The sequence below is a fragment of the Salmo trutta genome, chromosome 3, assembly GCF_901001165.1.
Source record: "Salmo trutta chromosome 3, fSalTru1.1, whole genome shotgun sequence".
In the NCBI taxonomy this organism is placed as follows: Eukaryota; Metazoa; Chordata; class Actinopteri; order Salmoniformes; family Salmonidae; genus Salmo; species Salmo trutta.
In genome coordinates, this window is record NC_042959.1 from 59,372,602 (window position 1) to 59,433,549 (window position 60,948).

At 44.2% G+C, this 60,948-nt stretch overlaps 5 protein-coding genes across 7 annotated transcripts; 4 read left to right on the forward strand and 1 right to left on the reverse strand.

The window, feature by feature from the left end:
* Positions 1-217: 217 nt before the first annotated feature.
* On the forward strand, positions 218-7,020 carry LOC115181583 (cytosolic non-specific dipeptidase). The gene is made up of 12 exons (XM_029743470.1): positions 218-326; positions 506-636; positions 845-988; positions 1,200-1,362; positions 3,366-3,454; positions 3,632-3,829; positions 3,921-4,005; positions 4,398-4,558; positions 4,870-5,034; positions 5,330-5,471; positions 6,302-6,449; positions 6,627-7,020. The coding sequence occupies exons 2-12, from the start codon at positions 508-510 to the stop codon at positions 6,697-6,699; spliced, it is 1,497 nt and encodes a 498-aa protein (XP_029599330.1). The 5' UTR covers positions 218-326; positions 506-507; the 3' UTR covers positions 6,700-7,020.
* A 93-nt stretch (positions 7,021-7,113) lies between these two features.
* Positions 7,114-12,601, forward strand: LOC115181558 (beta-Ala-His dipeptidase). Of its 3 annotated transcripts, none has more exons than XM_029743460.1 (12): positions 7,114-7,231; positions 8,063-8,121; positions 8,521-8,664; positions 8,790-8,952; positions 9,309-9,397; positions 9,678-9,875; positions 9,971-10,055; positions 10,302-10,462; positions 10,892-11,056; positions 11,621-11,762; positions 11,856-12,003; positions 12,140-12,601. In XM_029743460.1, the coding sequence occupies exons 1-12, from the start codon at positions 7,192-7,194 to the stop codon at positions 12,204-12,206; spliced, it is 1,461 nt and encodes a 486-aa protein (XP_029599320.1). In that variant the 5' UTR covers positions 7,114-7,191; the 3' UTR covers positions 12,207-12,601. The 3 variants fall into 3 exon arrangements, with proteins under 3 accessions (XP_029599320.1, XP_029599315.1, XP_029599327.1); XM_029743455.1 differs by having other exon boundaries at positions 7,154-7,231; positions 7,981-8,121; XM_029743467.1 differs by lacking the exon at positions 7,114-7,231 and adding an exon at positions 7,856-7,918.
* A 7,300-nt stretch (positions 12,602-19,901) lies between these two features.
* LOC115181599 (G-protein coupled receptor family C group 6 member A-like) lies at positions 19,902-25,402 on the forward strand. Its single transcript, XM_029743471.1, has 8 exons — positions 19,902-20,221; positions 20,525-20,690; positions 20,832-20,966; positions 21,142-21,924; positions 22,547-22,759; positions 23,368-23,491; positions 23,723-24,027; positions 24,261-25,402. The coding sequence occupies exons 1-8, from the start codon at positions 20,025-20,027 to the stop codon at positions 25,122-25,124; spliced, it is 2,787 nt and encodes a 928-aa protein (XP_029599331.1). The 5' UTR covers positions 19,902-20,024; the 3' UTR covers positions 25,125-25,402.
* A 12,767-nt stretch (positions 25,403-38,169) lies between these two features.
* On the reverse strand, positions 38,170-47,975 carry LOC115181615 (importin subunit alpha-6). The gene is made up of 14 exons (XM_029743473.1): positions 47,821-47,975; positions 46,491-46,618; positions 45,972-46,073; positions 45,495-45,594; positions 45,029-45,123; positions 44,540-44,671; positions 43,918-44,006; positions 43,640-43,739; positions 43,259-43,422; positions 43,099-43,177; positions 42,826-42,951; positions 41,731-41,858; positions 41,341-41,519; positions 38,170-40,773 (listed from the first exon to the last, which is right to left on the reverse strand). Exons 1-14 carry the CDS (start codon positions 47,822-47,824, stop codon positions 40,586-40,588), a joined length of 1,614 nt encoding a protein of 537 aa, XP_029599333.1. The 5' UTR covers positions 47,825-47,975; the 3' UTR covers positions 38,170-40,585.
* Positions 47,976-50,427: 2,452 nt separating this feature from the next.
* On the forward strand, positions 50,428-60,425 carry LOC115181631 (zinc finger-containing ubiquitin peptidase 1-like). The gene is given in 11 exon segments (XM_029743474.1): positions 50,428-50,902; positions 51,076-51,132; positions 51,399-51,421; positions 51,423-51,507; positions 53,250-53,359; positions 53,589-53,757; positions 54,112-54,300; positions 54,507-54,672; positions 56,426-56,589; positions 59,806-60,029; positions 60,260-60,425. Coding segments are annotated over 11 exon segments (1,362 nt in total). The 5' UTR covers positions 50,428-50,775; the 3' UTR covers positions 60,308-60,425.
* Positions 60,426-60,948: the final 523 nt, after the last annotated feature.

Consider the following 60,948-nt stretch of genomic DNA (forward strand, 5'->3'; position numbering starts at 1 on the left):
TTAGGCAAGGCCCCACAAATTACCGGACTATTAAGTCCTTCACTGTATTTTGTTCATTACTTAATGTTGTTCATGTCGAGGGGACACAGCATGCATTCTTTCTTGGAGTTGGATCAATTGCCACAATTGTGCCTGTCAGCGAGAAAATGTAATTTGTCAGCTTTCTTGGCTTCTCCCCAGGAAAGGCTTGACCTCGCGACCCTTCCCATCAGGAGGTGAGCCAGTTACCGGAGGTATAAAAACCCTGTGTGTCCCCAGAGACTCCAGTCCAGTGGGTTCTGAAGACAAGGGCAACATTAAAAAAGTACCAAACTTACAAGGCCACGGTAAGACTTATTTTCTTTGCCGTTATAGTTTAAAAGTTGAAGAACAGAAGAGTAGCGAGACATAATGAGATAGAACAATTTGCTTTTTAAGATGTAATAATTGGTTTATTCATGTCTCTTATTAAATTCCTTTCATTATTGCTTAATTTTCAGTGAATAAATCCTTCTATTCTTTCTAGAGATGACGATCTGGCAACTGTCTTCCATGCTCCTTGTTGTTATATCAAGTGTCTCTCCTCATCCTCATCACTTATTTGAGTATGATGAGCTGAGCCAGTATGTTGACAGCCATCAGGAGGAATATGTACAGGCAAGTTTCTAAACAGAATAATGATGTTGTCTGTTTTATTATCTGATAATACAATATTCATTATAAATAAATACTGTGTGTGTGTGTGTGTGTGTGTGTGTGTGTGTGTGTGTGTGTGTGTGTGTGTGTGTGTGTGTGTGTGTGTGTGTGTGTGTGTGTGTGTGTGTGTGTGTGTGTGTGTGTGTGTGTGTGTTTGTGTGTGTGTTAGACTCTGAGGGACTGGGTTGCTGTAGAGAGTGACTCCAGTGATGTCTTGAGGAGGCCAGACTGCCATCGCATGATGGATATGACGGCTGAGAAACTACAAGCCATGGGAGGGAAGGTGGAACTAGTGGACATCGGAGTACAAGAGGTCAGTTTTCTGAAATGTGGTCAACTTAATGATTATGTTATAGGATCTTTTTGTTTGCTTTTAGCTTAGTCTTTAGAGTCCTTTAGTAGCAGATAAGACTGGTTTGCAGAAATCAATACTGAGAGTTGGGTGTTAACAGAAATGCTCCCTGCCTTGCAAACTTTATTCAGGTCATTTTCTGCATCTACCGTGTCTTTATCACCATGCTTAGCTGCCTGATGGCAAGACAGTGGCCTTACCCAAGGTGGTGACAGCCCAGTTTGGCAGTGATCCCAGTAAGAAGACAGTCTGTGTGTACGGACATGTGGATGTCCAGCCTGCTAAGCTAGAGGACGGCTGGGCCACTGAACCCTACAACCTGACAGACATCAACGGTAGGCTGTGGCTTCCAACAGTAGTCTATGGTATCCAACGGTAGGCTGTGGCTTCCAACAGTAGTCTATGGTATCCAACGGTAGGCTGTGGCTTCCAACAGTAGTCTATGGTATCCAACGGTAGACTGTGGCTTCCAACAGTAGTCTATGGTATCCAACGGTAGACTGTGGCTTCCAACAGTAGTCTATGGTATCCAACGGTAGGCTGTGGCTTCCAACAGTAGTCTATGGTATCCAACGGTAGGCTGTGGCTTCCAACAGTAGTCTATGGTATCCAACGGTAGGCTGTGGCTTCCAACAGTAGTCTATGGTATCCAACGGTAGGTTGTGGCTTCCAACAGTAGTCTATGGTATCCAACGGTAGGCTGTGGCTTCCAACAGTAGTCTATGGTATCCAACGGTAGACTGTGGCTTCCAACAGTAGTCTATGGTATCCAACGGTAGGCTGTGGGTTCCAACAGTAGTCTATGGTATCCAACGGTAGGCTGTGGCTTCCAACAGTAGTCTATGGTATCCAACGGTAGGCTGTGGCTTCCAACAGTAGTCTATGGTATCCAACGGTAGACTGTGGCTTCCAACAGTAGTCTATGGTATCCAACGGTAGGCTGTGGGTTCCAACAGTAGTCTATGGTATCCAACGGTAGGCTGTGGCTTCCAACAGTAGTCTATGGTATCCAACGGTAGGCTGTGGCTTCCAACAGTAGTCTATGGTATCCAACGGTAGGCTGTGGGTTCCAACAGTAGTCTATGGTATCCAACGGTAGGCTGTGGCTTCCAACAGTAGTCTATGGTATCCAACGGTAGGCTGTGGCTTCCAACAGTAGTCTATGGTATCCAACGGTAGGCTGTGGGTTCCAACAGTAGTCTATGGTATCCAACGGTAGGCTGTGGCTTCCAACAGTAGTCTATGGTATCCAACGGTAGGCTGTGGCTTCCAACAGTAGTCTATGGTATCCAACGGTAGGCTGTGGGTTCCAACAGTAGTCTATGGTATCCAACGGTAGGCTGTGGCTTCCAACAGTAGTCTATGGTATCCAACGGTAGGCTGTGGCTTCCAACAGTAGTCTATGGTATCCAACGGTAGGCAGTGGCTTCCAACAGTAGTCTATGGTATCCAACGGTAGGCTGTGGCTTCCAACAGTAGTCTATGGTATCCAACGGTAGGCTGTGGCTTCCAACAGTAGTCTATGGTATCCAACGGTAGGCTGTGGCTTCCAACAGTAGTCTATGGTATCCAACGGTAGGCTGTGGCTTCCAACAGTAGTCTATGGTATCCAACGGTAGGCTGTGGCTTCCAACAGTAGTCTATGGTATCCAACGGTAGACTGTGGCTTGCAACAGTAGTCTATGGTATCCAACGGTAGGCTGTGGCTTGCAACGGTTGGGTATGGCTTCCAAGGGTAGGTTATGGGTTCCAACTGTAAACTATGGATTCCAGGCGTTCACAATCACAGCAATCAAATCAAATCAAATTGTATTAGTCACATGTGCCGAATACAACAGGTGTAGATCTTACAGTGAAATGCTTACTTATGAGCCCCTAACCAACAACGCAGTTAAAAAAAATACGGATAAGAATAAGAAATAAAGGTAACAAATAATTAAAGAGCAGCAGTAAAATAACAATTGCGAGACTATATACAGGGGGGTACCGGTACAGAGTCAATGTGCGGGGGCATCGGTTAGTTGAGGTAGTATGTACATGTAGGTAGAGTTATTAAAGTGACTTGTGAAATGTATTATAAGGATTTTTTACAGTGCTTTACATTAATCCATTCTAGACCCAACACACACAAACATCTATCTACAACTAACAGCCATGAGATATTGTAGCTAATGTGAAGGAATGAAGCAAGTACTTGGGTGTGGGATGATTTTTACCATACATATTTTGAACCAATGAAATGTAACTGATGTAATTGATAAATGCATGTTAAATGTCAATGTAAGCTGAACATAATGGACATTTATTTGAAAATAATGACTTTGATTCTACCCCTAAGGAAACCTCTACGGCAGAGGGGCGTCTGACAACAAGGCCCCTGTCTTAGCCTGGATCCATACAGTGGAGGTCTATCAGGCCCTGAGCATTGTGAGTGTCCAGTAAGAAGAGATATCAGAGTGAACTCATGGTAGATGTAGAGACATAAGACGTGGTGAAACAAGTTAAGTTGCAGTCTATCTGCCCATTATTAGTGAGCCTTCCTTTGTTATAACAATTGTTTTGCCCCTCCTCCTCCTCTCCACCCCCTGCCCTCTCCCCATGCAGGACCTGCCAGTCAATGTGAAGTTCCTCATCGAGGGGATGGAGGAGACCGGGTCCAATGGCCTGGACGCCATGATCGTGGCGCAGAAAGACACGTTCTTCTCCGACGTTGATTACATCATCATCTCAGACTGTGGTTGGCTGAGCCGACGCCCCGCCCTCACCTACGGGACCAGGGGGAACTGCTACTTCTTTGCTGAGGTAGGATGGGCTGGGGGCATTTCCAATCTGGGGGACGTTACTTTTTCAAGATCATTAATGAATAGCCATGGTGACTTTGTATGTTTGGTAGGTAGAGGGCCCAAAACAGGACCTACACTCAGGGGTGTATGGAGGCACTGTTATAGAGCCTATGACAGATCTGATCGGCATATTGGGTGAGTTTTTAACCTCTGAGTGACAGAATGTAATACTATCTTAACACCTACTGTATAGCTATCTCTGGCTCATGTTTGCACGCAAAGCTATCGTCCGTGTGTCTGTGTGAGCTCTCTGTTGGCACAAATAATAAAGTGTTTTTTTATTTATTTTTTATTTTACCTTTATTTAACTAGGCAGTTAAGAACAAATTATTATTTCAATGACGACCTAGGAACAGTGGGTTAACTGCCTTGTTCAGGAGCAGAACGACAGATTTGTACCTTGTCAGCTTGGGGATTCGAACTTGCAACCTTTCGATTACTAGTCCAATGCTCTAACCGTATTAGATATCGCTACAAATGTGTGTCCATAAGGACTGCTTGTGTGTTGACCTATCTTTCCCCCCCAGACACACTGATCAGCCCCAGTGGAAAGATCCTCATTCCAGGCATCAGAGAGGCCGTCGCCTCACTCTCAGACGAAGAGTGGAAGATGTACCAGGACATTGAGTTTGACATTGAGAGCTTTAAATCCAAGATTGGCGTCAGCCAACTCATGTACAGCAACAAGGTGATGCACAGGGGAGTGGATTTTTAAAAAAAGCAATACTTTCTTTTTTATTGTGTTCTTTTAAGGTTTTCGCTCCTCCTATCTCTGTTTCTCTGTTTGTATATAGCCAGTATGTATATAGGCTCGTTATTGTTATTTTTTGTTATGTTTTTATTGTGTTATTTTATTGTCTTTTATCTATTTGTACATTTTCGTACTTTTTAACTGCCTTGTTAGGAAAGGGCTCGTACGTAAGCATTTCACGGTAAAGTCTGCACTTGTTGTACTCGGTGCATGTAACAAATAAGAGTTGATCTGATTTGATTTCTCAGGTAGATCTGCTGGCCCATCGTTGGCGTTACCCTACCGTTACCATCCATGGCATCGAGGGGGCCTTCTCTGGCCCTGGCTCTAAGACGGTCATCCCTGCTAAGGTCATTGCCAAGTTCTCCATCCGACAGGTCCCCAACATGGACCCAGCAGTGGTCAAGAAACAGGTGGGTGTTATACGCCTCTCACCCAGTGCATTGTACAGTTGCAACAAACACAATTACATGCAGTTACACACAGTTCACAAAGATTTCTGGAATTGTTCTCACCTTCAGACTATCTTTATACAATACATCCAAGATCAGGAAACATTCATCCAGGTTGTTACACTATTATAATGTCCCTCATTCTGCTCATTCAGTTCATTTACTATTCAGTTATTCATTATTTCAGTTTGGTTTCAGTTAATAAAATAGACGTGAAGACTGCATGTATGCCTGTTACATATTTGTTCTGTTGTAGGTCACAGACTACCTGTGCTCTGTGTTTGCCAAGAGAAAGAGCCCCAACAAACTGAAGGTGACCATGATCATCGGGGCTAAGCCCTGGTTAGCAGACACCAAGCACCCTCTGTACGAGGCAGGGAAAGCAGCCGTGAAGAGAGGTACAGTTAGTCAACTCTGCTCTGGAGATGTTCAAAGGACATTTCGTATGCTGTCTGTGTGTGTGTGTGTGTGTGTGTGTATGAACAGTGGTCATAGGGGTAATGATTACTGTATAGTAGCTGACTGTGGACATTTATTGCGCAACAGTAGCTTCACAGTCATAGGTCTATCTGCAGTCGTTAGAGTTAAGATACCAGACATAGATACATATCCTTATCACTAAAAGAAGCCAGTGTGCTGTGGTTCTACTGTAAACCTGAAGGAAAAAGGAAACCGTACACTGCTCTTGATAGTATCACTGATATTTAATAAGCTTACGTATCGGCCTCACGGCCTTCATCAGAGCTTTTGTGAATTTTTTTAAATCAGCACCCCTATGTAGACCTAGCCCCACCCACATCCGTTTCACGCATGGAAAGAGGTTGGAGGCAAAGGAAAAATAAATAAGTGCTACCAAACATAACAATATGCATTTCACAAACACTACAAAAGTGTATAAATAAGACGCATTGAACATGTCCATAAAACCACAATGAGGTTCTACTGTAGACCTACCAGTGTTTAAGGCATGACAGTGCAGTGGTATTGTAATGTTTGTGTAGCAGAAAGGACTTGGAATGACAATCTCACAAAGAGGTAGCCCTGTCTGAGGCTTGTATTCCCAAATGACACCCTTGGACCTTGCAGAGGTACTCTTGGTCTAACGGTTCAGATATTGACTTGGAGAGCAGGAGACCTGGCTTCTAATCCCACTGGCTACAGTTGGTTTTCCTCTACTGCAGGTATAATGCATTATGACGCAGTCAGACTTGTCATTGTTTTCCTCTAGTGTTTAACGTGGAGCCAGACCTGATCCGTGAAGGGGGAACCATCCCCATCGCCAAGACCTTTGAGGACGTGACCGGGAAGAGCATCATCATGATGCCCATCGGAGGCTTCGACGACGGCCTCCACTCCCAGAACGAGAAGATGAGCAGGTTAGCCCTTCAATCTGCTAATACTGTACTGTATGTATACATTTTGTAACCCTGAACATTTAGAGATTTTTACGCACGCACACACGAACACACACACAGATGTATCAACAGTATCTTATTTCTGTTTAAAGGATTGGTTGAGGACATATTGTTTTCTCTCACCCATTCCTTTCCCAGGTACAACTACATAGAGGGGACCAAGTTGTTCATTGCGTACCTCCATGAAGTGGCCCATCTCAAGAAGGACTGAGAGCACCTCTTTTCATAACCACCGTTAAAAGACAGTTCTATAATGTTTAGCTTGTATGTGATCCCATCAGTGGAGTCAGGCTTTGCTTAGCTTTTTTCCTGACATTAACTTGAACCTTTTCTTGTTTCTTTCCCTCCAATCAAAACATTCCAGAAACCCTGTGAGTTCTTGGCATCTGATATAGCCTCAACACTCTGCCTCTCTTCTCTCTCTTTCTGTATCTTTCTCCATTCTCTCTCAATGTCTCTCTCTCTCAATTTCTCTCTTATTCACACACAAATATCTACTTGAAACAGCAAATAAAACTGGTTTGACCCACTATTTGTTTTCTTAATCATTTTCATCTGGGATTCTTTAGAAAGAACATTGTCAAGTGGTAACCAATATCCACTACTCCAATATATAAAAAGTGTTTCACAATACCACCACTGAATTCAAGACATAAAAGCAGCCACAAAAACGAAAAGCAGCAAAAATTGCAGTTCTCTCTTTATGTTTGGCACATGGAAACACTATTTTCTTCAGCATTATGGTGAGTCTTTACTATTTTAACAAAACATCTATACAGTTTTTTTCATGGACTTCCTTAATTAAGTGCACTACTAAAGACTTTGTCATGGAAAAACAGAAGTGGCTGCATGTTCATAGATGGCATGATGAAGAAGAAGGGTGAAATTACTTAACAGAAAAATGTGTGTGATATTGAACATCAATATGATTGTATGACGACTTGAGTGGGGTTGTGAGTGTGTACGCATGCATAACAGGGTTTGCATGAGCAGCTAACCTTGCTGGTGTAGTGTACTGTAGCCTAGATATTGTTAAAACAGTAACTTCTGGGATCATCCTTCCCGGTCTCTTAGTTCTGATAGAAAGTTAAACAGTAATCCCAGTTGAGACAGTGCTAAGTGTGTTGTGTCATACTGCACCCTGATCTTTGATCCTCGAGCCCTGGCAGAGTCCAATCAAGTCAATCAGATACCAGAGACTACCTACAACCATAGAAATTGAATTACTAGAACAGACAATTCCATTCAAGTCACTGCTGTGTGCTGTTTTGGAATTCTATTTCTATGCCCCTACACTCTCAGGAGGAACATGGAAATCTACACTCACCAAACCACCCACACCTGTACAAGTATATAAGTCAGTAGCTAGAGACAAGTAGAAGCCAGTGGAACGAGATTGTGGCAAATATTACTAGAATGTACAGTATGGAGTAAGTTATTACTTGGTTATTATAATCACTGGCTTCCTGTGGTGTCGTACTCTCCCTCACAGACAAAGCTCATTGTTGTTGCGTTCCTGTTACTCCACACATTGTATTCCTCTTCTTCCTCCTCTTCCTCTTCTCCTGGAGCAGCAGGCATGTTGGAACCACTGTTTCAGTACATAGATGACCACCAAAATCAGTTTGTTCAGGTGAGAAACGAGCACTGTTATGACCTTCTACTTGGAGTTGGGACTCATACCTAGTCTCTGTTACTGAACTGTAGAATGATACAAATAGAGATGTTTTTGTGCTGTAGCGAGGTGAATAGAGAGAAACCGAAGCAAAATAATGAGAGAGAGAGAGAGAGAGAGAGAGAGAGAGAGAGAAAGAAAGAGAGAGGGGGGGGAAATGGGAAGGGGTTTAACACTTTCATGATAAATGCTGTGATCTCTGATTAAACCATCAAAATGATTCTGAATGTGGGTCAGTGGTGCTGTTGCAATGTTCTCTGCACGTATCCCTGACCTAGACAATCTATGGCTGTGTCTAGTTATTATTATACAATCTATGCAATATTCTGACCCTCTCCTGGTTGGTGCCTGACTCAGAGGCTGAAGGAGTGGGTTGCTGTTCAGAGTAACTCAGGAGATCACACAAAATGGGGAGAAGTTGAAAGGATCCTGAACATGACAGCAGTGAGGATCCAAGAGATGGGAGGCACAGTGGAGTTTGCAGATGTAGGCACTCATCAGGTAGGCTACAATACACACCACCAGTCAAGCATATTATTCTCCAGATAATGTCACACAATTGGGTGTAATAATTTGTCTTAAAATACCTTTTAAAAAGAATGTACCTTTCCGGTCTATCACATAAGCTGCCCAGTGGGGAGACTGTGCCACTTCCACCGGTGATACTGGCTGAGTTTGAGAGGGATCCAAAGAAAGCTACTCTCTGTATCTACGGCCATGTGGATGTCCAGCCAGCCAAGATGGCGGATGGCTGGACCACTGACCCCTTCAATCTAACAGAAATCAAAGGTATTGCTGCATGTTACATGCCATGAATGGAGGGGTTTGATGTACGTCCAAAATAATAACAGGAGCTGGACAAAAAGAGGGTCAATTTTGAGAGAACGTAATGTCCACTCACTGTTTTACTGGGCCAAAATGAGATATTTTAAACAAATCTAAGTTTGATTACTTAGAGAAAAGAGGAATGTCCACTCACTGTTTTGCTGCTCCCATACGGGATATTTTAATAAACCTTAGATGATATAATCACAACCAGGTTGCCTGCCTGTTATTCATAGGCCAGCATCAGCTAGCTAATGTACCCTGGTATTACAAATGTGACAATATGAGGATGATGGTGGCTCAAGATTTTGGTTCCCTAGGTAACCTTTATGGGCGAGGGGCCACGGACAACAAAGGGCCGGTCCTGGCCTGGCTTCATGCTGTGGAGTCCTACCAGGCCACAAAGAAGGTTAGGATTTGCCCTGAAACAGCACAGCTGAAATCTGAATCCTAATGTTCTGCTTGCAGTCTCTAGTTAGTTTTCAGACATTATCTAACCATTGCAGTGTTGATTTACATTCCAATGGTTATTAAAGGGATTCTGTAATGCATATATCATAACCTCAATGTTTGGGGTAATCTGTGAGTCTGAATATAAAACAATTTGAGGGATTGTAGTGCAGTCAAACCGTATGTGAATAAGAGAATGGTCACTGACTGGTAGGATTGCCTGGATTTATTGATTTCAGGAGATACCAGTGAATATAAAACTCATCATTGAGGGTCTGGAGGAGGTGGGCTCATACGGTCTGTTGGAGTTGACCAGGAAGAGAAACGACAGCTTCTTTGCAGATGTGGACTTCATAGTGATCTCTGACAACGTGTGGGCGACCAGATCCCCAGCCCTGACCTATGGAACCAGAGGGAGCAGCTATTTTTTTGTGGAGGTGATGATATAGCTTATTTGATTGGTCAAATAAAAATATGACACACTCTACCAGGGTACCATTTGTTCAGTATCTTCCTCTGTTATGTGTTTCAGGTTGATGGCCCTAAACTGGACTGCCATTCTGGAGTGTACGGGGGTTCTATCCAGGAGCCCATGTCAGATCTGATAGCCTTACTGGGTGAGAAAACAGAGGCGTTTGACTGAAAGCTCTATCCAATCGTCAAGAAAAGATAGGCGCAACTCTCTTGTCTAATAGTAAAAATTAGAATTTCACTCCGTTATAGTTCAGATTCAGAAGTCCCTGCAACAAGCAAAAAAACAAGATAAAGGTGTATGTGAGCTAAGGTGCTTACCCAAAGTCAGTTCTATTTAAAACATGTTTCATCCCAAAATGTCTTCATTATTTCTTATTCCTCCCAAACAGGAAGTCTGTTGGACCACACAGGTAAGATCCTGGTTCCTGGCGTCACTGATGATGTCGCGCCCCTCACTGAGGATGAGAGGAAGCTCTATGATAACATCAGCTTTGACCTGGAGGAGATGAAGAGTGTGGCTGGGGTCAAACACTTCCTACAGGACACTAAGGTTCTTGTCTTACCAATTATGGTCATTGTCATGCCAAACATTGATAATGGCATAACAACCATTGGAGTTGGCTATACAATTTTTTTTATTTTACCTTTATTTAACTAAGCAAGTCAGTTAAGGACAAATTCTTATTTTCAATGACGGCCTAGGAACAGTGGGTTAACTGCCTTGTTCAGGGGCAGAACAACAGATTTTTACCTTGTCAGCTTGTGGATTCAATCTTGCAACCTTTCAGTTACTAGTCCAACACTCTAACCACTAGGCTACCTGCCGCCCCATACTATACTAATCTGGGCTTGAGGAGGAAGACATGTTTTGTTAGTGGGTACCATAGAAGTCGATGTTTGACAGAGGGTGATTACTTTTTTGGGGATACACACTATCTGAGCTGTATAACAAACAAAGTGTGTTAATATATATATACAGGAGGAAGTCCTCATGGCTCGATGGCGTAACCCATCCTTGTCCATCCACGGGATCCAGGGGGCCTTCTCAGAACCAGGCACCAAAACTGTCATCCCCAAACAGGTCACAGGGAAGTTCTCCATCCGACAGGTCCCCAACATGGACCCTCCAGATGTGGAGAGGAAGGTACAGAGTATCTACCTGCCATGGTTTGAATGACAGGGGTAGTGGGCTTGGGACAGAACACCCATAACAAACCCTTTAAGGATCAAAATACAAGCACGGACACCCCGTAACCCCCGCAACCCCCGTCACCCCCATAACCCCCGCAACCCCTGTAACCCCCGTAACACCCGCAACCCCCGTAACCCCCGTAATCCCCGTAACCCCTGCAACCCCCGTAACCCCCGTAACCCCCGTAACCCCTGCAACCCCCGTAACCCCCGCAACCCCCGTAACCCCCACAACCCCCGTAACCCCCGTAACCCCTGCAACCCCCGTAATCCCTGTAACCAGTGAGTGAGTAGTAAGTGATTATAAGTTGCTCTGGATAAGAGCGTCTGCTAAATTACCAAAATGTAAATGTATTGGTCTCTGAGTAAGTGTACAGTATAGAAACGTTGGCCTGCTCTATCTTGGTCACTCCAAGAGTCAATGTGTATATTTAAAACCAGAGACCAATGTTTACATAACCACCCTCTTCAAGCCTCCATGTCAAACTCTCCCCTGTCACAATGCCATGTTTCACAGGTGAAGGAGCACCTTCAGCAGGTCTTCTCCACTCTAAAAAGCCCTAACAGGCTGAGGGTGACCGCAACTGTTGGGGCTAAACCCTGGGTGGCTAACCTGAAGGACCCACAGTACGTTGCTGGACAAAGGGCAGTCAGAGAGGGTCAGTTGTAGAGGCCATTTACATAACCTCTCTCATTTGAAACCATGTCTAACTTCATTGTTTAAGTTAAGATGCGGTTTACCTTTGTGTTAGTGTTTGGAGTGGACCCGGAGCTTATCCGTGAGGGCTCCACCATCCCTATCGCTCAGAACTTCCAGGAGGAGACAGGCAAGAGTGTGATGATGCTGCCCATAGGTGGCCATGATGATGGAGAGCACTCTCAGAATGAGAAGATCAGCAGGTAAGAGGGGATGAGAAAAAGAAGAGAGGATTCCAGACGTTTCTCCCCTAAATTCGCTTTTTATTTTTTACATGGCAGATGAATCATGGCAAACATCATCTTCAGTAAAATACTGAATCTTGTTTTTCTCTCTCAGGTACAACTACATCGAGGGGACGAAGCTGTTTGCTGCTTATTTTTATGAGCTTTCACTATTAAAGTAGGTGCAGGATATATTTCCATCCAAGCTGTGACCATGATAATTATGCTGTAGGTGACAGTATTGTGCTACTTGAGTCCCCGGGTTGCCGTCAGTAATGTCTGATTCCATGCTGTGACTCCACTCTCCCAGGGTGTCTCATGGGGAGTGGGATATGCAAACAACACATGTCCATTTCACCACACAATGAATAGGTTACACACTTGTACATGTGTGTAACAGGAAAAATATAACCACCCCTATTTGACCTTTGAACAGGTATTATTGCATAGCCTGAATGAGGGTTATTGCTTACCATAAGTACAACATTTTAGCCCCCTCTAGAATAACTATTTCTACTATTTGTATTTTATGCATGTATTCTACTGTGGATGAACTAATAAAGTGGGCAAAGACAAATGGTGGCATGTCTTGTGAAATCAATGTATTGATGATGGAGGAGTGGCTAACAGGAGAAAGTCAATCAATCAATTTCTCTCTGAAATGTCACCCTTAAACACTGTGACCCAATTATTACTTAAGTGTTATCCAAGTGTCAAAAGATCCAAATGTTAAAAAAAACTTGGGTTTTCACCTTAAACAATACATTTTTATATTGCACTTCAAATAGATATCCTCTGTTACTTATTTGTGTGACTTGTCTGTCTGTCACCTTTAGCTGGATGCAAGTGAGTCAGTCAGTGTGGATGTCTGTCAGAGAGAGTGGGCTGGGCTGGGAGGGGGCAGGGTTATGCATACATTAGCTGAGATTAGGAGGAAGCAACAGATGTGTTTTTATTGAAGATACTGACAGGTCACTGTGTCAGTCTGCTAGAGGAGCTTACAGAGTGTGAGAGAGAGTGTGAGAGAGAGTGTGAGAGAGAGTGTGAGAGAGAGTGTGAGAGAGAGTGAGAGAGAGTGAGAGAGAGAGTGAGAGAGAGAGTGAGAGAGAGAGTGAGAGAGAGAGTGTGAGAGAGAGAGAGAGAGAGAGAGAGAGAGAGAGAGAGAGAGAGAGAGAGAGAGAGAGAGAGAGAGAGAGAGAGAGAGAGAGAGAGAGAGAGAAACCTTCCAAGCAAGCTGGTCCTGGGGCTCTGTTCACAAACAAACAGACCCGACAGAGCCAGGTTAGCAGCACAATTAGACCCAACCAAATCATGAGAAAACAAAAAGATAATTACTTGACACATTGGAAAGAATTAACAAAAAAACAGAGAAAACTAGAATGTTATTTGGCCCTAAACAGAGAGTACACAGTGGCAGAATACCTGACCACTTTGACTGACCCAAACTTAAGGAAACCTTTGACTATGTACAGACTCAGTGAGAATAGCCTTGCTATTGAGAATGGCCGCCGTAGGCAGACCTGGCTCTCAAGAGAAGACAGGCTATGTGCACACTGCCCACAAAATGAGGTGGAAACTGAGCTGCTCTTCCTAACCTCCTGCCAAATGTATGACCATATTAGAGACACATATTTCCCTCAGATTACACAGACCCACGAAGAATTTGAAAACAAACCCAATTTTGATAAACTCTGATATCTACTGGGTGAAATACCAGTGTGCCATCACAGCAGCAAGATTTGTGACCTGTTGCCACAAGAAAAGGGTAACCAGTGAAGAGGACTGTCTTAACTGACATCCACGGCGCCTAGGGAACAGTGGGTTAACTGCCTTGCTCAGGGGTAGAACAACAGTTTTTTACCTTGTCAGCTCGGGGATTCAATCCAGCAACCTTTCGGTTACTGGCCCAGCGCTCTAACCACTAGGCTATCTGCCGCCTCATCATTGTAATTACAACCCATGTCTATGTTTATTTAGTTTCCCTTTTGTACTTTAACTAATTGCACATAATATGACATTTGAACTGCCTTTATTCCTTTGCAACATTTGGGAGTGTAATGTTTACTGTTTAATTTATATTGTTTATTTCACTTTTGTTTATTATCTACTTCATTGCTTTGGCAATGTTAACATATGTTTCCCATGCCAATAAAGCCCTTAAATTGAAATTGAAAGAGAAAGATACAAGGACAAGAAAACAACGAGAGGAAGGGAGAGAGACAGAGAGAGAGCGAGACGGACGGAGGCAGTGAGAGAGAGAGAGAGAGAGAGTTTTAAAAAGCATTTATTGGGTCTGGGATCCCACAACACAATTAACACTCAAACAAACAAAAACATGGTTAAATATCAATTAAAAACACAACACCAAATCTTCCTCCACAGTAACTAAACACAACAACCTCTGGATAGCCCATATGCTCATAAACAGCCCAATGTTATTAACCAGTTTGTAATAGGCAAACTCAACCCTCAGTCTCGCTGCCAGCATGTCCACCAAGTCCACAGACCCCTGTCACCGAATACTCTTCTTTCGTGTCTTCCAAATTGCTAATTTAGCTGCCCCTGACACAAAGTTAAGTTAGAGAACTACACCCCTTCAACTAAACCTGTGCTTTGGCCCAAATATAAACAGTTGGGAAGAGAAAACCTTTCCCAGAGCAGAGAACCAGCTAGTGATCAGGTCAATCATCCTGACCAACCTGGGACACTGTAAAAACAGATGTGCAAGAGTTTCCGACTCAGCACAGAATGGACACCCCTCCCCAACAGTAGGATCCAGGTGTACCAGATGCATGTTGGTGGCTATACTGTAGCTCCATGTATTATCCTCCATTGGAGGTCAGCTGTCCTCTTATCAATAGGCAGTTTATATAAAGACCCCCAACAGCCTTTTGGGGAGGCACCTGGACCAAACACACCCACCCACCTCATTGATTTTACCCCTTTCCAGGGACACTTTTACACATATTATGTACATGGCCTTCCTTCCCACCGCCTTGAACTCCCCCAGCTCCGGGGTATCGAAAGAAACCAGCATCACCACATTCTCCTCTAATGCCCCCGCCGCAGCACTAACATTCAGAGCAGGAAACACATCCGCATCAGATGACCCAGCTTGGTACACCCCACACCTAACAGGCATGAGCGTAGGCTGGCTGAACCCATAGCATGGGACTGGATGACAGTGTAATAAAAAAAGAGGCTCTTCAAAAAGCCAAGTCCCTGGTGGCGTGCCGGCCTTACGGGACTTAGCGAAACTCTCCAAGCCTGCGTGACAGACTCATAGAATGGAGTCAGACCAGACAAATAACCCCCCTCCAGCTTTAAGAGGAAAAGGTGCTTGTCTAAGCCCAAACAGCCCGTTCTCCTCATCAATGTGTCGGCTGTATTGACCCAGCTACAACCGTCATTGTACAACAGTCTCTGGATTGCTTGAAGCCGGAAAGCCATGATCCTAGAAGAAATATCCACCAGGCCTTGGCCACCCTCGTGTAGTGGCAGGTACAGGGCTGCAGCTTTAATCCAGTGTTGTCCAGACCAGAAGAAATTGACAAGGGTCCTCTGAAGCTCTTGTATCAGGCCCCCCGGTGGCTGTAACATCATTAGCCTGTGCCACAGGGTAGAAGAAGCTAGGTTTTTGGCTATTAGCAATCTTTCCCTATAAGACAGCTGGGGTAGCACCCATTTCCACCTAGACAATCTGGCACACACCTTCTTCAATACACCCTCCCAGTTCTTTTTTTTAAAGACATCAGAGCCAAGAAAAAAAACAAAGTCTTCATCCCATCTCTCCCCCACTGGAGCCCCCCTGGTAACCGTGGAGCGGACCCTATCTGAAGCCCCCCGGTAACCGTGGAGCGGACCCTATCTGAAGCCCCCCGGTAACCGTGGAGCGGACCCTATCTGAAGCCCCCCTGGTAACCGTGGAGCGGACCCTATCTGAAGCCCCCCTGGTAACCGTGGAGCGGACCCTATCTGAAGCCCCAATGGTAACCGTGGAGCGGACCCTATCTGAAGCCCCCCTGGTAACCGTGGAGCGGACCCTATCTGAAGCCCCCCTGGTAACCGTGGAGCGGACCCTATCTGAAGCCCCCCTGGTAACCGTGGAGCGGACCCTATCTGAAGCTGGCCTTCCCACAGCGAGTCACTCTTTTCCCAATTAACTCTAGCTGAGGAGGCCCCCTCATACACCTTCCGAGCGTTTGAGAGAACCTTAACATCCTCACCCCCTGTAATAAGAACGATCACGTCATCTGCATACGCAGACAGTGTTATCGTAGGACCCTTCATAACCCCTGGCACAGAGAAACCAGTAAGCCTCGCTCTTAAAAATCAAAGCATTGGTACAATTGCCAGACAATATAACTGTCCTGAAATTGGGCAGCCCTACCTAATACCCACATGAGGCCCCAGTGTACAGTAAACTCATCCAAGACAAAAAAAAACATCCACAAACCCAAAGGCTGTCATTGTTTTGAACAAGAACTGGTCGTCCATACGGTCAAAATCCTTCTCCTGATCCAAAGAAAGCAAACCCACATTCACATCAGACAGTTTACAAATGTCTAAAACATCTCTTATTAGAAACAAGTTATCAACTATAGAGTGGTCAGGTACACAGTAAGACTGGGCCTTGTGGACCAACAGCCCCGGATATTCTTTCAACCTGTTTGAGAGACACTTAGATATAATTGTATATTCTGCACACAGCAATGCAATAGGTCGGCAGTTTTTAAAAAGAGCCAAATCTCCCTTTTTTGGCAACATTGAAAGCACAGCACGTTGACAGGATACAAGAAGAGAACCCTCATGAAAAGATTCACACACCACTTCATAAAAATCCCCCCCAATAGACCCCCAAAAGTGCTTATAGAAATCAGTGGTAAACCATGGATGCCAGGGGCTTGGCCTGATGAGAGCTACATAACTGCAGTGGACAGCTCCTGTTGACTAATGTCAGAGTCCAAAGCAGATCTCTACTCAGGGCCCAATTGAGGAAGTCCATGTAACAACTGTTCAGCACACAGAGGATCACAATCCTCCGCCTTATAGAGGGCAGAGTAGAAATCCACGGCATGTTGGCGCATCTCACCGTCATCCATGGTCACCTTCCCATCAAGGAGACGAAGGCAGACCATCTGTTTGCGTTGCAATGTCAACTGCCCTAGGTAAAAACAAAAGGCACTAGGAGCATCCATATGCTTGAGAGTAGCAAAGCGTGATTTAATCAAGGCACCCTTAACCTATACGGGATTGTAAGTAATAAGAACATTTCCCAGGACATAGACATGTCTTATATGGGAAGAAAGCTTAAATTCTTGTTAATCTAACTGCACTGTCTAATTTACAGTAGCCATTACAGTGAAAAAAACCGTTCTATTGTTTGAAGAGAGTGCACAACAACAAAAAACTTGTATCATGGTAACTGGTTTGATACATTCACCTCTGAAGGTAAATAATGTACTTAACATTCAATAATCTTGCTCTGATTTGTCATCCTGAGGGTCCCTGAGATAAAAATGTAGTATAGTTTTGTTTGATAAAATACATTTTTATATTCAACTGTAGGAACTGGGTTCTACAGTTTGAACCCCTGCTGTCTCTGGCTCCACGCCCACCCCTCCCGGCCATCTAGATGTGTGAAAGTTAGTGTATAAGCTAATGATCCATCATGACATTCCTGGGAGTGTGTTAACTTACATTTTGTATTACTATATAATTTGTTATGTTCTCTATAGTTATGTACTTCAAAATGTATCAATTGACCAATTCGGCACATTTGGGCAGACTTGATACAAAATATTGTCCAGTATTGAAATGCTTCACTGGATCAATCTGAAACTTTGTACACACATTGCTGCCATCTAGTGGCCAGAATCTAAATTGCGCCTAAACTGCAATAATACATTTAGGCCTTTCTCTTGCATTTCAAAGAGGATGGAACAAAAGAAAACAAAGCAACACATGTTTTTTTGTTTGTATTATCTTTTATCATATCTAACCCTATTACAGGGGCTGAGTCACTGGCTTACTGGTGCTCTTCCATGCAGTCCCTAGGAGGGGTACATCGCTTGAGTGGGTTGAGTCACTGACGTGGTCTTCCTGTCTGGGTTGGCGCCCCCCTTGGGTTGAGCCGTGGCGGAGATCTTTGTGGGCTATACTCGGCCTTGTCTCAGGATGTAAGTTGGTGATTGAAGATATCCCTCTAGTGGTGTGGGGGCTGTGCTTTGGCAAAGTGGGTGGGGTTATATCCTGCCTGTTTGGCCCTGTCCGGGGGTATCATCGGATGGGGCCACAGTGTCTCCTGACCCCTCCTGTCTCAGCCTCCAGTATTTATGCTGCAGTAATTTATGTGTCGGGGGGCTAGGGTCAGTCTGTTATATCTGGAGTATTTCTCCTGTCTTATCCAGTGTCCTGTGTGAATTTAAGTATGCTCTCTCTAATTCTCTCTCTCTTTCTCTCTTTCTTTCTTTCTCTCTCTCGGATGACCTGAGCCCTAGGACCATGCCTCAGGACTACCTGACATGATGACTCCTTGCTGTCCCCAGCCCACCTGGCTGTGCTGCTGCTCCAGTTTCAACTGTTCTGCCTGCGGCTATGGAACCCTGACCTGTTCACCGGACGTGCTACCTGTCCCAGACCTGCTGTTTTCAACTCTCTAGAGACAGCAGGAGCGGTAGAGATACTCTCAATGATCGGCTATGAAAAGCCAACTGACATTTACTCTTGAGGTGCTGACTTGTTCCACCCTCGACAACTACTGTGATTATTATTATTTGACCATGCTGGTCATTTATGAACATTTGAACATCTTGGCCATGTTCTGTTATAATCTCCACCTGGCACAGCCAGAAGAGGACTGGCCACCCCTCATAGCCTGGTTCCTCTCTAGGTTTCTTCCTAGGTTTTGGCCTTTCTGGGGAGTTTTTCCTAGCCACCGTGCTTCTACACCTGCATTGCTTGCTGTTTGGGGTATTAGGCTGGGTTTCTGTACAGCACTTTGAGATGTCAGCTGATGTAAGAAGGGTTATATAAATACATTTGATTTGATTTGATTGGTGTGTTATAGTTTCCTACATTAATTTCACATTTCCACAAACTTCAAAGTGTTTCCTTTCAAATGATATCAAGAATATATAATATCATTGCTTCAGGTCCTAAGCTACAGGCAGTTAGATTTGGGTATGTCATTTTAGGCGAAAATTGAAAAAAAGGGTCTGATCCTTAAGAGGTTTTAATTAAAGGGTCTGGATACTAACGTAAATGTGATATTTCAGTTTATTTTTAATACATTTTCAAAAATGTCTAAATACCTGTTTTCGCTTTGTCATTATGGGGCATTGTATGTAGATTGATGAGGGAATTTTAAAAAATAATAATTTTAGAAGAACATAACAAAATGTGGAAAAAGTCAAGGGGTTCTGAATACTTTCTGGATGTACTGTGTTAAAGTGATCCAAGTGTTAAAAAACACTTGGGTATTGTGTGAACATTTCCGAGAAAAGAGGTGAGTCAATAAGGTCTTTCACCTTCAACAACAAATGTTTATATTGTACTTCAGATTGAGATCAGCTGTGACTTACATTTGTGTGACTTGTCTGTCTGTCATCTTTAGCTGAAAGATGGTGAGTCAGTCAGTGTGGATGTCTGTCAGAGATATTGGCCTGGGCTGGGAGGGGGCAGGGTTATGCATACATTAGATTACGAGGAAGCAACAGGTGTGTTTTTACTGAAGATACTGACAGGTCACTGTGTCAGTCTGCTAGAGGAGCTTACAGAGTGAGAGACAAAGAGAGAAAGAGACACAGGGAGAAAGTGAGCGGAAGGGAGAGCGAGAGAGACAGAGGCAGTGAGAGAGAGAGAGAGAGAGAGAGAGAGAGAGAGAGAGAGAGAGAGAGAGAAACGGACAGACACAGTCGGGGAGAGAGCGGGAGTGTGTGAGAGAAATTGCAAAGGAGAGACACCGAAATTGAGAATTGGACAGTACCACCAGAGACGTGATGGAAACTATTGGTGATGTTCTCTACCTGTTAGTCATCCTGTCCTTGTTGGTGACAGGCAATGCCAAAGTGGGAGACTTCAAAGCAGCAGGAGCTACAGCACCAGGAGATATCATCATTGGAGGGCTGTTTGCCATCCATGAGGGAGTAGAGAAATCCGCCAACCTCTCAGCACCCCTTGCATCACAGTGTGTCAGGTGAGTGCCAAGATAAGATTAGGTATTGTAAAGAGAATCCCAAAGATTCTCTCTCTCTCTCTCTCTCTGTGGGGTGTGTGTGATTCTGTCCGCATGTATGATTAAGTGTTCGTGAGAGAGAGTTGATTTACTCTGACAGGTTGACCACAGACAGTGTGATGATCCAACTATGCCTTATGTACCTTTCTCTCACACACACACACACACACACACACACACACACACACACACACACACACACACACACACACACACACACACACACACACACACACACACACACACACACACACACACACACAGGTTCAACATGGATGGGTTCACCCAGGCATTGGCTATGATCCACGCTGTAGAGGTGGCCAACAGATCCCCTGTCCTGACTGCACTAGGGATCTCTTTGGGGTATCGTATCCACGACTCCTGCTCTGATGTCACCACCGCTCTGAGGGCCTCAGCTGACTTCACACAGGTAAAAGCTCTTTAGCCGAAACGTTGGTCAAATCAATCCACAGCAAGTATATATAGAGTGTGTGACCTGTTTTTAATTTGAATATTTTATCTTCCATTAGCCAGCATCTCATTTAAATGGTGTACATTCTTTACTTCACAGGATCCCACCACGGACTGTGGGGGAGGGGCCAACACCTCTAACTCTTTCCCGCAAATCATGGCCGTCATTGGGGCCTCTTCCTCTGAGATTTCCATCTCCGTTGCCCGGCAACTCAACCTAGAGCTCATCCCTCAAGTAAGCAGCCAAAACCCACCCACAGAGTGACGACTGATGGGCAGGAACAAAAGGGTTGATTAAATAATAAAAAACTGAGTTGTGTTGAATAAATGAAATAGACAGCAATGATGAATGACAAAATCACTCCAACACAATGTAGACGGAAATTCATTCTCTCTTCGAATCATCACAGATCAGTTACGCCTCCACCGCCGTCATCCTGAGTGACAAGAACCGTTTCCCTACTTTCCTGAGGACTGTACCTAGCGACCTGTACCAGACACGGGCCATGGTTCAGTTGCTTAGCGACAGCAAATGGACCTGGGTGGGCGTGGTCACAACGGATGGAGACTACGGCCGTTCTGCCCTGGACAGCTTCTTCTCCCAGGCAACCGCCTCAGGCATCTGTGTGGCCTTCAAGGAGATCCTCCCTAATTCGCTAACCAGTCCTGACGGTGAATCAGCAGTCAGACAAGTTGCCGCCACCCTCCGCCGGAACCCCAATGTCAAGGTGGTGGTGTCATTCGCCAAGCCTACTCAGATGATGTACCTATACCAGGAGCTGAGGAGTCTGGGGTCGGGGCTGGGAGAGAGGGTGTGGGTGGCCAGTGACAGCTGGTCCTCATCCAAGGAGGCCCTGGGAAAGATGGACCTCCCAGATATCGGTCATGTGGTGGGCTTCACCTTCAAAAGAGGGAACCTGGCTCCTTTCCATCACTACCTGATGAATCTGAGTGACAGCAATGATGTCATAGGAAACAACTCCTTCCTAAAGGAGTTCTACTCCCTGCCAAACGGGTCGGGAGACCCTAAGGTTGTGTCCTCCTCCACAGCCGCAGCAGAGATCCTGTTAAACAACAGCTATGCGAACGTAGTCTTCAATGTGGACATGGCTGTCAGTGCCATCGCCCATGCAGTGGCTAATATCTGCAGCAAAAAGGACTGCAAGACACCAGGCACTGTCCAACCCTGGCAGGTAGCTAATGCGCAACTCCTTATGTCTACAGCACATCAAACTTTACTTATATACTGTATCTCTTCTAATATACACTGAATATACCAAACATGAGGAACACCTTCCTAATATTGAGCCGCACCCCCACTTTTGCCCTCAGAAAAGCCTCAATTTCTCAGGGCATGGACTCTACCAGGTGTCGAAAGTGGTCTACTGTGATACTGGCCCATGTTGACTCCAATGCTTCCCACAGTTGTGTCAAGTTGGTTGGATGTCCATTGGGTGGTGGACCACTCTTGATACACACAGGAAACTGTTGAGCGTGAAATACCCAGAAACGTTGCAGTTCTTGACACCTGGCACATACTACCATATCCCGTTCAAAGGCACTTAATAGCACATATACACAATCCATGTCTCCATTGTCTCAAGTCTTAAAAATCCTTCTTTAACCTATTTACTCCCCTTCATCTACACTTATTGAAGTGGATTTAACAAGTGACATGAATAAGCGATCACAGCTTTAATCTGGATTCCATCTGGTCAGTCGATGTCATGAAAATAGCAGGTGTTCTCAATGTTTTGTATACTCAGTGTATTTTGGAAATGGCTTGGGTCTATGGTATGAGAACTTGTATTTCAGGTGCTTGAAACCCTGAGAGGCAGTCGGTTTGAGCTGGAGGGGAAAAGCTACAAGTTTGACCAGAAAGGAGACATCAACATGGGCTATGATGTAACCCTGTGGAGGTCTGTGAGAGGGGTCATCAACGTCCATGACGTTGTAGCTGAGTACCATCCAATCAACAACAGCTTCAGCTACACCAACGGAAACACCAAAAATATCACTAACCTGAGGGTAAGGGTTAGGTTGAGGGTTAGGGTTAGGGTTAAGGTTAGGTCTCACTCTCTTTTAGTCTGTTTTCTAGGCTGCCACAAAGATTCAAGTACACATCCATATTAACCTATCCCACTTGACATAGAGAGACATAAACACAAACAAGCCGGAATGTCAAACAATCAACTTTTTCTTCCTCAAAGTGACTAAAGAAACTAAACATACCTGTTTGAGAGACTTCTCAGCCAAACTGTACAACAAGTAAAGATGGAAATGAAATAACCCCTAATCAACGAAACAATGGGGATTGTTTGAATATGAAAACCACATACATTGGCACACACTGGGAGCACCTGTCTGTTATCACACATTTTTGTTGGATCTCAGTGATGATCAAAAAACAAAACAAAAAACACAAAACTCATAATTACCAGAGCATTTCATCATTGGTTGAATAGTTTGAATACACCTGGTCTATTGAACATGGTTTTAAATCGAGAGCTAGTTTAAACTGTGTCCAGGAAACTGGCCGTACATATAAAGCCTTGTTTGAATGTTACTTTTAATAGATTTCAGTCACAGTTTTCTTGGGTCAGCCATTTAAATTAGTGCATTGTATCCCAATGCAGGATGTGGTGTCTGTGTGCTCAGCTAGCTGTGAACCTGGTAAGTTCAAGAAGACTGCTGAGGGTCAGCACACCTGCTGCTATGAATGCATCAACTGCACTGAGAACCACTACTCCAACAACACTGGTTAGTTCTCCTGTCCTGTCTCTCTATACACACCCGCGTACTCTATCTCTCCTCAGTAAACTGGAGTTGCCCTGTTGTTCACACAATCTTCCTCCATTTCTTCAATATGTTCCCTAAGATTTCCCAACACTGTCCTTATCCAAAACAGTTAGTACTAGGCAACAACAAACATATTTCTAAATGCTAAACAGGTGTTCAAGCACTATCCTCCCTTCCAACCCTCCTCTCCAGACATGGACCAGTGTCTCTCTTGTGATACAAAGACAGAGTGGTCCCTGGGAGGGAGCTCTGGGTGTACCCATAAGACCCTGGAGTTCTTCTCCTGGCAGGATGGCTTCGCGGTGGTGCTGCTGGCGCTGGCGGCCCTGGGCATCGTCCTGGTTCTACTGGTGGGGGCGCTCTTCCTACACCATCACCAGACCCCCGTTGTGAAGGCTGCCGGGGGGCCTCTCTCCCAGATCATCTTGCTCTCCCTAGTGGGAAGTTTTGTTAGTGCTGTGTTCTTTGTAGGACATCCCAGCAGCCTACAGTGTAAGGTATGTACGGTACACACACTTTGGGAAACACTGCTGTAATGCAGTGTTCTGTGACGTTGTCTGAATGTACCAGTGTTATTTTGTAAATTCATGGTTTATTGTGTGTGTATTGTTCTGGACCTTTTGTACCTTTGTGGTAAGGAATTTAGTTTGTAAACGGAAAGCAAATTTAAATACAAAGAGAGAATACGGCTCTGTCTCATTGTCTCATTTCTTCTCATCTCATTGTCAAGGTGCGTCAGGTGCTGTTTGGACTCAGCTTCACCCTCTGTGTTTCCTGCATCCTGGTCAAGTCCCTGAAGATCCTGCTGGCCTTCCAGCTCAACCCTGACCTGAAGGACGTTCTCCGCCTCTACCAACCCTATGCCATCATCTGTCTCTGCGTGGCCCTACAGGTCCTCACCTGCACCCTGTGGCTGGTCCTGCAGAGCCCCCGGGAGAAGTCCACCGTCTTCGCCATCACTGTGCTGGCCGAATGTGACGAGGGCTCCCACGTGGCGTTTGGCGTGATGCTGGGCTACATCGCTGTCCTGGCGCTTGTTTGTTTCGCCTGCGCGTTTAAAGGCCGCAAGCTGCCACAGAAGTACAACGAGGCCAGGTTCATCACCTTCAGCATGCTCCTCTACCTCATGTCCTGGGTGATATTCGTGCCCGTCTATATGACCACCTCGGGGAAGTACCTGCCAGCGGTGGAAATGGTGGTCATCCTCATCTCCAACTATGGCGTCCTCGGCTGTCATTTCTTCCCCAAGTGCTACGTCATCCTCTTCAAGAAGGAGCACAACACCAAGAGTGCCTTCATGAAGAACGTGTATGAGTATTCCAGAAAGGGCATTTCTGTCTCTAGCACTATCTCTGAGACTTCAGTCTCTCAGACAGAAGGGAAGTGCATCAGTAACTCTTATTCCATCAGTTCACCTTCCTTCTTCATGTCTACTACACCAATAGAACCCACAGCACCTCAGAACTGTTGGTCCGTTGGCCAGGACATTCAGCGCATTGACCCTGCAATCCATTGCACCGTAGTAGACCATGGAATGTTTTTCACAGGTCAGCTGACTCGACCACACCGTCTGAGGAGAAGCATGAGCCTATGAGTGGAGTGGACCACTGTCTGGAATTTTTACGTCTTACGGTACATCACACAGTGTGTCTCTGTGATCCCCTCTTTGGTTTGAATGTTCCCATTTTGCTTAGTCTACTGGTATGTTTTTTGCCCAAGTGGGTTGTGGATTTTACATTCAAGGCAATTTAGGTAACACTTTATTTGACACTGATATGGACATGATAAACAGGCATAAATTCTGTCATACAATGTCATGTTTATCCAGGGGCGCAACTTTGGTTTTATAAATATATATGCATATATATGCACTCCCAGTCAAAAGTTTTCAAACAACTACTCATTCAAGGGTTTTTCTTTATTTTTACTGTTTTCTACATTGTAGAATAACAGTGAAGACATCAAAATGATGAAATAACACATATGGAATCATGTAGTAACCAATAAAGTGTTAAACAAATCAAAACATATTTTATATTTGAGATTCTTCAAATAGCCACCCTTTGCCTTGATGACAGCTTTGCACACTCTTGGCATTCTCTCAACTAGCTTCATGAGGTAGTCACCTGGAATGCATTTAAATTAACAGGTGTGCCTTGTTAAAAGTTTATTTGTGGAATTTGTTTCCTTCTCAATGTGTTTGAGCCAATCAGTTGTGTTGTGACAAGGTAGGAGGGGTATACAGAAGATAGCTCTATTTGGTAAAAGACCAAGTCCATATTTTGGCAAGAACAGCTCAAATAAGCAAAGAGAAACGACAGTCCATCATTACTTTAAGACATGAAGGTCAGTGAACATGGAACATTTCAAGAACTTTTTAAGTTTCTTCAAGTGTAGTCGCAAAAACCATCAAGCGCTATGATGAAACTGGTGAGGAGCGCTGCAGAGGATAAGTTCATTAGAGTTACCAGCCTCAGAAATTGCATCCCAAATAAATGTTTCACACAGTTCAAGTAACAGACACATCTCAACATCAACTATTCAGAGGAGACTATATGAATCAGGCCTTCTTGGTCGAATTGCTACAAAGAAACCACTACTACAGGACACCAGTAATAAGAAGAGACTTGCTTGAGCCAAGAAACATGAGCAATGGACATTAGACCGGTGGAAATTTGTAATTTGGTCTGGAGTCCAAATTTGAGACTTTTGGTTCACACCGCCATGTCTTTGTGAGACATAGTGTGGGTGAACGGATGATCTCCGCATATGTATTTCCCAATGTAAAGCATGGGGGAGGAGGTGTTATGGTGTGGGGTGCTTTGCTGATGATACTGTCAGTGATTTATTTAGAATTCAAGGGACACTTAACCTGCATGGCTACCACAGCATTCTGCAGCGATACGCCATCCCATCTGGTTTGGGATTAGTGGGACTATCATTTGTTTTTCAACAGGACAATGACCCAACACACCTCCAGACTGTGTAAGGGCTATTTAACCAAGAAGGAGAGTGATGGTGTGCTGCATCAGATGACATATGTGGGAACTCCTTCAAGACTTATGGAAAAGCATTCTAGGTGAATCTGGTTGAGAGAATGCCAAGAGTGTGCAAAGCTGTCATCAAGGCAAAGGGTGGCTACTTTGAATAATCTCAAATATAAAATATATTTTGATATGTTTGACACTTTTTTGGTTGCTACATAATTCCATATGTGTTATTTCATAGCTACAATGTAGAAAATAGTACAAATAAAGAAAAACCCTTGAATGAGTAGGTATTCGAAAACCTTTGACCTGTGTGTATATTTTTTTATCCAGTCGGATAAACACTCCAAACAGCCTACCCGACCGCTCGGAGGCATCCGCATGGTCCTAAAGCACACTGTTGTTTTGTTTTGTATTACATTCCAATGAAAAAACTGGGGGGGAATGCAATTTCAGAATGTGAAGGGGACATGTCCCCCCCGTCCCCAGTGAAAAGCCCCTGTGTTTATCTATCAATATTTCTATTGGTTAATTTTCTATGGTATACAGGGCTGATTTATTTCTGAACTGCATATGGTGTCTAAACCCACATTAATGTGAAATGTTCTAACTGTAAAAATCATGGGGGATGTTGTAATTTGCTATGGGTATACCGTCATGGCGTGTGTTGGATTCCTGAATAGGCAGTTTCTGTGCGCGATGTGTACAGTAAACAGCATTTTTCTAGGAGCTGATCCAGCAGGATACATATGAGATATTAAACAACAGGTGGGTCTAATCCTGAATGTTGGTTGGTTAAAACCACATTCCAGCTGGTGTCTATTCCACAAGTTACCACCGACTAAATCTATTACATTAAAATGCCTATTTACTCTGTTCCATCTGACTGCGTAATCCATTATCTCATCAGCCCAGCCAGCAATGTATAAACTTGATCTCCACTATAAAAAGCATCTAGACATTATCTCACATTTATTTTAGACTAACGTTTAGTTTTCAACAGCGGAGATTTGTTAACCTTGCTGATAACAAGTCAAACGAAATGAAGTGCAGCTACTTTGCAGTCTTTCCAGCTTCAGTTTGAAGTGATTGTGTTAGCTGTGTTGTTGGCTAGCTCCTCTGAACAACAGTGTCCTGACGAGTGAGCACATTTGCTTTGCAAGGCAAAATTGCGCCTCATTAGTTCATTGTTGTGGATGTATCCAAATAAATGTCACTATCAAACAGCTTTTCAAATGCAAATGCAGCTGCTTTGCTGATATTCTTGGTGTACTTTTTGACGTGACTGTAAGTTATTCATAGTTGGCTAGCAAACAATGGATAAGAATGTTGTTTAGCCGGGTGGCCAGATCTAGGAAGGGTCTTGGTGGTTCCAAACTTCTTCCATTTAAAAATGATGGAGGCCGTTGTGTTCTTGGTGACCTTCAATGCTGCAGACATTTTTTTGTTACCCTCCCCAGCTCTGTGCCTCGACAAAATCCTGTCTCGGAGCTCTACGGACAATTCCTTCAACCTCTTTGCTTGGTTTTTGTTCTGACATGCACTGTCAACTGTGGGACCTTATATAGACAGGTGTGTGCCTTTCCAAATCATGCCCAATCAATTGAATTTACCACAAATGGACTCCAATTAAGTTGTAGAAACATCAAGGATGATCAATGGAAACAGTATGCACCTGAGCACAATTTCGAGTATCATAGCAAAGGGTCTGAATGTCACGTCCTGGCCAGTATAAGGGTTAATTGTCATTGTAGTTTGGTCAGGACGTGGCAGAGGGTATTTGGTTTATGTGGTTCGGGGTGGTGTTTTTGTAGTAAGGGCATTTGATTTAAGTATTCCGGGGTTTTTGGGCACTGTTTGAGATTCATGTAATTCTATGTTTAGTCTAGGTAGTCTGGTTCTATGTTTAGTTAATTGGGGTGGGGACTCTCAATTGAAGGCAGGTGTGGTCTATTTGCCTTTGATTGAGAGTCCCATATATTAGGGTGTGTTTGTGTTTGTCATTTGTGGGAGATTGTTTCTTGTCTAGCGTATGTGAGCCTGAGAAGACTGTCTGTAAATCGTGAGTTCGTTTTGTTATTTTGTATGTTCATTTTGAGTTTATTAAATGTTCAAGATGAACAATCTCAATCCTGCTGCATATTGGTCCTCCTTTTCCGACGATGATTTCACCATATCGTCTGACGACTTGGGACCAGATTGTGGCCGGAGAGGGCCCATGGAGAAAGGCTGGTAAGGACCGGGAACGTTACCGAGGAACACGACTGGCGTTGAAGCACGAGAGGCACCCCCAAGACATTTTTTTTGGGGGGGCACACGGGTAGTTTGGCTAGGCCAAGGAAGAGCCAGAAGCCAGCTACCCGTGATTATATGGAGGAGCGTATGAGGTGGAGGGCGCCATGTTTCGCGGAAGAGCGCACAATCTCGCCCATACGCACGCACAGTCCGGTGCGAGTTATTCCAGCCCCTCGCAGGTGCCGTGCTAGAGTGGGCATCCAGCCTGGTAGGAGGATGCCTGCGCAGCGCATCTTGTCGCCGGTACGCCTCCTAGGACCAGGCTACCCAACTCCTACTCTACGCACGGCAACCATCAGGCTCCTGCACAGCCCAGTCCGCCCTGTACGAGCACCCCGCTCGTACAGGGCTACTAGTTCCATCCAGCCAGGACGGGTTGTGCAGGAGGTAAGATCAAGACCGCCTGTGCGCCTCCATAGCCCGGTGTTTCCAGTTCCTGTCTCTCGTGCGGACCCGGAAGTGCGTCAGCCCAGTCCGACTCATCCTGTTCCCGCTCCCTGCACTAGCCTGGAGGTGCGTGTTCCCAGTCTGGCACATCCAGTACCAGCACCACGCACCAGGCTTCAAGTGCATCATCTCAGTCAGGAGTCGCCAGAGCTGCCCGTCAGTCAGGAGTCGCCAGAGCTGCCTGTCAGTCAGGAGTCGCCAGAGCTGCCCGTCAGTCAAGAGTCGCCAGAGCTGCCCGTCAGTCAAGAGTCGCCAGAGCTGCCCGTCAGTCAAGAGTCGCCAGAGCCGCCCGTCAGTCAAGAGTCGCCAGAGCCGCCCGTCAGTCAAGAGTCGCCAGAGCCGCCCGTCAGTCAGGAGACGCCAGAGTCGCCCGTCAGTCAGAAGCTGCCAGAGCCGCCCGCCAGTCAGGAGCTGCCAGAGCCACCCACTAGTCAGGAGCTGCCAGAGTGGCCAGACTGCCCAGAGATGCCAGAGTGGCCAGACTGCCCGGAGATGCCAGAGTGGCCAGACTGCCCGGAGATGCCAGAGTGGCCAGACTGCCCGGAGATGCCAGAGTGGCCAGACTGCCCGGAGATGCCAGAGTGGCCAGACTGCCCGGAGCTGCCAGAGTGGCCAGACTGCCCGGAGCTGCCAGAGTGGCCCGACTGCCCGGAGCTGCCGGAGTGGCCCGACTGCCCACCGGGTCTGCCAGAGGGGCCCGACTGCCCTCCGGGTCTGCCAGAGGGGCCCGACAGCCCTCCGGGTCTGCCAGAGTGGCCCGACTGCCCTCCGGATCTGCCAGAGTGGCCCGACTGCCCTCCGGGTCTGCTAGAGTGGCCCGACTGCCCTCCGGGTCTGCCAGAGTGGCCCGACTGCCCTCCGGGTCTGCCAGAGTGGCCCGACTGTCCTCCGGCCCAGCCCGAGTGGCCCGTCTGCCCGGAGCTGCCGGGGTGGACCGTCTGCCCGGAACTGCCAGAACCGGAGCCACCTCCAGATATAGGTGGGTTGGGGAGGGGGGGTATAGCACAGTGCCGTCGTTGATGGCAGCCACCCTCCCTTCCCTCCCTTTAGTTTAGGGGGATTTTTTGTTGTTGTTTGTTTTTTTTGTTTTTTTCTTGAGGTGCTTCCGGGGTTAGCACCTTTGGGGGGGGGGGGTACTGTCACGTCCTGGCCAGTATAAGGGTTAATTGTCATTGTAGTTTGGTCAGGACATGGCAGAGGGTATTTGGTTTATGTGGTTCGGGGTGGTGTTTTTGTAGTAAGGGCATTTGATTTAAGTATTCCGGGGTTTTTGGGCACTGTTTGAGATTCATGTAATTCTATGTTTAGTCTAGGTAGTCTGGTTCTATGTTTAGTTAATTGGGGTGGGACTCTCAATTGAAGGCAGGTGTGGTCTATTTGCCTTTGATTGAGAGTCCCATATATTAGGGTGTGTTTGTGTTTGTCATTTGTGGGAGATTGTTTCTTGTCTAGCGTATGTGAGCCTGAGAAGACTGTCTGTAAATCGTGAGTTCGTTTTGTTATTTTGTATGTTCATTTTGAGTTTATTAAATGTTCAAGATGAACAATCTCAATCCTGCTGCATATTGGTCCTCCTTTTCCGACGATGATTTCGCCATATCGTCTGACGACAAAGAAAGCTGTGACACTGAATACTTACGTAAATGTGGTATTTCTGTTTTTTATTTTGAATACATTTGAAAAAAATTCTAAAAACCTGTGTTTGCTTTGTCATCATCGGGTACTGTGTGAAGATTGATGAGGGGGGAAAAAAAATTACGTAACAAAAATGTGGGGTCTGAATACTTTCCAAATGCACTGTATTTACCCATTTAAGCAGGTGTAACTTCTCTCTCTGTGTCTGTTGACATCTTGACACCGTATCTGCTTCTTCTCACTGTCTGCTCACCTATGCTCTCTATTTAGGCTGTTGGCCTAATGCCACTGTGACACGGGAAGAAAGAGAGTGAGAGAGAGTCAGAGTGCTGCTGGCATTTTCCTAGTGCCCAAACACATGTGCTTGTAGTAAATGTGTATACACTGAGCTCTTCCCTCCATAGTCTGGAGCCCTGTCCTTCAAAGCTCAAAAGTCCCAGGCTCTACAGTAGTAGAATATACTATGAATGAACTCGGCTGCTGCTCTGCTGCTGAACAGTCAGAAACCTGACCCTAGGCAACAGCAGAGACTAGGGCCTAGTTTCAATAACAAACTATTTTGGAAACTTTGATAAGGGAAAAAAAAATCTGGCGTGGGTTGTCTTCAGACAGACAACTCTCCTAACAAATCACAAGGCAGACATGCCAGAACGGCGTTATTGGAAACCAAAGTTTGCAGGCAAAACCTTTACAGTGGTTTTAGTGAAAGCAGTTGATCCAAACTAGCTCATTGCAAAATGCACTTCTTAAAATTACCTCTGATCTCTATTTTGCTAGCTACTATTTTATTCAAGCGGATAAGGTAGTGAATAAGGTAGTGAATTAGGCAGTGACACAGTTCCTCTATGCCAAAAGAGTCTGTTATTGAAACCAGACCCTAGTCACAGCTGTTGACTAGGGCCTTGTTTTCAAAACTAGCTGAACAGCATCTCTAGTCTATGTCACTATGTTTTTGTGGTAAAGGAGCCATTTGCATACCGGAGAGCACATTTCTGTGCAAACCGATAGGCCCAAATCAAATCAAATTTTATTTGTTACATGCACCGAATACAACAGGGGTAGACCTTATTGTGAAATGCTTACTTACAAGCCCTTTTCCAATAATGCAGTTAAAGAAATAGAGTTAAGAAAATACTTACTGAATAAACAAATGAAAAAAAAAAGTAACACAAGATAGTTACATAACAATAACGCTGTAGGTAGTTTAGTGGTTAGAGCGTTGGACTAACAACCGAAAGGTTGCAAGATTGAATCCCCGAGCTGACAAGGTAAAAATCTGTCATTCTGCCCCTGTTCAAGGCAGTTAACCCACTGTTCCTAAGCTGTCATTGAAAATAAGAATTTGTTCTTAACTGACTTGCCTAGTTAAATAAAGGTAAAATAAAATATACAGGGTACCGTACCAAGTCAATGTGTGGGGGTACAGGTTAGTTGAGGTAATTTGTAAAGTGACTATGCACAGATAATAAACAGTGAGTAGCAGCAGTGTAAAAACAAAGGGGGGGGGGTCAATGTAAATAGTCCAGTGGCTATTTGATAAATTTTTCAGCAGTCTTATGGCTTGGGGGTAGAAGCTGTTAAGGATCCTTTTGGTCCTAGACTTGGCGCTCCAGTACCGCTTGCCGTGCGGTAGCAGAGAGAACAGTCTATAACTTGGGTGACTGGAGTCTTTGACCATGTTTTGAGCTTTCGTCTGACACCGCCTAGTATATAGGTCCTGGATGTCAGGAAGCTTGGCCCCAGTGATGTACTGGGCCGTACGCACTACACTCTGTCGTGCCTTGTGGTCGGAGGCCCAGCAGTTGCCATACCAGGCGGTGATGCAACCAGTCGGGATGCTCTTGATGGTGCAGCTGTAGAACCTTTTGAGGATCTGAGTACCCATGCCAAATATTTTCAGTCTCCTGAGGAGGAATAGGCGTTGCGTGCCCTCTTCACGACTGTCTTGGTGTGTTTCGACCATGACAGTTCATTGGTGATGTGGACACCAAGGAATTTGAAGCTCTCAACCTGCTCCACTGCAGCCCCGTCGATGAAAATGGGGGCGTGCTCAGTCCTCCTTTTCCAGTAGTCCACAATCATCTCCTTTGTCTTGATCACGTTGAGGGAGTAGTTGTTATCCTGGCACCACACTGCCAGGTCTCTGACCTCCTCCCTATAGGCTGTCTCATCGTTGTCGATGATCAGTCCTACCATTGTTGTGTCGTCTGCGAACTTAATGATGGTGTTGTAGTCGTGCTTGGCCTTGCAGTCATGGGTGAACAGGGAGTACAGGAGGGGACTGACCACGCATCCCTGAGGGGCCCCCGTGTTGAGGATCAGCGTGGCAGTTGTTTTGTTACCTACCCTTACCACCTGGGGGCGGCCCTTCAGGAAGTCAAGGATCCAGTTGCGTAGGGAGGTGTTTAGTCCCAGGGTCCTTAGCTTAGTGATGAGCTTACAGGGCACTATGGTGTTGAACGCTGAGCTGTAGTCAATGAATAGCATTCTCACATAGGTGTTCCTTTTGTCCAGGTGGGAAAGGGCAGTGTTGAGTGCAATAGAGATTGCATCATCTGTGGATCTGTTGGGGTGGTATGTAAATTAGAGTGGGTCTAGGGTTTCTGGGATAATGGTGTTGATGTGAGCCATGACCAGCCTTTCAAAGAACTTCATGGGTACAGATGTGAGTGCTACGGGTCGGTAGTCATTTAGGAAAGTTACCTTGGTGTTCTTGGGCACAGGGACAATGATGGTCTGCTTGAAACATATTGGTATTACAGACTTGGTCAGGAACAGGTTGAAAATGTCAGTGAAGTTGGTCAACGCATGCTCGGAATACACATCCTGGTAATCCGTCTGGCCCTGTGGCCATGTGATTGTTGACCTGTTTAAAGGTCTTACTCAAATCGGCTACGGAGAGCGTGATCACACAGTCCTCCAGAACAGCTGATGCTCTCATGCATGCTTCAGTGTTACTTGCCTCGAAGCGAGCATAGAAGTCATTTAGCTCGTCTGGTAGGCTCGTGTCACTGGGAAGCTCGCGGCGGTGCTTCCCTTTGTAGTCCGTAATAATTTGCAAGCCCTGCCACTTCCGACGAGTGCCGGAGCCGGTGTAGTACAATTCAATCTTAGTCCTGTATTGAGGCCTTCCCTGTTTGATGGTTTGTCAGAGGACATAGCGGGATTTCTTATAAGCGTCCGGGTCAGAGACCCTCTCCTTGAAAGCGGCAGCTCTACCCTTTAGCTCCGTGCAGATGTGGCCTGTAATCCATGGCTTCTGGTTGGGGTATGTACATACGGTCACTGTGGGGACGACGTCATCGATGCACTTATTGATGAAGCCAGTGACTGATGTAGTGTTCGCCTCAATGCCATCGGAAGAATCCCAGAACATATTCCAGTCTGTGCTAGCAAAACAGTACTGTAGCTTAGCATCTGCGTCATCTGACCACTTCCGTAATGAGCAAGTCACTGGCACTTCCTGCTTTAGTTTTTGCTTGTAAGCAGGAATCAGGAGGATTGAGTTATGGTCAGATTTTCCAAATGGTGTCACGCCCTGATCTGTTTCACCTGTCCTTATGCTTGTCTCCACCCCCCTCCAGGTGTCACCCATCTTCCCCATTATTCCCTGTGTCTTTATACCTGTGTTTTCTGTCTGTCTGTTGCCAGTTTGTCTTGTTTGTTCACGTCTACCAGCGGTTTGTCTCAGCTCCTGTTTTTCCTTAGTCTCTCTTTTTCTCGTCCTCCTGATTTTTGACCTTTGCCTGTCCTGGCCCTGTACCAGCCTGCCTGACCACTGCCTGTCTCTGACCCTGAGCCTGCCTGCCGTCCTGTACCTTTGCTCCACCTCTGGATTACCGACCTCTGCCTGACCTGACTCTGAGCCTGCCTGCCGTCCTGTACCTTGGCCTCTGCTCTGGATTATCAACCCCTGCCTGCCTTGACCTGTCGTTTGCCTGCCCCTGTGGTTACAATAAACATTGTTACTTCACACAGTCTGCACTTGGGTCTTACCTTGATACCTGATAAATGGAGGGCGAGGGAGAGCTTTGTACACGTCTCTGTGTGTTGATGGAAACCGCATGCAAACCTGCATGCAAACCGACAGACATTCAAAGATTCACACAGATACAAAGATACATCACAAGCCAATGTATTTGAATAAGAAATAGTAACCATATGTATGTACCATATGTACGTACATTCAGAGGTACAAGGTAAAAACAATATACTCATTGTCTGATATGGGAGGAGAGGGTTGGTTTAGCATGGATAATAGCAGCTCATTGTCGTCAGTCTGCTACAGTAAGATGATAGCCTCTGGCAAATCTATTCTCATGTAGTTTCTTCTACTCTGAGAATTCCCCATTCTGAACCTGCCTGTCTGGTTATGACACAATAACACCATGAGGAGAGAGACAGTGAGAGGGAGAGAGAGAAGGGATGGAGAAAGAGAGCAAGAGAGGGAGAAAGAGAGTTGGTAGAGTACAGAGAGGGTAACAGGTGTCCCTAGGGATAGTGTCTTGGAGAAGCCTTGAGGTTACAGGGAGCATCAAAATGAAACCATGATCTCTGTCAAGAATATCTTTATCAAGAATGGGTGTCCTAATCAATTCAGATGATACCCTCACTAAGTATATAACAGCTAAATATTATTCAGAAAGAGTTCCACAGAAACTCAGCTTACACCATTCTCACACTTTGAACCCATCTCAACAGACTGTAAACTCAATTCCGGTTAACTGACATTGGACAAATACTACACTGAAATAGGACGTGGATGGAATTCTTCTCTTAGAATGCCTAGTCACTAACACTCTGAGGAAATAATCACCCTTGAGCAGGAAGAGCCAGCTTTAACTGAAAGTGTTTATACTTTACTACTCTATGACAGCAATCCTGATTCTGGATTGCTAATCAACTTGTTAGTGAGAAAAAGTGACAATGTGTTATAAATAGGGATAGTTTGGGTGTTTTTTATATGGATCACAACAATCAGAACAACAAGGCAAAATATGCAAGCTCTGTAGACCTGCTGTCATGATGTGAACAAAAAATATGCTTCCATGGTCAAACATAAAAATACAATAAACAACCCAATTTAATTTGATGGGACCAATTTTGAGACACAGTCTGTGTCTGTCTAGCCATGGTAAACAGTGGTGTGAAGTGAAGTTGTCGTTGTTGTTTTACAGTGGTTGTCTCCAATCCTGTGATGTATGACGCTCTCAGGTAGACTTCTACCGGTTTCTTCTCGTGGTTGGGTTAGGTGAAAGGGCTGGGGGGTAGAAATGGATCAGCTACATAGACAGCACCCACATACAGAAAGTGTATTTGGGTATGTGTGTGTGTTTCATAGGAACTGAACAAGTTCTGTCGAAACCATCATCACTTTTGTGCAGAAGAATAGACAGATGTCCTGAAGGCAAAATCCCCAATATTCCAGTCAACAAGAGGCCTTGTGTAACAGATCATTTATGTATTTATTTTTCATTATTTTACAGTCAACTCCACATGAACCCCTCATAGAAGATCCAGACAACAGCTCCATGAGAAACACAGAGAGGAGTTGTTTAGTCCAGCTTCCCACACAGCCCTTTGTGGTTATACAGTGCCTTCAGAAATTATTCATACCCCTTGACTTATTCCACATTTTGTTGTGTTACAGCCTGAATTAAAAATGGATAAAAGTATATAATTGACATAAGTATTCACACCCCTGAGTCAATACATGTTAGAATCACCTTTGGCAGCGATTACAGCTGTGTGAGGGTTTTCGGGTAAGTCTCTGACAGCTTTAAACACCTGGATTGTACAATATTTGCACATTACTTTTTTTAATTATTCAAGCGCTGTCAAGTTGGTTGTCGATCATTACTAGTCAGCCATTATCAAGTGTTACCATAGATTCCCAAGCCGATTTAAGTCAAAACTGTAACTGGGCCACTCAGGAACAATGTCATCTTGATAAGCAACTCCAGTGTATATTTGGCCTTGTGTTTTAGGTTATTGTCCTGCTGAAAGGTGAATTTGTCTCCCAGTGTCTGTTGGAAAGCAGACTGAACCATTTTTTTTATCTAGTAATTTGCCTGTGCTTAGCTCTATTCTGTTTATTTTTACCAACAAAAAACTCCCTAGTCATTGCCAATGACAAGCACACCCTTAACATGATGCAACCACAACCACCTTGAAAATGTGAAGAGTGGTACTTAGTGATGTGTTGTGTTGGATTTGCCCCAAACATAACGCTTTGTATGAAGGACAAAGTTAATTTCTTTGCAAATATTTTTGTAGTTTTAATTTAGTGCCTTATTGCAAACAGGATACATGTTTTGGAATATTATTATCCTGTACAAGCTTCCTTATTTTCACTCTGTCATTTAGGTTACCGGTAGTATTGTTGAGTAGCTACAATGTTGTTGATCCATCCTCAGTTTTCACCTAAACAGCCATTAAACTTTGTAACTATTTAAAGTCACCATTGGCCTGAGCGGTTCCTTCATCTCTGGCAACTGAGTTAGGAAAAACGCCTGTATCTTTGTGGTGACTGGGTGTATTGATACACCATCCAAAGTGTAATAACTTCATAATTTTACCCATCTACCAATAGGTGCTGTTCTATGCAAGGCATTGGAAAACCTAATTGGTCTTTGAGGTTGAATCTGTTTGAAATTCACTGCTCGACTGAGGAACCTTACAGATAATTGTATGTGTGGGGTACAAAGATAAGGTAGTGATTAACAAATCTTGTTAAACACTATTAATTCACACAGAGTGAGCCCATGCTTATGTGACTTAAGCAAAATTCTATTCCAGAACTTATTTAGGCTTGCCAGAACAAAAGGGGTTCAATAGTTGACTCAAGACATTTCAGATTTCCATTTTTTATTAATTTGTAAACATTCTAAAGACATAATTCCACTTTGACATTATGGGGTATTGTGTGTAGGCCAGTGACACAAAATCTCAATTTAATCAATTTTAAATTCAGTGTGTAACACTTCAAGGGGTGTAAATACTTTATGAAGGCACTGTACTTCCAGCAGTCACCCATAGGACTAATGCCTCCATGTAGTGTATGCACTGTTACCGCAGACAAAGATGCTCTGATAACAGGGCCAGACTTCTAAAATCAGCTGCAGTCAGTCACTACTAGTCCCCCTTAGGAACTAACAGGCTAGACAAGGTCTATTGTAAGGTCGTGTGTGTTTCATTCATAAGAATTGAACAGACAAGTTCCGTTAACCATAATTGAAGACAAAATCCCCAATATTCCAGTCAACAAGCCTTGTGTAACAGATCATTGTAATTCTTTATTCTTCATTATTTTACAGTCAACTCCACATTAACCCATCAAAGGAGAGCCAGACAGCAGCTCCATGAGTAACACAGAGAGGAGTTGTTTAGTCCAGCTTCACACACAGCCCTCTGTGGTCCATTGGATTAAAGGAAACAAAACCACAATGGCGGCATGATATGGTAACCACCTAGAGGATTCTGGACAGAAAACCACAGCAGTCCTTATAGCCTCTGTATCAAAGCCAAAACAATTCCCAAATGGGGGAGAAATAAATCAACCTAAAAATAATATATCATCCAATCGTACAAACATAAGAAATATTAGAAAACTATACACAATTTTTTACGTGCATGACAAAATGTAGCACTACAAACTGTTTCCATCTCACGTAAATATATATAATTTCCAAGTCCTAGGATCAATTAATATGGTACTCAAAATGTATACAGCATCTTCAATTTTCAAAAATGTAACATGCCAAAAGTAAAGCGCCAGGATTCAGGAGTGATGAGTTTAAAACTAAAAGAAAAAGTAGAACGCTGAAATACTTGTAGTCACACACTAATAAAGGCTCAGCAGTTTAGTTTAGCCAGGTTGGGTTTCCTTCACCAATCAAGAGTTCATATAATTTTTTTATATAAAAAAAAAAAAGAATGTAAGGAGTCCTTAACAAACATGTTCTAGAAGCCGTTCTAAACAAAACATGTTCTAGAAGCAGTTGTAAAGGTGAGGGGAACCAGAGGAGACGAACACAAGACCAACAAAAGATCAGAATAAAGCAGCAACAGGTAAGTGTGCAAAGACTCAACAATAAGTACAACACTGCATATCTCAGTCAGAAAACACATTATACTGCAATTAATAAATCACCCCTTCCAATTAGTAGGTATTTTTCCCCCCATATAATTTCTTACATGTATATATAATATACAAAGCACAAGTTCAACTGAGCATTTTATATCAACGTCCAATAGCGTTAAGTCCAATGTAAGGTTAACCACCACCGATGAAAAAAAAAAAAAAATGTAAAAAAAGACTTCAGTAAAACAAATAAGTCATGATATCATAATAACTCATGGTGAGATGACGGGGAAAAAAAACAACTACAAAAGAACTCTGAGAGCCTGTTTTTTTTATTCACCTGGAGATTGTTACAGACAGACACCGCATCACACAACAGATACTAGTCACTGAACCTAACCGTCTGGCCCTGTACTGTGTCTGGCGGCGCTTCAATAAGGAGCACTCACACAAGCAGAACACTCCTCAACGTTACCCTAACGTTGTGTCAATCCTACCGTAACGTTGTTACAGATAAGCATAAGCCTGGCTGAACGCTATGTTGACTAATGCAGCAAGTGACATGCAGTGTTGCCCTACACAATTCATCTGCATTACTGCGGTCAGTTCGATGCAACTGGTGTTCTGATATTATTCTAAAGATAATATTGCAGCCATGGCCAAGGAGTGGAGAGAAGATAATAATAACGACCGTTTTTGACCATCAGAAAGACATTTCAACGGAATAAATAAGATTAGGAATCTCCAGGTCAACCATTGTCAATTTTATCATTGAAGAGAGACCCCAGAGAAAGATGTCCACCTGCTTTCCAACTTAAATAATAATGTCACTGGAATACACACATCATCATTATCATCTTGACACAATGTACATCCTCCAACGAAAACAGTAGGCTGTCTGTAGCCAACCGTTCTCTCAGCTCTGGTCAAACGGTACAAGAAGTTAGGAAATGAGCTGATACAGTCACTAAACCTCTTCAGGACACTAGTTGGGATAGGAGTTTTACTTGGACTATCTGGTGAAATCCAGAGAATCCTCAGTCAAATGCTTCATATCTTTTGTTTTGTTTTTGAAGACTGAAGAGGTAGTTTCACATTTAAAAAGGAGATATGGAGGGTGATTGAGACACCAGTGTCGTAATAATAATATCACAGGAAATTATAAAATAAAAAAACATTTTAGGGAGTAAGACAAAATATCAGCCAACTCTTTCTTTCCTATGCCTACCATGTTAGGAGGCTTGCCACTGCACAGACGGTATAGTCTACAATAGAAAGAAACAACCCAACGCTCCATACAGCTCCAGGAAGTCTCAAACACTAAGAATGAGCTGTCCTCAGTCAGTCTTTCAGTCAGTCAGGCTCTCTCCCTCTCGTGCTCTCTCTCTCTCTCTCTCATTCCAGATAGGGTGCCTGTGGCAGGGCAAGGCTAGCCTTGCAGGAGAGGAAGATTTGGAGAGAGAGGTAGAACAGGTGGGTCCAGTGAGAGAGGAGAGATGGGGTAGTGTCATCAGTTCAGGTCTAAACAGCCCTATGGAGACTGGACTCCCCGGGGGGGGGGGGGGTAGTAGATACTCAGAGGGGTGAAGGTCAAAGGTCAGGGTGTGGTTAGAGCTGGAAGCCCTCCATGGGCCCATCCTGCTGCTGGAAGATGAACTGGCCTTGGTTTTGGTCCACCTGTGGGGCGATGCTAGCATCCTCCTCCTCCACACCAAAGTAGTGCTCGATCAGGTCAAAAGCCTTCTGGTAGATCTCCTGATTCTCATGGCTCTGCAGGAACTCTATCTTGTCCAGACCTGTCGTGGACATTTTTACATTTAGCAGATGTTATTATCCAGAGCGACTTACAGTCAGTGCATTCAACGAAGGTAGGTACGACATCCACACAGTCATTGCAAATACAACTTTCTCAAATAAAGCAGCCATAAGCTAAAATCAGTGCTTGTAAGAAAAGCCAGCGGATACACATACGCACACAAATTAATATCAGGCCTTAGTGACTCACATGACAATACTGAGTCATAATCATTAACTAATGGTTGTTTACATTTGGCAGCATGTGTCCTTGCATCTCATTAGATAAGAACTACAGAGTACACTATTCACTTCACAGCAACATCTCTACTGCCATCTAGTGGAACAGTGTGTGCATTCCACTGGCTAAGTGACTATCCATAGCCTAATGACATTTCTCCTTCTCCCTGAAGAGAGCAATCGTTCCCTCTCCCTCCTTACGTCCGTGCATTCCTTATAAAGCAACGAGAAATGTGCAATTTCAGGGAAAAGGTGGAGAAAAATAATTGAGAATACATCTAAGGGTTGATGCCTGTCCCATTCTCTTATGGTGTGTGTGTGTAACATACCATAGGCTTCCTCTATGAGGGCACAGTAAGGATTGATGCCGGTGCCGTTCTGCTTGGCCTCCTGCTCTCCCAGTCTCAGGATGTTCTCCAGGCCGTTCAGAGACACCTGCACTATCTTACTGTCCATCACTGTCAGCAGGTCACACATGGGCTTGATGGTGTTCAAACTAACCAGGTACCTACAGGGACAGCAAGACAGACAGATGTACATTTACTCACATTTGTTAAATTTGGTTTAGCAGATATACGGTTATACAGGCCTGCTACACTGGGACAAAACTTTTGCCGAGCAAGAGACTACTCCCATTCACTTCATGAATTCTTGGTGTAAGCAGCGAGTCTCCAAAATGATGCTCCGGTTCTATTTAAGAATTTGACGCGAGTTATTACCTGATCTGCTCAGGAGTGCCCCCAGAGGTAGCGTTGGTTATAGCCCACGCTGCTTCCTTCCTGGTGCGGAACTCTGCCTTCTGAAGAATCTCTATCAGCACTGGGAAGATGTTGGCATCTATCACAGTCTGACCAAGACAGAGAGATAGAACAGTGAGATGACATATTATATAGACCCCCCCTCCCCCCAGAACTACACAGTTCAGATTATTCCACATTCAGCTCTATCATCAGTTATAAAGCAAGTAACTGCACGCTTTTCATGATCAGTAACCATAAATTGATCATGTAATTTCAGATACGTGAAGGTAGCCTCACAATATCGGCCACCATTAAGGGGATGATATAACAACCAAATAGTTAACATTATTTTAACAATCCCTTGAAAACAGCATGTAGCTGTCAATGGTTTTTCCAGAGCTGGGGGTCTCCTTGACCCCAGGAGGCAAATTGAACGCTCTGCACCTTGTGACATTTTAGCGATAATGACCTACAGAGTGTACAAAACATTATGAACACCTGCTCTTTACGTGACAGACTGACCAGGTGAAAGCTATGATCCCTTATTGATGTCACTTGTTAAAGGGGAGGAGACACATTAAAAGAAGGATTTTTAAGCCTTGAGCCCTGGATTGAACAAGACAAATGGGCAAGAGTATGGGCAAGACAAACAATGGGAAAAAGTATAGGCAAGACAAAAGATTGAAGTGCCTTTGAACAGGGTATGCTTGCAGGTGCCAGGTGCACCGGTTGGTGTCAACAACTGCAACGCTGATGGGTTTTTCATGCTGAACAGTTTCCCGTGTGTATCAAGAACGGTCCAACACCCAAAGGACATCCAACCAACTTGACAACTGTGTGACGCAATGGAGTCAACATGGGCCAACATCCCTGTGGAACGCTTTCGACACCTTGTAGCGTGCATTCCCTGACGAATTGCTACTGTTTTGAATGCAAAAGGAGGTGCAACTCAAAATTAGGAAGGTGTATAATATTCTGTACACTCAGTGTATAACTCAATGATAAAAGCCCTCAGACAACTACTTAAAAAAAAAACACTGTGCTACCATCAAGCACAGGTTCACACATACACACCTGGATCTGTGCTCTGTTCCCAGCTGTAATGTTAGACACAGTCCAGCAGGCCTCCTTCTTGATGGACTCCTTGGGACTGCTGAGCAGGTGTAATAGGCATGGCAATGCCGAGCAGTTCAGAATCACCTGGAACAATCCACACACACAGTGAAGATTACACACCAGTCCACACACACAGCTAGGACCATGTGAAGGATCAAAACTCCACACACATCAGGGTGAAGAGAGACAAAGCCATTGGGGAGGTAGCAAGAAAATAAAAACGAGTTCTACCTGAGTCTGAATGTCATCTCCTGTCACTATGTTTCCCACAGCACGCAGCGCAGGAGAGACCACCTTATAGTCACTGTGCCTGGGGAAGACCAAAAACACCAGTCAGTGTGCACCAACATCTCAATTTCTTGTGTGTGTTTGTGTGTCTAGTAGTACTTACATGAGTAGCTCCACCAGTCTGCGGCAGACCCCAGAGTCGATGACGGTCTGTATCTTGTCATTGGGTCCGTCAGACAGGTAGGAGAGGGCCCAGCAGGCATCAGCCAACACATCTGGGTCACTACTGAACAGCAGCCTGGACAGCACACTCAGACAGGGAGACACCTGGGGAGGAGGAGAGAGAGAGCAGAGACGAAGAAAAGAGCGAGGAAGACAGACGGAAAGAGGGATAATGGTGAAAGGAGAACATAAAGTTTTGCTAAGAGAATGGCTTTGAGAGAAATGAGTCAAAATCCGAGTGGTTTGTGCATTTGACAGGTGAGATCTGTTGGACTGTTAGAACTGTCCTCTGATTGGACAGTGTGGGAATAGACCCTATTACCTTGGTGAAGTCTGGAGGGGGGTTCTTCCCTCTACACAGGTTAGACAGAGCCCATACAGCATTCCTAGTTGTGGTGAGACGGTTGGATTTAGCCAGCAGCCTGCGGGGGCAGAGAACAGTTTTTATTACACCTTGTTTCTCTGACCACAATTAAACTGTTAAACCTGACTAATCGGATTATACAATGTATTAGGTAATGGTATGAAACTCTACTTCTCCTTGTTAAAACGACATGGGCCTACAGAATGATACAACCAAGTGTGCACACACATACGTACTGTTGTAAGGAGGGCAGGATGCCACAGTTGAGAACGTAGTCTCTGCACTCTGCGTTGTCCCCGGCGATGTTCCCCAGGGCCCACACGGCCTGAAATACACCAATCACTCATCACCTCTAACTCAGCAGCCATCAATATTGCCATGCTGTAACAGTGCAGCTATATTTGCATGCAGCTAGGAGCCATAGTATACAGTGCTGCAGCTAAGCTATATTTCCACACAAACATCAGCACCATATAGAGCTGGGCTTGGAGGGCCATACCATATACTGCTACAGCTATATAACCACACAGCTAGGACCATACTGGGCTGGGATTGCTTAGTATTTGGCTATGTTAAAACCCATGGAAGGGGAGTGAATAAGAGAACACTTCAGGGAGAACGGTAGAAAATCAGAATGCAGCCACAGCATTTATATTTAGGGAATGCAAACATAGCTGGTTTACTATTCAGATAGAATCTTCTTGGCAGGTCAAATCCCATGACATCTTAATCCCATTCCTGCCAGCAATCATTGTGACCCATGTGTTAATGTCCCATCCTGCTGCAACCCTGCCCCAAGGGCTTCAGCCTCCCCCCCAGGGCCTTGCCGCCCCCCCCCCCCCCGGGCTGTTCAGTCACCTGCTCCTGGACGTCCTCGTAGTCCGAGTTGAGCAGCTCGATGAAGATGGGCACGGCTCCCGTCTCGATAACCACCTTGGTGTGCAGGAAGGTCCCAGAGGCAATGTTGGTCAGGGCCCAGGCTGCCTCAAACTGTGTCACACACACATTTCACACCATGGTCACATGGGCAGCATAGTACAAGCCCTCATAGATAGATACACAGGCTGAAGAGTTCATGATTGACTGAGTGTCATAAAGAGGCAGAGGAAAGTTCACTAGCTATGTCTTTTGGCAGGGAGCAATTGCAATGCAGATGTCATGCAGACTGACTAATGCCAACAGGATGTGATATAACATTAAAGAATCTGACTTAATTTCATATATTCCAACAGCTTTCTATTAGTGTCATTTTGTGTAGTGAATACATTTTACGATTTCTAACAGACCAAACCAAGAATTCCCAGTACATCCAACTTACAGACAGAGAGACCCAGCCACCTGACCCACCTGAAGAGTGCAGTTCTCACTCCTCTTGAGAAACTCCACAAACTTATTGACGACCCCTGGGGTGAGGATGACCTCATCGATCGGGGGGTTGGGCTCTGATGAGGAGAGAGAAGAGTGCATGACAATGACATCACACTACTAGCTTAAATACATCCTGGTTCATGGCTGAAAACGTGTGACGCTGAAACATTCCAATACGGTGTGGAAGGAATAGCATCAGGTCCAACAAAGGCATTACTTACAGGCATTTGGAACGAACAATCTATCTTTGTTGTTGAGAAAACATACTATACAAGACCAAACTATGTGTCCGTCCCAAATGGAACCCTATTCCCTATATAGTGGGCCCAGGTCAAAAGTAGTGCACTAAATAGGGAATTGGGTCCCATCGGGGAAGCAGCCTAGATAATACAGGTGGCATGAGCCCTGCATTGGGGGTGTTATGAATTGAATGATTCACACAGACCTTTGGAGAGTAACTTCCTGAATTTCTGTGTGGCGATCAGCTGCTGGTCTGGATCCTCAGAGAAGATCATCTGGATCATGTCTGGAGTTATGACAGCTTCCTACACACACAAGTCAACATACATAAAGATGTGAATGACTTACAAAACCATGTACTCTGACACTATACACACACACACATATTTCAGGGCAAGCGATGTAGAGCTACACCTGACAGGTTGATCACGTAAAGTGCACTTAGGACTAACGACCTTCATCTAGTTTGAATCACAGATTGATTTGAAAACCAAAAACTTTTGTCTTGTTTGGATACTGAAAAGGAAAGACTCAAGTAACCATGTGTTTAAGAATCTTCTGTTTCCCCAACATTCTTTGTACTTATTTTATGGAGTAATGGCATTGTCTTTCAACAGGTAACTAGTCCCTCGGTGCAGAGTATGAGTAAGAAAATGGGACAATTGGAGTAATGGTCACTTACACCTGAGACTGGTGCAGTGGAGCTGATGTCAGGGTCCTGGATAGGGCATTCCAACATGGACTCATCGCCCGAGGGCACACACACATTCCTCCTCTTGAACAGCTGGGGGAAGAGGGAGAGGTAAGTGTTAGTACGACACTGACTCACTACAACACAAAGAAACCAAAAACAACTATAACAGGTCAATAAAAAAAGTACTCATATCTGGAGAAGATTTACCATTCAAAAGGCATTTACATGGTCAAATTGAATGAGATTTGGTTTGTCTCCACAGAATGGCGCGGCAGGCAGCCTAGTGGTTAGAGCGTTGGGCCAGTAACTGAAAGGTTGCTAGATCGAATCGCCGAGCTGACAAGGTAAAAATCTGTCGTTCTGCCTCTGAACAAGGCAGTTAACCCAGTGTTCCTAGGCCGTCATTGTAAATAAGAGTTTGTTCTTAACTGACTTGCCTAGTTAAATAAATAAAAATGGAGAGTAGCTGATTCAGTGGTCCAGGCATAAGAACTAGAAGCACCCTACCTGCTCTTCTCTCTTCTGTTTGCGGAGCTGGATCCCCTCCTCCTCTCTCCGCCGACGCATCTCCTGTGGGTTCAGCGCTTTGTTCTTGTAACTCTTCATTCGGTCATTCCCTGGGCTTGCCATCTCGTCTAGGGAAATAAGGATAAACATAATGTTATCCTAAACAATCAAATATACAAACTTGTGAATTCACAGCAGCCACAACCAGGCAAACTTGACTGACAAGCAAGCTAAGGTTGTTGTTAACATAGGCGCTTAATGGAAATTCAAATAAATGAAATCACTCTCGATGTGAATTTGGATTTGTTGGCCAAAAGGGGATTTGAAGACAAACCCTGCCATGCACATCGTCACACGAAAACAGCAGTTGGGGTGACAGTTTGATAGCTGATGAAGAAGACTGGTGATCAAAGAAACACAATACCAAATGTTTCTCGCTCGCTGTCATCATAATATCATCAACGTTAGATTAGTCAAGCTAAAACGAAAATAGCGTTCGATGATCTCAGCTGTTAGTAATCTTTGTGTTAGCTAGCGAGTCAAATAATGCCATTCCTGGCTAGCTAGTTAGCTAGATAAAGATGACATGCGCATCAGCCAGCTAATGAATGTTAGCTAACATTAACCACTGTCTTGCTGCAGCGTCACATTCACGTTGTTTGTTGTATTTTCTGGGGGAATCAGTCGTCTTCCAGGCTGGATATCGCCAATCGCAAGAAACCGGGTTCCTCTCTAGCTAGTAGTACAGTACGGCCTAGCAGTGGTTCCAAACCAGCGTTATTACCTTGGACCCCTGGCCTGGGGAGGGGTACCTGGCCTATCCACAGGGGGTACTTGAAAAGACTCACGAGACCTTATGCTTACTGGTAAAATGCACATGATGGGGTACTTCAGGGGTACTCCGGGCAGAACAAAATTCAGTTGGTGGTACAATAACCCAAAAAGGTTGGGAGCCACTGGCCTAGCACACAGCAACTAGTAGTAGCATGCTGGCTACCTAGCTAATAAATGATTTGTGTTAATTAAATTACATGGTGTTCAAAAACCGAACGTATTCGTATCGTTAGCAAAATAATACTTAAATCAGCTGTAAAACCAATTATAATAGGCAACGGTAGCTAAAACTGCCATTAGACCCAAACCACAGCTTTTTAAGAGATTGTTCTTGCTAATAACACAGCAAGCTAGATAGCTAGCTACATCGTTAGCTAGCTCCTTTACACCCCTCCTGTCCCCTCGTTTAGCAACCATCGTCATGCCAAGTTAACAGATAATTCGTGATAAAAAAAGAAAACAACAATACAAAGATTGACGATTGTATTGCTCTTACCCATTTAAGATGAATGATGTCAGAAACGCCTAGGTGTAGCGAGGTATTATTATTATTTCCTTCACGCAAACTCCCGAGTCCAGCTGAGAGCAATATGGCGTCTTGTATCGCTTAAAAATTTCCCAGTAACCCTCCTTGGATCAACAACCAGTGACGTCAAATCCATCAGCTCAGAGTGAAGGAGGAGAAGCCAACAGGATCAGTAAAGTCAAGTTGTTAGCTTGCATTGCTAAAATGGCATATGAATGAAAAGTGAAACAGAAACACATGTATTTTGAAAGTAGTCACATAAGTCAAGCATTTAGTACGGCACATCGTCCATATTCTTGAAATCGGTGAGTAACATGATGGTTAGATAGCTAGCAATCTTTCAGCGTTTTGAAGTCACGTTTTAGTCCATAGCCTGACATGTTGACTAGCTAGACAAATTCAGAATTAACTATGATAGTTGAGTTAGAATTTGGCTAGCTATCTTGGCTGACAAAGATGGGAATTGCGTTGTTGCATCTTGGCTGACAAAGGTGGGCATTGCGTTGTTTCGTTATTGGGTATGTTTGGTGTACATTGGATTGATATCCTTCCTGTTAAATCCTATTTATTTACTGACAATTGATGTTATCTTCGTTTATCTTCATTTCAGTGTCAGTGTGACAGCTGAGCACCAGAAACAACAAGTCATGCTGACGTGTGAGATCTGTGGCGAGGAATTGGTGTTGGAGGAGGACATGAAGACCCATCTCCTCCTGAGCCACATGGAGAATGACATGGGCTGCCCCCTCTGTTCCTGGTCCGGAGTCGCCTATGACGAACTCCACTTCCACATCAATACCACACACAAAGAGAAACAGGACCATGACGGAGGAGGAGCAGAGGGTAGAGGTGGTCACAGTCTTGTCAGGCCCAGCTCAAGTCCTACTCCCACTACCACCATAGTGGACAGTCACTGCAAACAAGCCATTGGTTTGTCTAGGTCTGAGGGTTCTGAAGAAGGAGTAGCCAATGGGAACAGGTTTGACACCATTGGAGGAGGGGTCTCACTCAGAACATCCAATAGCATACCGGAGTCTAAGGAGCGAATGACTGTATCCCCCCCTAGCTTTTAGTAGGGGGGAGTCCGGTGGAGGGCGAGCAGTGGTCATTGTTGAACCCACCTCTTCGGTGTCTATGGGCTTTCTGAGATCAGCTCAGGACTCCAGTAGGCCTAGTAGCAGACACTCTAATGCTGAGGAGTCTGTGGGAGTGGGATCCGCAGAGCACACCAAAGACAAACAGAAGCGTTTCTCCTCCCCACTTAAAGGTTTATTTTAGAGGGTGTCCGAAATGTGTTTGTTTATTCAACATGTTGTTACATCTGTCCTGGTTTGTCGTACTGACTGATATTAGTTGGTTTGTCGTACTGACTGGTATGATTTGTTGTACTGACTGATATTAGGTGGTTTGTTGTACTGACTGATTAGGTGGTTTGTTGTACTGACTGATTAGGTGGTTTGATAGCCCGTTGATGAACTGTCAATGCATCCCATTAACAATCCATGCTATCTAGTGCTCGCGGGCTCTGCCTCACTTTAATCAGTCTTCGGTTGCAACACGGTTTTGTAAACCTCATCAGTTTGTTTTTTTGTACTGAGTGATATTAGGTTTAGTTGGTTTGTTGTACCGAAGCGGAAGAGAGAGGCCCAACTCCGCTGTCTGTTTTATCAGGTGGTGTTTTTTGTTGTTTCGCCCACCAAGCAAGAGATTGTCGAATTTAGCCAACAATAAAATGGCTTATTTGCTACGTGAAGTTCATTTGTAATAGACGCTTTGTAATGCCTAAGTTGTTACGAGTGTACTGATATAAGTAGGACACATGACATCATTGTCACTTGAGAACAAACACTATCTCGGAGATGGCTATGCATATTCATGGGATGAGGCTAGCAGCATCTCTCGCCATTGAATACAGGCGGTTAACGTGAACAACCATTGTTGAATATTCAAAAAAGGATTACAATAATCCACCAATCCAAAGAAAAGATATGCAGGAGCTAGACAGTCTGCCTTGCCGCTTTGTGGAAAAGGACTCCCATCGTTAGGGCGAGGAGACGTATATTTTCAGTATATCCATAATCTTTGGTTTGAGTAGAGTAGCACTTTATTGATCCCAACTTGGGAAATAGTTTTTACTCAGCATCACTAATAAATTACAAAGACAATCACATGATAAAAATGCATTAGAAGACACCTAAGAAGGCACTTGCATGGTAATAGTTATAAAAGATGGAGACAAGTTTAAGATAAATACTATGTTCTATCTGTCACGGGTGTCGTAGGGATCGGACCAAACGCAGCGGGAACGTGTAAACTCATCTTCTTATTTTATTAAAGAAGGAAAACAAAAGAAATGCGTATACAAAAACAACAAACGACCCCAAACAGTCCCGTTAGGTGCACGAACAGGAAACTACCCACAAATCCCATAGAAAAAACACCCCTCTTAAATAGGACCTTCAATTAGAAGCAACGAGGAGCAGTTTCTTCCAATTGAAGGTCAACCCAATAAACACCACATAGAAATATACATACTAGAACTAACATAGAAATAGACTAACAAAGAACATAGCCCAACAAACCCCGAAACACTCTAAACAAACACCCCCTGCCACGCCCTGACCAAACTACAATAACAAACAACCTCTTTTACTGGTCAGGACGTGACACTATCCTACTTATGGGAAACAAGCAATAACAACATTCCTATTAAGAAGGAATCATAAATGAGTCATTTACACTCGTTGAAAAGCCTCATGGCTGTGGGTAAAAATGGCCTTCTGACCAGCTCCTTGGAGCTTCTGGGCAGGATGAACTTGCTACCTAAGCTGCTCCTGTGCGTCATTCAAGTGCTGTGTGGAGTGGGTTGAAAAACTCCTCACTTTGGATTGCATTAGTCTTGTCATCATCCTGTGTCTCATTGTTATGTACTGTGTGTCTGTTGTTGTAGAGAAGCAGTTTTCCTGTCCTATGTGTGCTCTGGTCTGCACCGACGCCTTCATCCTACAGGAACATGTTGAATTGCACTTGCTAGAAGAGAGCCCAGCTGAAGGTACAGTATCTACAGTTCAGAACATATAGAGCACACAGTTCAGCACAGAACGCACTGTGACTGTACAAACTCACGACAGTCTGAGTCTACACAGTTCAGTACAGACAGAACATGAGGCCCAATCCATTGTGTTAAGTCTCTGACTCCGACATAATCTGTATCTGTCTTTTCAGAGGCTGTCCTGGGAGCCACATCATCAATCGAGGCAGCATCATCCAGCAACAGCTCAGGTTCGTCTCATGCCTTTCTTCATAGGAACAAATATAGTTCAACCAAACAAAGGAAGAAGCCTGCCAATGGCAGATCCACAGAGGTTGAGGTTCTCTCTCTGCCCATGTCTTACTGATTAAGGTATAATATTCCCCCAAAAAGCAAAATGAACTTGCAAGAGAGGTTTTATCTCAACAAGAATAACCTGGATGAATAATGATTTAAATAAAAATGCCCCGTCGATATCCCTTTTAACCACTGAGTGTGTCCCTGACCTCGTCCCCAGGTGGGAAGAGTTATGAGTGTCCACCTGTGTTCTGTGGTGTGTGGAGACTGCTACTCCCTACAGGAACATGTGGAGCTGCATCTTGACTATGGCACAGCCACTAGTGCAGGTACGGCTTGATTTAAACAATCATATGTGATGGGAACACAGGTTTCATTGGGATTTTGTGTTTACACTTGTGGGAATTGTCCTATAGGGATAGGCCTGAATTGGAAGTGTATCTTAAGGAAGAAATATGATAAACAGATGAATAACCATGGTAGCAGTTTGGCGATTATGGGGAAATTATTAGACCAAAGGTGAAGACACAACAGTTCACAGACTGAATCCAAACATTACAGTGTTGTTTGTATATGCATTTTACATTTACTGTACTTTCGCTGCATTTGTAGATAACGAAATCTGAAAATACTCTGGATACATTCAGTAACATGATAAAAATGTTCCTGGAAAATGTGGGCATAGGTGCAACATAAGACAAAATAAATGTAAAAGTTTGAGTGAGAGGACTAACTGGTGTCTCCTAGTGGCCAACACACCTCTCCAAAGTGTGCTAAGTTCCTAAGTAATTTCAATGCACTTTTTACTCAAAGAAAAGTCTTCAACTATAAGGTGCTTTTTTTGAGCTCTCCTAGCTGTGCCGTTGAGGAACTAGAGCAAGCACACTTGTAGTTGTTTTGTTTGGAACACAGTCCTGCGTCCCCGCCATTACACAATTACTGTTTTTTACACAATCCCAAAATGATCCATTTATAAATCGCAATCTGGGTCAGATGGGCATCATTTGAAAGCCTGTTATATTGCTAACATGACTAGCTAAGTTATAAAATACAACAGTACAAGGATAGGCTTTCACAATGCAATTCAGAGAACCAGATCATAATTTTGGTGCGCATAGAAACGAGTCATGAGTGCATTCAGGTGCCTGTGCCTCTGCAAATTTTCTTCACAATTAACAAACATGGGCTCATTCTGTTCAGAGCAACCCAGGACATTACACCATGTCATCTTGTAACTGCACATCAAACATAGCGATCATAAATGTTTTATCATATGGAAATGTGAAGTGCATGTTTGGACTCACGGATGTTTGACTTGCTTGTATGACAAAGCAATATTTATTATAATCCTCAACGTCTCATCTTTCAAAATACATGGAGTACTTTTAATTTACAGCATTTCCCTCACTCAGACAACAAAACATTTGCAAAAGTTGCCCAATTAGCGGGAGGTATGGGCACAACTTCTTGTTGCGCGAGATGCTCAAGTTCAGAACTGCTGTCAGGCAAAACCCATACAGAGCTGTGAAGCGCAGAGCCAGAGCTCTGACGTCATGTATAGCATGTTACTGTATAGCCAGTGAGTTCCAATTTAGGCATTTATTAGTGCCCAAATCTTCTATTTTCTACCTGTATATGGGTGTAAAGGGTTAATGAGAAATCTATTTAGTTCCCACTTTATGCTTCCAACATGTTTTATCTCCTGCTTAGATGTAGCCATGTTATAACAATGTTATGACTTATTATACCATAAACATGTAAACACAGGGTCTCGGTAGAGATAGAGAATGGTGTAGTACCCCGTATTTGATTTGCACATGCACTTTATTGCCAGCCAGCTCCTGAAGTTGCAATATAATGATGTGTAATTTGTCCTGTGTGATCGGTTTTGAACTATGAATTTCCCTCTGGGTACTATAAAGTTTGAACCGAACGGAACTTCTACAACCTGCCGGCTCATGCCGCTGAGCTCACACATGCAGCTGTCTTCACATCCGTTTTGTGTCCACAAGGTTGATTCCCATGGTGTATTAGAGAGAGGGAATTGTGACTGACGCTGTGTGTGTTGCAGTGAGCCCCGGCTCAGACCTGAGGCTGGCCAGACGGCTGCAGGAGGAGGAGAAGCAGAGGAGGAAGGAGCAGGAGGCCAAGAGGGAGGCAGAGGAGCTCAAGAAGCTGCAGGTTCTTATAAAGCACAACCGTAATAAGCCTGGAGTAGTGGATTTGACCTTGCTGCATGATGCACAATATGACGCGTCTGTGCTTTGTATGATGACTTATGTAGGAGTGTGTGGTTTATTTGTGTTTCTGCACGTCAGCAAGCATGGTTTACAGTATATGTGTGTCTGCTTATGTATGCTGAGTGTGGTGGTGACCTCACCCTGACCCCTTGCTGTGTGTGTGTGTTTAGAGGCAGTTTGGTGTGGACGGGAGGGGGGGCTACCGCAAACAGATGGAGAGGACCATGGAGAAAGCCGTGTCTCGAGGTGTCATGGTGCCTGCTGACTTCCACAACAAGAGAGCAGAGATGATGGAGGCTCTGGCCTCAGGGGTCGACGATGGCAGGACCAGAACGCAGGGTGTGTGTGATGACATTTCTTCTCCGGATCTTGACTAACATAGCCCCCTCATTATTTACTATGTTCTCAAACTGAGTTGTTTAGATCACATCACGTTATCTGTTTATACAGCTGTCTATCTACCATCTCTCAGGAAATTAAACCATGTTTTAGAAATGTTTTTCCTACATTTTATTTAGCCTACTTTTATTTAGCCTATTTGTCATTAATAACTGTCTTCTTTCAATTGAGAAAATAAAAATGCCAGCTCCACCTTAGCCCCCCCTCTCTCTTTCTCTCTGTAAGTCGCTCTGGATAAGAGCGTCTGCTAAATGACTTAAATGTAAATGTATTGTATTCCTCTCATTCTGTCAGGTGTGCTGGGTGCTCTGTATGTTTACTACCAGAGGGAGGTCAGAGACTGTTTCCATGTGTGGCTGAGTGCTGACACAGACCACTTCTGCTCATCAGAGGGGGATAAGGGCTGGGGATGTGGCTACAGAAACTTCCAGATGCTCCTGTCCTCTCTGCAAAGAATGGAGCCCTATACTACCTGTCTCTCAGGTACACACAGACAGCGACACATATTCCAAAACATCACATTCTACAATTGTTTACCATTCTCTGAAATCCAGTAGCTGTCTGGATCGCTTAATGTTGAATGCGGCCCTCTCAAAAAGCCTTTTTACCATGTAATCTCCTAAACTAACTTTCTCTTATATCTTCTATCATGGCATCTTTTCCTTGCCCCCCTCTCCCTCCTCACCCAGAGGGGTCAGTACCCAGCATCCCCCGGGTGCAGGTGTTGATAGAGGGGGCGTGGCGGGAGGGGTTAGACCCACAGGGCGCCACCCACTTTAACCAGCGACTACAGGGCACACGGGCCTGGATAGGAGCTACGGAGATCTACGCTCTCTGCACCTCCCTCAGAGTCAGGTTAGAGCCCAGAGAGTCACACACAGAACGATAACATACAACACGTATTAGAACATAACACATTTGTGTAGCCAGCTATATTTGAATTAGATACACCTGAATGAACACTCAGACCTGAGTATACAAAATAAAAATAACTCTTTCCATGACATGGACTGACCAGGTGAAAGCTATGATCCCTTATTGATGTCACTTGTTAAATCCACTTCAATCAGTGTACAGAAGGGGAGGAGACAGGTTAAAGAAGGATTTTTCAGCCTTGAGACAGTTAAGATGTGGATTGTGTATGTGTGCCATTCAGAGGGGGAATGGGCAAGACAAAATATTGAAGTGCCTTTGAACGGGGTATGGTAGTAGGTGCCAGGCACACCGGTGTGTGCCAAGAACTGCAACGCTGCTGGGTTTTTCAACAGTTTCCTTTATGTACAGTTGAAGTCGGAATACACATACACCTTAGCCAAATACATTTAAACTCAGTTTTTCACAATTCCTGACATTTAATCCTAGTACAAATTCACTGTTTTAGGTCAGTTAGGATCACCACTTTATTTTAAGAATGTGAAATGTCAGAATAATAGTAGAGAGAATGATTTATTTCAGCTTTAATTTCTTTCATCACATTCCCAGTGGGTCAGAAGTTCACATACACTCAATTAGTATTTGGTAGCATTGCCTTTAAATTGTTTAACAAGGGTCAAACGTTTCGGGTGGCCTTCCACAAGCTTCCCACAGGCCTCCTTGCTCGCACACACTTTTTCAGTTGTGCCCACAAATTTTCTATGGGATTGAGGTCAGGGCTTTGTGATGGCCACTCCAATACCTTGACTTTGTTGTCCTTAAGCCATTTTTCCACAACTTTGGAAGTATGCTTGGGGTCAATGTCCATTTGGAAGACCCATTTGCGACCAAGCTTTAACTTCCTGACTGATGTCTTGAGATGTTGCTTCAATATATCCACATAATTTTTCTCCCTCATGATGCCATCTATTTTGTGAAGTGCACCAGTCCCTCCTGCAGCAAAGCATCCCCACAACAAGATGCTGCCACCCCGTACTTCACAGTTGGGATGGTGTTCTTTGGGCTTGCAAGCCTCCCCCTTTTTTTCCTCCAAACATAACGATGATCATTATGGCCAAACAGTTCTATTTCTGTTTCATCAGACCAGAGGACATTTCTCCCAAAAAGTACAATCTTTGTCCCCATGTGCAGTTGCAAACCGCAGTCTGGCTTTTTTATGGCGGTTTTGGAGCAGTGGCTTCTTCCTTGCTGAGCGGCCTTTCAGGTTATGTCGGTATAGGATTCGATTTAGTGTGGATATAAATACTTTTGTACCTGTTTCTTCCAGCATCTTCACAAGGTCCTTTGCTGTTGTTCTGGGATTGATTCGCACTTTTCGCGCCAAAGTACATTCATCTCTAGGAGACAGAACGTGTCTCCTTCCTGAGCGGTATGACGGCTGCGTGGTCCCATGGTGTTTATACTTGCGTACTATTGTTTTTACAGATGAACGTGGTACCTTCAGGCGTTTGGAAATTGCTCCCAAGGATGAACCAGACTTGTGGAGGTCTACAATTTTTAGAGTCCATGCCCTGGCGAATTGAGGCTGTTCTGAGGGAAAAGGGGGGGGGGCTCAATATTAGGTGTTCCTAATGTGTTTTGTATACTCTGTACACACACAGAGTCACTATAGAATGTACATGGTTTAAAATAGAGTCTGTTCTCAGTCAGTTACCTCTAACCTGTGTCCCCACAGTGCCCGTGTTCTAGACTTCCACCAGCCCACGGGCCCAGGGGACACCCACCCCCGCCTCTTTGACTGGGTGAAACAGTACTTCTCTCAGACTGCCACCAGAGGCGCCAGACTACCGCCCTGGGTGGTGCAGACCACACAGCCGCCCCTCTACCTCCAGCACCAAGGTAGTCTTAACATGGGTTTGGTGGATTGGATGGATTAGGTGATGATGGGTTACTGATATCCAATGTAGAATTTGTTTATGGCATGTGTCTATTTTATGTTTACTTGTGTGTCGTTTAGTGCTGAGCGATTAGTGCTTTTTGAGGTCGGTTGTGTTTTGGTTTGATCATTCCAAAATAATCACGGATTTCGGTTTCGATATTATTTTTTATATAACTTTTTTACATTAAATGCACTATACATTTTGTGGGTTGAATGCTGTAACAACACATACAAAAATAATACAAGTCCCATAATGGCAGTGACTGCCCATTTACTGCTTCTCACTTAACTGTCACTTATTCACATTTAATAAAATATTTCAGTTGTTGTGTATATTACAATTGTTTTATTTGATGACTTTATTATTTAATTCCAAGTCATGATCTCATCTCTATAGAGCTGCTGCCTATGCTGTCTGCCAAAATCACTATTTTAGTGGTTCTTCAAAGTACATAATACTTTAATGACTGCTGAATACCAACTATCAATCACTTAGATCATGTATTTTCAGGTAGAGATACCTCTCGAAGTAACTGCTTTCTATCTCACTCGATCACGCGTGCTCCACACAGACCGGACAAGTAGGCGGGCGCGCAATGGATTATAGTCATTGTAGTTAATTACCATGTCTGCTCCACACAGACCGGACAAGTAGGTGGGCGTGCAATGGATTATAGTCATTGTAGTTAATTACCACATTTTCTGCACTTAACTATGTCGAAAAATGACCCGGTGGAAGCTTCAACTCCCTAGTACATCACACAGTTTGGGCTTGATCTGATTTATCTCTAGAGAAACTGCACGTCGAACTCACAGAACAAAAACGAATGAAATGGAATTAAAATAATTGAATCTATGTCGGTCAATTAGTTGATTAAAAACTGAAATATAACTGAAATGTTGGTTAATCGCTCAGTACTAGTGTGTTTGAGGGAGATTTTTGTTTGTTTTGTCTGTGTGTACAGTCGTGGCCAAAAGTTTTGAGAATGACACAAGTATTGATTTTCACAAAGTCTGCTGCCTCAGTTTGTAGGATGGCAATTTGCATATACTCCAGAATGTTATGAAGAGTGATCAGATGAATTGCAATTAATTGCAAAGTCCCTCTTTGCCATGCAAATTAACTGAATCCCCCAAAAAACATTTCCACTGCATTTCAGTCCTGCCACAAAAGGACCAGCTGACATCATGTCAGTGACTCTCTCGTTAACACAGGTGTGAGTGTTGACGAGGACAAGGCTGGAGATCACTCTGTCATGCTGATTGAGTTCGAATAACAGACTGGAAGCTTCAAAAGGAGGGTGGTGCTTGGAATCATTGTTCTTCCTCTGTCAACCATGGTTACCTGCAAGGAAACACGTGCCGTCATCATTGCTTTGCACAAAAAGGGCTTCACAGGCAAGGATATTGCTGCCAGTAAGATTGCACCTAAAATCAACCATTTATCGGGTCATCAAGAACTTCAAGGAGAGCAGTTCAATTGTTGTGAAGAAGGCTTCAGGGCGCCCAAGAAAGTCCAGCAAGTGCCAGGACCGTCTCCTAAAGTTGATTCAGCTGCGGGATCGGGGCACCACCAGTACAGAGCTTGCTCAGGAATGACAGCAGGCAGGTGTGAGTGCATCTGCACGCACAGTGAGGCGAAGACTTTTGGAGGATGGCCTGGTGTCAAGAAGGACAGATAAGAAGCCACTTCTCTTCAGGAAAAACATCAGGGACAGACTGATATTCTGCAAAAGGTACAGGGATTGGACTGCTGAGGACTGGGGTAAAGTCATTTTCTCTGATGAATCCCCTTTCCGATTGTTTGGGGCATCCGGAAAAAGCTTGTCCGGAGAAGACAAGGTGAGCGCTACCATCAGTCCTGTGTCATGCCAACAGTAAAGCATCCTGAGACCATTCATGTGTGGGGTTGCTTTTCAGCCAAGGGAGTGGGCTCACTCACAATTTTGCCTAAGAACACAGCCATGAATAAAGAATGGTACCAATACATCCTCCAAGAGCAACTTCTCCCAACCATCCAGGAATAGTTTGGTGACGAACAATGTCTTTTCCAGCATGATGGAGCACCTTGCCATAAGGCAAAAGTGATAACTAAGTGGCTCGGGGAACAAAACATTCATATTTTGGGTCCATGGCCAGGAAACTCCCCAGACCTTAATCCCATTGAGAACTTGTGGTTAATCCTCAAGAGGCGGGTGGACAAACTGCATTTCATTGACACTTATGAAATGCTTGTAATTATACTTCAGTATTCCATAGTAACATCTGACAAAAATATCTAAAGACACTGAAGCAGCAAACTTTGTGGAAATTAATATTTGTGTCATTCTCAAAACTTTTGGCCACGACTATACATCTGGTGTCTACGTTATCTCTAAATCCGTGTTCACATTGGCAGTTTGAAGTGACTCAAATCCTATTTATTTGCATATCCGATTCAAATCTGTTCTGTTTCCTGCAGTCTGAACTGCCAAAAAGCACATGGAATCTGATATTTCAAGCCACATTTCAAACCACCTTCATAGGTGTTTTTAAAGTCAGATACAAATCTGATTCCCGGCCGTGTGACTTGTGTGAACGGTCAAACCAGATTTATTTGCCCTCAAGTGCTTTTTAGACTTTTTTGGCATATATTTTTGCTTGCTAGCTACTCCGTTGACAGTTTGACAAGAACATGTGGTAGTAACTTGCTTGTTAATTGTTTACAAACAAATGAGTGAATGTGCTAGAAAGCTAAACTGCTAGCTAGTTGACTGCTGTGGCTATCCAGAAGATTCCATTTGAAAGTTGGATCATCTTATTCTTTTGAGGCTTTAAGTGTTCTTACACTATGATTTTTGAACATGCAAAGTAACTGGGGAAACACCCATGGCAGGCATTGTTATTACCTTAGCTTGCTACATAACTTCTGTGTGATGGGAAGCATGAGCACCACCACCAATCAGCCTACACCACTGTGCACACACCTGTTGTTACTATGACAACTAGCATAGCCATGTCAGCAAATGAATGCTGTCTGAACACACACAAATCCGATTTGGTCACTTTTAACTTGCTGTGTGGAAAGTCAGTAGTCCAAAATGCATTTGAAAAACAAAACTGATTTGGGCATTAAGGCCTGCAGTGTGAACAAGGCTTTAGTGTGTTTCCTCCATGTCTTCTATCGACATCCTCAGGCCATAGCCGCTCTATAGTTGGAGTGGAACAGAAGAATGGCAGCCTGTGCCTGTTGCTCCTGAACCCTGGCTGTTCACCTGGAGATGTGAGGAAACTGCTGAGCCAAGATGGCTCCACTGTTAGCACAGCTGTCCGCCGCATGAGGAAGTTCACTGGCAACCTGAAACATAGGCAGTACCAGGTGGTGGCTGTAGATGGCGTGCTCTCCCCCGAGGAGAAACAGGTGAGTCCAAGTGGCTCTTAACTGCATACAGGTACAGTATTTGGTCATCTGGATGGTGTTCCGTAAGGATAAAACCCTTTGAAACGAAGTGAAATAGGGAGGTTGTACCTGAAATTCTCCAATAAGAACACAGGTTTTGACATTAAGTTGTAAAGTGTTTTGCTACGATGTGCACTGAACTGGGAATCAACTATTCGATTTTGATATTGATTTGTTTTTTTGTTTGTCAGACCCGCGTTCTCAACTCAAGAACACTGCAAGCCGAGAGGATCCCTTGATACTGGAATGCAGTTGTCGCATTCATTTTACTGTGAATGTAAATTTATAACTGCCAAAAACATTTCATGTTGAATTTTCTTTGACATTTTATTAAGGTAATAAATGATGTATTTTTAACGTTGCCTTTTTCTCTGTTCTGTTGAAATCCTCAACATATTCCTGTGTGTAGAATTGGGACCTTGTAGAAGGCGTAAGGACACACTGAGAATGGAACATGTATTCATATATTTATTGAACTACCAGAAATGACTGTAACCAAACATTATATATATTATATATATACACACACTACCATTCAAAAGTTTGGGGTCACTTAGAAATGTCCTTGTTTTTGAAAGAAAAGCAAAAAAATGTGTCCATTAAAATAACATCAAATTGATCAGAAATACAGTGTAGACATTGTTAATGTTGTAAATGACTATTGTAGCTGGAAACTGCAGATTTTTTATGGAATATCTACATAGGCGTACAGAGGCCCATTATCAGCAACCATCACTCCTGTGTTCCAATGGCACGTTGTGTTATCTAATCCAAGTTTATAATTTTAAAGGCTAATTGATCATTAGAAAACCCTTTTGCAATTATGTTAGCACAGCTGAAAACTGTTGTCCTGATTAAAGAAGCAATAAAACAGGCCTTC

What these genes read in the sequence shown, in the direction of transcription:
- LOC115181583 (XM_029743470.1), top strand. Translation starts at nt 508, where the DNA reads ATGACGATCTGGCAACTGTCTTCCATGCTCCTTGTTGTTATATCAAGT. An exon ending in CAACCTGACAGACATCAACG is followed by an intron (nt 1,363 to 3,365) that starts GTAGGCTGTGGC and finishes TCTACCCCTAAG; the next exon opens with GAAACCTCTACGGCAGAGGG. An exon ending in AGATCTGATCGGCATATTGG is followed by an intron (nt 4,006 to 4,397) that starts GTGAGTTTTTAA and finishes TTTCCCCCCCAG; the next exon opens with ACACACTGATCAGCCCCAGT.
- LOC115181615 (XM_029743473.1), bottom strand. An exon ending in CCCCTCCAGACTTCACCAAG is followed by an intron (nt 43,423 to 43,639) that starts GTAATAGGGTCT and finishes CCTCCTCCCCAG; the next exon opens with GTGTCTCCCTGTCTGAGTGT. An exon ending in GGCACTCCTGAGCAGATCAG is followed by an intron (nt 41,520 to 41,730) that starts GTAATAACTCGC and finishes CTGTCCCTGTAG; the next exon opens with GTACCTGGTTAGTTTGAACA.
- LOC115181558 (XM_029743455.1), top strand. An exon ending in CCTACCAGGCCACAAAGAAG is followed by an intron (nt 9,398 to 9,677) that starts GTTAGGATTTGC and finishes TATTGATTTCAG; the next exon opens with GAGATACCAGTGAATATAAA. An exon ending in GCAGCTATTTTTTTGTGGAG is followed by an intron (nt 9,876 to 9,970) that starts GTGATGATATAG and finishes TATGTGTTTCAG; the next exon opens with GTTGATGGCCCTAAACTGGA.
- LOC115181599 (XM_029743471.1), top strand. Translation starts at nt 20,025, where the DNA reads ATGGAAACTATTGGTGATGTTCTCTACCTGTTAGTCATCCTGTCCTTG. An exon ending in GCACTGTCCAACCCTGGCAG is followed by an intron (nt 21,925 to 22,546) that starts GTAGCTAATGCG and finishes CTTGTATTTCAG; the next exon opens with GTGCTTGAAACCCTGAGAGG. An exon ending in CCACTACTCCAACAACACTG is followed by an intron (nt 23,492 to 23,722) that starts GTTAGTTCTCCT and finishes CCTCCTCTCCAG; the next exon opens with ACATGGACCAGTGTCTCTCT.